The 60,948-nt window shown below is 32.7% G+C and overlaps 3 protein-coding genes across 3 annotated transcripts; all 3 read right to left on the reverse strand.

The window, feature by feature from the left end:
• Positions 1-5,200: 5,200 nt before the first annotated feature.
• Positions 5,201-9,122, reverse strand: LOC133192989 (toll-like receptor 7). The gene has a single exon (XM_061328991.1). It carries the CDS (start codon positions 8,930-8,932, stop codon positions 5,201-5,203), a length of 3,732 nt encoding a protein of 1,243 aa, XP_061184975.1. The 5' UTR covers positions 8,933-9,122.
• An 11,854-nt stretch (positions 9,123-20,976) lies between these two features.
• Positions 20,977-24,742, reverse strand: LOC133192990 (protein toll-like). Its single transcript, XM_061328993.1, has one exon. The coding sequence runs from the start codon at positions 24,740-24,742 to the stop codon at positions 21,041-21,043; it is 3,702 nt and encodes a 1,233-aa protein (XP_061184977.1). The 3' UTR covers positions 20,977-21,040.
• Positions 24,743-31,764: 7,022 nt separating this feature from the next.
• Positions 31,765-36,055, reverse strand: LOC133192264 (protein toll-like). The gene has a single exon (XM_061328259.1). The coding sequence runs from the start codon at positions 36,041-36,043 to the stop codon at positions 32,444-32,446; it is 3,600 nt and encodes a 1,199-aa protein (XP_061184243.1). The 5' UTR covers positions 36,044-36,055; the 3' UTR covers positions 31,765-32,443.
• Between the last annotated feature and the right edge of the window lie 24,893 nt (positions 36,056-60,948).

Genomic DNA, 60,948 nt, shown 5'->3' on the forward strand with positions numbered 1-60,948 from the left:
TTATCGTGAGGGTTAGTATCTCCTTTTAATCTCATTTTTTGAAGGAATCAAATAAGGAAGAAAAAACATTCCGGAAGGAAAACTAAGCAAAAGTTGGTCAATGTGGGAAGGGAGGGGGTTGAGGGTAGGATAGTTGCCGTTCCCTTCCTAGACAACGTAATATGTGCTCTGAAATGGACCATTATTATCGTTTAATTAACTGTTAAGCTTAATATTTATATCGCAAAAGAGCTTCCATATACTGTCCTAGTGTAAAAGTAAGCCGTCTTTTATAAAAGTCAGCGCTTCTCGGAAAAGTCCATTGTTAACTATTGTAAACATTTAGTTTACTTCTGTACTTTTTGTTGGGGTATAATATATCGTTGAGTTGAATTGTTGACCAGCGGCTTTCAATGATTTTGTTAGGCCATAAATTTCACTCTGAATTGACTACGAGTTTTACTCTTTGATGACAAGAAGCACACGACAGGTGTGACCAGTCAACAGGGGATGCTCACCTCCATGGCACCTGATCCCACCTATGTTTCCGAGGTTCGTGTTTTCTCTTATATTAATTGTATTGTTTAATTGGCCTTTTGAGCCTGATTACTGTTTGTTATTTTCACATTTCATTCACTACGTCCAGCCTGTCTTAAGGACTAATGACACAAACTTTTTTGTTAAAAAGTCATGGTAATTAAAACTAAATTCATATTTATTTAAGTAAAATGAATAGGTTTAGCCACATAGATTCAATTTTTTAGTTCAAAGTTTTACAATAATGTCCTATAAAGTGATAAAAAGTTAATACATCTAAAAGGGTAACTGCGAAAAGGTTGAAATTTAAACATCATCAAAGTATACAGTTTCCTAATAACTTAGAAATTTGATATTCGCATCATTTAGAATATTTAATACTTCTGATTCCAGTCAACCAAGGTGACCTAGATCTATACTACCTTGGCTGGATTCCTTTATATCATAAAATTCCATACAAACAGAGACACACTGAAGGATTCAGCATTGCTCTACCAAGCACCAATCTTTACTCGACCCTAACAAAAAAAAAATACTATAGTTAACTATAGTTTACTATAGTTAACTATAGTGATAACTTTGACACTATGAAAACTTTGATTTACTATAGTGATAACTTTGACACTTTGATTTACTAAAGTGATAACTTTGACACTTTGATTTACTAAAGTGATAACTACGAAAACTTTGATTTACTTTAGTGATCACTATGAAAACTTTGATTTACTATGGTGAAAACGTGGATTTACTATAGTGATCACTTTGACACTTTGATTTACTATAGTTAACTATAGTATTTTTTTTTTTTTTTTTTTTTTTGGTTAGGGTTCTTACAAAAATATTAACTGCTGTAAAGGGGAAAGTTCAGACGCACTGTACTACAACATATTCTAGAAGTGGTGTAAATCAAATGTGGATTCTCAAAGCCTCCAAAAAACTTTAGAAAATTTAAAATCATCCGTTTTCTCAAGTCAGTAACACCAAAACATACTACTTTTCTACAATTTAAACAATGAAATATATGGAGATAACGAACAGTATTCAAGCTCAAAAGTTCATTAAACAATACAAAATAGGAGCAGAGCAAACACGGACCTCCAAACATTAAAGGTGGGATGAGGTGCCATGGAGGAGTGAGCATCCCCTGGCGAATGGGTCACACGCGTCGTGTGCTCCTTGTCATGATCGGGTAATAACGGAAAAATCCGTCGACAATTCAGTATGTAAATAATGGCCTAACAATTAGTATGAAAAACGTCAGTCAGCATCTGACTCAATGATAAATTGTATTTGCTGACAAGGTCATTGTATCGACCATAGAAATTACGAAATGACTTTAAACGATACTGCTGATATTCTTGTTTCATCAACTGGTTTGTCAATAATTTACCTCGTTTTAGAAATTTTTCATACGTAGAGCATGCTCTTGCGTATCGAATCGACTGAGAGATATATTACCCGTATGCAAGTGATGAAGGTATATTGCTGCATAAGTAAGGGAAGTTGACGTTTATCATAAAGCTTGTTTGTTAGATTACAATTAACGTCTTTTTCAAGTAAAATATTCAAATATGAAAGAGATGTGTCAGACTCTGTGGTATCTTTTATCTCAAGCTCACCGGGATATATCGTATCGACATAAGAATGGAAATAGCCATTGTTAATTGACAATACGTTGTCGATATATCTAAATGTCAAGTTGAAGGCCACAGCAAGTGTTTTCTTCTTTTTCACGTACAAGATTTTGGACAAATTCTGCTTCATATGAATACAAAAAAAGGTCTGCTTATAACGGGACGCAATTGGTACAACCAATTCCTGACGATAAATTAAAAACTAAACTTTTTGATATCATAGACAACTGCTTCTTCAATAAAAATGAAAGTCAGAAATTTTGGTATCTTGTGATTGCAATTCGTCACTAACAAAATTACTTTGTTAAGAATGACTCTGATTCTACATACAAAAATTTGATATTAAAAGGATAGTAGAGTTCCTCGTTGACAGCATTTATGTAGTCTTCGGAGACCAGGCCTTCCAACAAGCTGTTGGAATTCAGATGGGCAATAATTGTGCTTCTTTATTAACCGATCTGTCCCTTACAGTAGAATTTCTTCAAAAACTTCTACGTGAGAAAAATAACACTTGCAGTGGCCTTCAACTCGACATTCAGATAAACGACGTATTATCAATTAACAATAGTTATTTCCGTTCATATCTCGACTCAATATATCCCATTGAACTTGAATAAAAGACACCCCAGAGTCCGCCACATCAGTTTCATATTTGGATATTTTACTGAAAAGGGCCAACAAACAACTAAATTGTATAACAAACGAGAAAACTTCGGCTTTTCCTTCGTCAACTTTCCTTATTTATGTAGTGATATCCTGCATATGGTGTTAACATCTTCCAACTTATTCCATACTCAGGAGCATACTCCGAGTAAGATTAATTTTTAAACAGAGGGAGGCTACTGACAAATAAGTTAATATTACAGGGATTTCAAGAACTTCGTTTAAAGTCAGAATTTCGTAAGTTCTATGGTCATAATAATGACATTGTTAGCAAAGGTAACCTATCATTGGGTCATATTTTGGCAGACGTGTTTCATAACAATTGTTAGGCCTTTGTTTTTATACTGAACATGATTACCGAATGCTCCGTCTACCTGATCAATACATAAGACTCAAAGCGGGTATGCCCGGTCAACAGGGGATGCTTACTCCTCCAAGGCACCCACCTCTGGAATTTCCAGGGTTTCCGTGTTTATGCCCTCTTCACAGATTTCTATTGTTTATAGATTTTTTTAGATCGATCACTGTTAAATTCACTTTTTTCATTAGAACCGAAGTAAAATATATATATATATATATATATCATTCCAGGCATCCATTTTTTGTGTGTCATATGTCCTTAAAGTTGCAATTTTTTCCAATTTCTGCATTTGACACAGATACATTTCCAGCATTATTTATCATGCTTTGTCATTCCTTATCAAATAGGGATTGTATTAAATTGTATTGCAAGTGCCCTTATTTTCTGGATGAGTGATAAGGTTTTAATAGTTTTGCAGAATCATTCCAAGCCCCTATACATCTAATATTAACCTGCATGGATTATACCACAAGGATACATTCTATAAATCATTCTGACTATTCCATAATAAGTGTATAGCGTCACCTAACGCTTACTAACTCTCTTCCTTGATAATTTGATAAAATGTGTAGGGATCAGTTAGATACAGATTCCTACTTCCAAATATGCTTCAAATCTTGCCAGGTGCATTTTCCCTTTCAAAATTATGAAGTTGCAAAAACTTTTTGATGGTGATTACTGGTGAAGATTTTGATATGTCACATTCCCAAGTACTCTATCGTGGAAAAATAAACCGAGTAACACTATTTTACTCTGGGTAACTCTTTTACTCTTTTGAAATTTCAATATAAAAGATTCAATATTATATATGAAAATTTCAGCCATCAATCTGCAATCTTTAAAACTTCTAAATATCCATCGAATCCATCGAACAGTTAAATAAATGATGAATATCATGGCAGTATCTTTGAAATTAACCAAAGAATATTTCCATATTTCTCCCAGCCTTCGGCACATCAAAAAGAAAATTGCGGTCTTTCGAGGAATTAAATCTAAATCCAGTGTCATTGTAGGCGTACGCAAGTTAAAATAACAGTATAGAATGTATTCCTGGGAGTTGAATTATCAATTATTTAAGGAATTTCCAGGGGATGGGGGGGGGGGAGAGAGGCGTGTTTTATGTCCTGTTCACAGAAGATCGATCACTGTCCAATTCGCTATCGTCACCTTTTTCATTAAGTAGGAATTTATAAATTTGTATATTTATTCGTTTTAACTAATTTTATTTTATTTTTTTAAAACATGTCAAATTAAAAGTAAAGATTTTGTGTTGTTATTTCTTTGGAGGAGGCATATAGTTGCCTTTGATTGTAATGGTACACATTTGAGTAAAGTGACTCACACTGAAGGGTGCTATATAACCTTTACTGCCCGCGCAGTGGTTTTGCTCGTGAGTGAAAGCCAAGGGAAATTGAACATAGTTCAACTCCAAAAGAACCTCATTGCTCAATTGCATTGAGAGCCATATTTTGTCCATGCAGGAAGCCCTTCACTAGCCTCCGGCTTTGGGACAATGATGCAGTCTTAGACTTAAGTTAAAATTCCAGACATTTGTAAAAAAGAATATTATAAACTGACAGTCAAAATTAAAATTAACAACATGAAAGAAAAATGATTTTTAAAACTTTTTAAATTTTATGTGCTTTCTATAATGAAATGTTATGACAATACATGAAATTCAGATTTAAGCTTTAAATTGCTTCAGGATCTTGAAGCCAGGTAACATTTTGCTTACGACGATTAATCTCATTTTCCTTTCGTAAGTTATTGACTCCAAATTGTACATATGGAATTAACATTTGTTGTTATGGCGACAAAAATTGAGTTTCGTATATTTACCTAAACTAAAAGAGAAAACAGAAAGAAAATATATTTAATAATTTAAGTAATTTTCACTCTCCTTTGACTTTCAGAATATACATTTAAAAAATCAAAATCTGAGCACCCAGAACAAATGAGTATTTCATTCATACGTGTAATAACGTAAAACTTTTTTGGTGAGCAATGAAAAGATATAAAGTATGAACTAAACATCATCGTCTAAGGAAATGTCTGTAAATTCAATTTGATAGTCTTCATCATTGACATAAGCATGAATATCGTTCTTAATAAACTTAACCGTCCTGTTTCCTGCATACCCATTTCCCATACCATTAACAATCCCATTATCGTCATATGCACAATGATTGATTTCAGCCACCACCCTCCTGGGCTCCCTTTCCTTCTGATGCTTATGGCGCACATTGTGTTTAATATCATCATCCTCTTGGTCATTCACATCAAGGATAGGAGCGTCAACTTCTGGTAAAGAGTTTAATAACTTTTTAATAAACCACTTCTCGTTCACTCTGAGAGTCACGTGAGTTTTGATGTAAAATCGAACTTCCTCGTCCATGGTTTCTAGGTCAGCATCCTCACCAATGATGACAATTAAATGATTACTTCGGACACGTAAAGACTTTTCACTGGCTATTCTGAATGTAAAAACTGACCACTCGTCTTCGAGGTGGTTACCAGAAAGAATGAACAATGTATGTAAGGAACTGTCAATAGCCTTTAAAATGTTTTCCTCTTTTGAAGCACCTGGTACAAAGTCCCGATCAGGCAGGCATAAGAAATATCCATTATTTTCTAATGTTGGTCTTAATTCATTCATAATATAGGGCATTTCACTATCGGAATAGGAAACAAAAGCATGTCTTCTGTACATGTCATTATTGAATCCCTCTTCCCCGTATGTTGCCTGAATAAAGTCTTTAATATCGGGAAGACTTTTAACTCTACCATGCTGGTCCTCATACTGTGGCATGGAGTATAGTAGTTTTTCATGAAATAGCGCCTGATTTGCGTCGATATATCGCCCTCTTTTAATATATCTCTGCATATCTTTTATCATTACTTGTTTCAAGACTACGTCATGACACACAACAATGGCGTAGTTGGTTCGTAGTTCTTTGATCTTTTCTTGCGCTTCATTCCAAGCTACTTTTAACAAGTCGTCTTCGATAAATTCGGGGGATAGAATTATCAGCATTCGCTTACTATGTTTTACAATGCTTGCAATGTTCTCCATATAGGTAAAACCAGCGACAAAATCTCTCATCATTTCACACACAACGTAATAATCTTTCTGAAATTCCAAGTACTTCACAACATTTTCCATCACCCATTCCGTCGTATCCGGGGCATGAAGAACCAAAACATCAATGATTTCTTTTCCATCCTTATCATCTTTATCAAATGGATGGATTCCAAAGTAAATATACAGTAAAACCTTTACTTCTAGCCTATAAACATACATCAAACACAGCAAAATGATGAGAAGTACCAGTATCAAGGAACTGGTGACGCTGGGTATGACTACATGCTTAATTGAGTCAAAGTCTTCTAAACAAACAAAATCCTCATCTGGAATTCGGATCAAAAAGTTACCCTTTTCTGCTTCATCATCTACATTACATGTGATGTCTGATACACGTTCCACAACATCTCTATTCTTTAGAACCCAGTGTTTTATCCATTTCGTATGACAATCACATTTCAATGGATTGTTTATGAAATTCATGGACATCAGCCGCATATTTCCGAGTGCCCTAGGAAGGGAAACAAGGTAATTGGAATCCACATACAACGTACTAAGAAGAGTCATTTTACTTAGGGCTCCATCACTAATTCTTGTTAACTGATTTTCGGATAAAAGAAGTTGTCTAATATTCGGTAGATACTGTAAATTTTCCTCATTGATCGTAGATATGTTATTATGCTGAAACCAGAGGTCGAGAATACCCTCCGGTAAAATTTTGGGCAAGTCCCGATATAGTCGATTTCGACAATCAACAATCGTTATGTGTGTTATCGATCTGGAATAACAGGTACAATTTAATGGGCAGTTTGTAATATTTCTCTCACAATACGTATCTGATTCTTTTATTTTCAGCATGTTTTTCCCTTTAAATTCTTGGGGGGTGAAGCATTTCCAATCGTTGAAGAAATACTCCTTTCCATCAAGCAAACCATCCTTCTCAAGGATTGCCACAAGTCTACTAAGGTGTGTAATACCACAATCGCATCGAAGATGAGTTCCTTCTAAAATGATTTCAAAGTACTTTAAAATCAAAAGTAACTTTAATTTCATTCTACCTGATCTTTCCTTAAGTTCTCTTTGCTCTCCGAAAAATTCGATATTTAAGTTGTCTATTTTACTTCCAGTAAGATCAATTTTTCGGTTTCTATCGAGGATATTATCGAGAAGCAAGTTTGGATTTTTAACGATAACATTATAACTAAGATCATTTTTGGGCACGGAGCCTTTGACTAATTGTTCGGCTATCGAACTATATTCTAGATTATTCACATATTTAGTAAAGTTTGTGAAATGAATTTGCGTATATCTAAAGCTGGCCAATTTGATGGCTCTAAGGTAGAATACTACGTCTGGTAGGTGGATCAATGGATTTTCGTCGAAATATAAAAATTCCAGTTTCGTCGAAAAGAAAGGCCACTCCACATTTTCCAATGAAACTATATTATTATTTTGTAAATGCAACTCTTGTAAATTCTCCATGAATCTGAAAACATCTTTATGGATTCTCTCTATTCTGTTACGTGAAAAGTCCATATAGATTAATTCCTTGTTATCAATAAATAGATCCATCTGTATCTCTGTCAAATTATTAGAGTGGAAATCAAGATGCTTGAGCAAAGAAAGCCCACGAAATAAAGAGGAAGGGAGTCTTTTTATGCTATTTAAACTCATATCAATGTGTTCAATCTGTTTCAATTTCCGAAACAAATTCTCTGGCAATTCCGTTAGTCCGTTTCCTGAGAATTTCACTGCTTGTAGCCTGCCTTCGAATTCGTAGTTCTGTAAGCTAGAAATATTATTCATGTTCAGATTAAGATATCTACGAAAATGATGCTTTTCTACAGTTATGTGTAAGGATTTAGCATAGTGATTGAGCAGATATTCCGAAGATGAAAGATTATAACTGAGTAAAGGAGATGAATCACTCCACGGAAATTGAATTGGATTTTGAAGTCCCGTCAGTGAAAGTTCCAGAGAAACTAGATTAGGAAATTTCGCACTGAAATCGAATAAAGACGTATTGATCTTAACGTTCTGAATGGTCAAATCTTTCATATTTGGAAAGTCATGATTGCACTGAAACATGTTTATAATGTCTTCCAAGTCTGTCACATTATCTTGTGAAGCTTTATTAAATATCCATAGTGTTGTCACTTGTTTCATCAGGTTGCACATTGATTTGTTCGTGCCTTTACTTTCAATCGTTGGAAGATTTGTGTCCATCAAAAGCACGTGAAAAGGAAGAACCATGCTTCCGAGAATGTAAAAAGATTCTTCTGTCATCTGACATTTTATCACCTGGATATATGATATAATATTTGGCCTATGCCTACCGGTGAACGGTGTTATTTGTATTATAAGAGGCGTGTAGCACTGAAAATTAAAAACACTTACAATAGAATCATCACTAAAGTTGTAGTGTTCCAAAATCCTTGTGCTATTCAAAAGACATTGATTCTTAATGGAACAGTTATTTTCTTTCAGTCCAAGGAACAATGATATGGAAACTGTTTTCAGGGGTTTATCATTTTGGCTGAGGAGATGGTTGTCAGTTATATTGGTCTTAGTGACTTTACACTCTGGTATGCAACCATTGCCCATTTCATTTCCATGTGCCATAAAAATATAAAACAAGGCCGCCAGAAATGTATTTAAAAATGAATACCAATACATGGCTGCGTAGAAATGCCGAAAGGCGAATTTTGTCCATTTATAAATCCTTTGTCCTCTTTGTATATAGATATTATATGATTTGGCGAAATTGTTTTGCTTTTCATGAAGTTGAAGATATCAAGGAATGGTTTCTGCCTATTCACAAATAATTCGATTTCTCTCTAACTCCCTATCATGCTTTGATTCGAATATGTAGCCTGAAGTAGTGTTCTGATTTATGGCATCTGGAAAAAATATAAAAAAGATCTTTATTCTTTCTCCTCTATTTTATGAATGATACAAATGATTTTTTATTTTCGTATTTGGAGCAAGTAATCTCAAGTACATTTAAATAACATGCTTGTTTTGTTTTAGAAAGTGGGGAAATTATGGTGACCTTGAAACGACCTTGACTTAATTGAAAGGTGGTGATATACATTAACCTATTTCACAAACAATATTCCTTCATGATTTGTAACACAGTGACTGAAAAACTTGCCAAAACAAGAAGTAAGATATATGTACATGACTAGACTGTCCTGATCGTCGAAATTACTCTGAAAAACTTTTATTTAGTTTACACATTATACACATTTACACACGCCCAGAATAAAAGCTGACACTAATACGTCGGATTTGGATATCAAACGAAAAAAGTTAATGAATATAATCCATGCGTCTTAAATCAATTACATAAGTATGACTACGAAGGACGTTACTTACTGTAAATGTCTTTAAGAAAAATACCTTAGCTTGTCGATTACTTTAATAAATTAATTACGCAATTAAATCATTTTAAGAGCAATTAGGCCTAAAGAGGTTCCATGACTGTGAGAGGTCTCATTCATTGACAAGATCACTTACCTTTAACAGGTTGACATAAGTGTGCGTCTTTCACATTCGTTGATACATCGAAGGTTGTAATAGGGGAATAATGTCTAGCACTTTTTTTAATGTCATTTTCACATCGTATAACAGTTTGTCCATTCGTATTAAGACAATAAATTCTTTCCGCTTTAATACTCATCTGTGGTATATAGTTCCTGAAAACTTACCTTGAAAATCCATTTACTGTAGAATAATAACATAATATATAGGTCATCACAGAGTTAAATAATGACAAATGGCGGATCTTGACAAGCGGAACAAATTTTGAAACCTGTAGAACGACTCGCCAGACGTGGGCCCATTACATCATTGGAAACGATGTTCTTGATCAATCAAACCTTTGATTGCACCTACAGCTGATATCATTTGAACTTTATAGATTTTAATATCAAAGATTATATAGCAGAGAGGCAACTATACTTTTCGTTATGATCTGTTTGCAAATACATCATATGGTTGGGTCTCAATATAAAAGACATGCATGGTTTCTACCAATTGCTTTGTTCAATCATATAAATGTAATATTTACATTGTATGAGCTGAAATTACCTAATCTTACTTTTCAATACATACATATATATATATATATATATATATATATATATATATATATATATATATATATATATATATATATATATATATATATATATATATATATATATATATATATATATATATATATGTCTTATTTATCTGCAGAGGCAAGGTAAAAAGTGATTGTGAAACCAGCGTTTTGCAATATCGTGTAAAAATCTGTGATTCAATTTTTTTTTTTAGAAATCATTTGAGAATGAATTAAAACCCGGAAAACAATTGCATAGACATATTCAGTACGATAATGCCTTATCCTTATTCTGTAGATTTTTAGTTTTAATTTTAAAATGTAATTAGTATTCTGTCTTTACTATATGTTAATTAGTGGAAAGGTAAGGTGATTCATAATTACACAGGCAAGAGGATTACAAAATGATAATATAATTACAGTAATAGTACTGTATCAATATAACTTACAAAGAATATCTCAATCCCGACCAAAATTGTACATCTCAATATGATATTCAATACAAAACAAAAATGAAAAAAATCATCCTGATTTTTTTTATGCCTATTTGAAAGAAATTGGGTATGAAAATCAAAAAGATGTAAAATACTTGAAATGCTAAGAGTGGTGTGAAAATTACAGACATCTATCTACTCACAGAACTGAGATGAGTTGACATTCCCAATCAGTCAAGGATCAATTCCTGTAATAATAAGCATCCATTGTTAACAAATGACACAAAAGACAGCTCTATGCGTATAAACTATTAATAACCGGCCTATTAACCCCTGCCGTTTAATTAAGCATATGTTTTGTGGACACGCTTGTTGGTTTTTTCTCAAGAAATGGTATATATTCTTTTCATAATTGACTGGATTGAATTTGTTGTAGCTTAAGGCACTCAGACACGTGGGTAATTGACAATCATCACTGTGAATTGCCATTCAGATAGCATAAATATTTATCACAAGTAATACAGAATTACCCGAAAGACATACTATTTGAGCCTATTAATATATTTTATGCTTGTACAAAAAAAGAATATATCTGTGCCAAGAAGTTAAAATATTACGTATATAATATATGTATGAAGATATTCGTATTATATTAACGATAGCGAGAGTAATGAACCTCTTTGTTACATGTATTTTGATCGAAACCATTCTTTATAAGTAGCATAATTTTTTCGGGGATAAAAACAGACTGATGTTCCTCTCTTCTAAAACCATATTTTTGAATCCTTAACTTCGCAAATTAACATAAGTCAAAATAATGATAGTCTATGACGTTATTTGCATTAATATTTCCATGTTTGAAGTTATTCAGATCTAACATTGTGAAATTACTCTCTCATTAACAAATGATCTTGACTTTGAGATAGTATGTGGAATAAAGTTCACAAAATTATTCATATATAGGAATGATTTCTATAGTCATTGACAACAACATACATGCATTTGAAATTTAAAAAAATCTCTGATTTGATAAAAGTAATAAATTAAAAAAACAAGAGCAAAAAATTATTTCTTTAAAAACAAAACTTAATATGAAGGGAAATCATACTCCTTGGAAAGTAAAATTTTAAAAAGTACATTTTAAATAAAATACATAATTAACAATAAACATAATGATCAAATTTTAAATGGATGTAGGCTGCCGACAAATGAATTGATGCTGAAAAGATTTATACAATTCTATTTAAAGTCAGCATCTTATAATTATGTCCTTCTTTTGGTCGTATTTTGGCTGATAAATTTCACAGTAATGTAAAGGTCATTATATGTATGCTAATTTTGACTTACTCCTCCTAGGCACCTTATTTCACTTCTCGTTGTTTAGTCCTGTTTACGTTTCGTATTGTTTATGAAATATATGGAGATAACGAACAGTCTTCAAGCTCAAACGTCCATTAAACAAAACAAATTTTGGAGCAGAGCAAACACGGACCCCTAAAACATCAGAGGTGGGATCAGGTGCCATTGATCACAAGACTGATCACAACATTTTTTAAATGAATTATATTAGTTACTGACGATCACCAATATTCGGATACTTTATTTTCGAGACATATTCATTTGTGTTGGTACATATAAGCAAAAAAAAAAAAAAAAAAAAAAAAAAAAAAAAAAAAAAAAAAAAAAAAAAAAAAAATCCAAATTGTGCTCTTTATTGTATACTATCTTAAAAGCTTAAAAACTCCGGCGAACTTGTTGAAAATTTAAGTCACAAAATTTTACAAAATCAGAAACATCAAAACTTACGACATTTCAACAACCATTTTCCACGATAAAGTCTAGGCTTTTTGACATCACAAACAGCTGATTTTTCAATGAATATGGAACTCGTAAATTTACCTACCTTGCCATTGGACATCTGCAAAGTTATCTCGTAATAACATTCTAATTGTACACACAAGTACTCCGTTGTTGATATTAAAAAGATGCTTGAGTTTCTGGACAATATCTATGTAGTTTTTCTAGAACAAGTCTTGCAACAATCTGTGGAAATTTTTATGGGCATTAATTGCGCCCCGTTAATATCAGACCTATTTTTGCATTCATTGAAGCAGAAATTATTCAGGAACTTCTACATAAAAAGAAGAAGTCTCTTGCTGTGACCATCAATTCGACATTAAGATATATCGACGATTTTTATCAATTAAAATATCCATTTTCGTTCCTAAATTGATTCGATATATCCCTTTGAACTCGAAATAAAAGTCACAACAGAGTCTGACACATCGGTTTCATATTTGGATACTTTACTAGAAAAAGACATTAATGGCAAACTGACAACAAAAAATTATGGTAAATGTGATGACATCAACTTTCATCATCTGTTTCCCTTATTTATGTAGCAATATACCATTATCACCAGCATATGGAGTTTATATCTCCCAGTTGATTCGATATGCAAGAGCATGCTCTTAGTAAACAATTTCTAAAATGAGGCAAGCTATTGACTAATACGTTGACGATACAAGGATTTCAAAAGGCGACAAAGGGTGTTTACTCCCCCATGACATATGGTCCAACCTCTGTTTGCTCAGCTCCCAATTCTTATTGCTATTTTGAGTTTGATTATTGTTCGTAATCTGTACATTTCATAATAAATATAAACATGAGAATAAATCATTGGCCTGCCGATGGTCTCGCATAATAACGCCAAAATAAAGATTTTTTTGAATTACAAGCTTTACAGTTTTATGTCCTTCTAGGTCAATGCATATTATTTTAACACATGGCTTACTTTCAAAGTGTAACAAAACAATTCCATATTCAGTTAAATTCTTGCAATGATATCCAATTTTGTCGATTTGTAAAGAGCTTGTAAAGGTAAGAGCTTTAGGTTCTATAAAAAAAAATATTATATAATATGTACCGGAAAAAAAGAACATACAAATGAAAATATATATATATATATATATATAGAGAGAGAGAGAGAGAGAGAGAGAGAGAGAGAGAGAGAGAGGAGTAACTATTTTTTTCCACAATATTATACTCCTATTGGAATGGTTAAATGCATTAACGTAAATTTGAACTCAAAATCTCAGCTTTCATTGAGTCTGGTAACAAAAGAAAGATAACTCCCAAATATGCAGCACTGTTAAGGCGTACAATGAAGATTTCATTAGAATATAGAAGTGTACAAATAGATACTTTTTTAAACTGAATTTATTTTTATAAAGCTATTATATTATCACATGACCTTAATATTAAATGAAATAACATATCATACCCCACTCTGTATTGAGCCTAGTTTGGTCATCTTATTTGACGGTCAAGTGATAAATGCATATAATGTGTACAGCATGGAGGTCGTAAACAAATTTCAATATCGCAAGGCATACCCTAATTAATTAAAAATTAAAGTGATAATTTGTATCTTAATATCTTGTAGTTTCTGGATAGTGCTGCAGCTTTACATATAATTCGCATTTTATTAGTTTAAATTTCAAGTAACTGGCCCCAAGTTGAAATAAGTGTGACTTTTACAAAGTAGTTTATGTATTTATTAAGTAACGCTCTCGATTTCTGGAAAGCAGCATCACTTTTCAAAGTAAGGAATATGTCCTTTATGCATATTCAAAAAAAATTGGTCAAGATCTATTAAGTGATTGCAAAAAGGCGATGTAATGAGGCATCTCGGTGTTTTATATGCCAACCCTGTATATAGCAAGAGGCCAATGTAAGAGATATAAATGATTCATTTTCTCTGTGATTTTTGACGCGCTTTTCATGATACTATCAAGCAATTTTTTTTAAAAAGAAACCCATTTTCGTTCTGTCAAAGTGATATCGGTGAAAATTACATACATTGTACTTGAAACTCATCTGGAGTAGAGTTAGTATGCTTTTTCAAACAAACCAATTTCAATTCAAAGAATAACCCGAATATGTTTGTACAAATAAATATGACAGCAATCTTTGAATAAAACCCTGATATCTTTTTGAAACTAAATAATTTAGATTGTACACAATGTTGGAATTATAATTTTCTCTATTATCCTTCTTCCTACTGAAAAAAAAATAGTTAGGGTATCAATTTTACCCTGAAATGTTTATGGATTCTTCCGTTTACCTGATCATGACAAGGGGCACCACGGCAGGTGGTGTGAACGGTCGACATGGGATGCATACTTCTCCTTGGTATCTGATCCCACATCTGTTTCAGAGGCCCGTGTTTGCTCTGCTCATTATTATTACTCGTTACCTTCACATTTCATTTGTATAGGAGGATTGATTTCTTCTAATCAGGATCATAAACGACAACTCTTTTTTTTTCTTTATTACAGTTTTGTGATAGGGAATCAAGGTTTGCCTCCCTTATCTTGAAATCTTAATATGTCTAATCAAATGATGTGAATACAATCATAAACAGGGTATGCATTTTATAAAATCTTCAGTAATTTTTTTTTAAATACAAGACATTGAATGGAAACCCCATTTCGTTTATGCTTTTTATCGTCATTGCAAAGAATTAAGCACATTTTATTCCAAAAAGAAAAAGACCCCAAGGAAACTTATTTTGGTAAATAAATGTATATTATATTATTATATATACCACATTTTCATCGGAACAGACTATCACAATGATAACGACACCGTTTTTATGCACTTTAAATTGAAACAGTTTGATGAAATATGAAGATTCAGCAACTGTTGAAACAGGTCATTTAATTTATCTGCACAACGAGAGGCGGGTCAAGTATTTTTTTTTTTCCAGTGAAAATCTATTTTTGTAATCCTATCCGTTGTTTAGAAGTTCATATGATTTCTAATTTCTGACAGGTTGAAAGATTTATCACCATCTTAAAACTCATCCATTAGACCTTAAGTAAACCTGAAACAATTAATTATTTTATTATTTATACAATATCTGTATCTTATAAACAAAAGTAGGTCATATTCAAATAACTATACAAGATGAGGACATTAAAGAGTTTCTTTTCTGATATCATTATAATTATGCAAATATATTCGAAAATAAGGAAACGAGTTCTAATTCCTATACCACGATAAAATGTTCTGATATAGGATAAATCAGTGTATTTATAAACGAACATCTAGATCAAGGTTATATATAAACGAAACGATAACGATATTGAAAAAAAATAGGATATACAACACCTCTGTGCAGAAGTTACATGTACCTAATCTGAATTCATAAGATAAACGTACAGGAATATAAAGATAATGTGTCAAACTAACTTCGAGAATGCTTCCGTATATATCTTCATTTAATTAGATAAACATTTTTATTAACACATTTCTTTAAAGATACAGTAAAAATTCATTTAAACTCATGAATATTTTATTTTTAAAACATATATATTCTGATCATGTAACCAAAGTGAATTTACATTCATGTTAATGGCAATAATTTAACTCCGCAGACATTTTGCTATATCTACCGCTAAAAAGTTTTGCATCTCTGTCTTATTGGGAGCTTTCTCTTTTATTTCTTAACAATCCAACTTAGAATTGCTTTCATTTCTTAATGTATGTGTAATCGAATGAATGAATGACATAATTGCTTTTCAATGCTCTACTTTCATCCAAAAAACACAAGTCTTCGACTTTTAGAAATAATCAAAGTCACCTTTCTACATTGTTGAAAATTTTAGTAATCGGACTCTGAATGTGTCCCAAAATGCTTTTTGGACTCTTATGCAGTTTTTCATGATAACCATGATACAATGCAAGCAATATTTGCCTGATTTAAGTTCATGGTAAGAAATATTTTTATCAAAGCGAGTTTGAAGAAATTATGTGGCTCTGCGTGACAAGATTCTTATGTAAGTTTTATAGTCATTACAGGGAATTGCTCTTTAATCGTTTGCATGGAATTACCATATAAATTTTTGCCATTAATTTATTTAAAACTGTTTTGTAATATTTCTTCATTCCGTAATATAAGAAACAGATGTATATCGGTGAAAAAGATGAAAATAACGAACAGTGATCAATCTAATACATCCTGTAAGAATACGGATCGTGAACAGGGCAAAAACAAGGACCCTTAAAAAAAACAACAACAAACAAACAACATAGGTGCCATGGAAACACTAGAGTTTGGCTAACAGTAGGTGATTATCAAATATTTCCAAACATAAGAAACGTTTGCTAAATTTAAATCTAGACAAGGTTTAAAAATAAAATATGGTGCAAAAAATTAATTTGAGAAAAAAATTGACACGGCGTTTTCAACAGGTGTGCTTTGTTATCTTTCAATAATAGTCTGACGTCAAGACAAGTTAATGTCCTTTCATTGTCTTTATTTACTATATTAAGTTCAAGTTTTATTTGAGGTCAAATTAAAATATGCTTTATGTCATTATCCTGTTCAAAATATATCTTTAATGCTTCTTGTTGGGAAATTATGATAAGAATATGTATTTTTGCTTTTAGAAGTGCATTGTCATTAGATAGAGTACTGCAGTAACGCATTTTCTTTAGCAGGCATAATTTTATTACTCAGTATTCTATAGAAGGTATAATTCTATATAAAGAGTACTGTAGCAAGCCGTATTTTCTATAGCATGTATAATTTGATTGGACAATGTTCTACACTTTCATGATAATTCTATACATGTAAATGAAATATCCAATTGTTTGGTATAAACGAGTGGTTTTTTTTTCAATTTTGAAATACTTTGTACCTGATAGTTACAAAAAAAAAATACACATTAACAACTACGTTTATTCCAAATGAATGCTAACATCAAATAGACCAATTTCTAAAAGATAAAGAAAAAATATTTGAACGAAAGGAATTTCGGACATAACGAAGCGACTTCAACACTTCCTGACAAATCACGGAAATGTGTAGGCTTCGTGCCTACGTCTCACAATTGATTTGGTATACGCAAGAGCATGTTCCGTGTAGGAACATTAAAAAAAAAACAAAAAAAAAACATGAAAGCCTACTGACAAATACGTTCATGTTACAGGGATTTTGAAATCTCATTTGCAGTCAGTATTTCGCAAATTGTATAGTCGTTATTATGATTTTAGTTTCAAAGACAAACTATCGTTGGGTCAAATTTGGACTAATATGTTTCATTACTTTCATATAAATTTTAGCTACAAATTACCCCGTTTACCTAATCAATACAAAGGGCTCAAGGCGATTTTGACTGGTTGAAAGGAGACTCTTATTCATCCTAGGCACCTGATATAACCTCAGATGGTTCCATAAGCAAGTGCTTTTATCCTTTTTAAAGTTGTGAAATATGAAGATAACTTACAATATTCAATCTCGAAAGACCAATGAAATGATACAAATTTGAAGCAGGGCAAACACGGATCTCAAAATTTAGAGGTGGGATCAGGTGCCATTGTTCAAAGCCTTTTTTTCAAAGAATGATCACTGTTCTTTATCTATTTGTTTTTTCTGAACTATAAGTAAATTTTCTGCAAATATCTCATGCCATAGTGACTAAATTTTTTCATTTTGCTATGATTTTAAAATATTTCATTTTGATCACAGATTTTTAAAAAAAAAATTTAAAAAAAATCAAGAGAAGACAAAATCCTTTTTATTAAACAGATAAAATGACAGACATGAATTTTAAATGAGACAACATGGACAAAAATATACGCAATATATTCAGTTAAAAGCTATGGAGGTAAATAAGCTTGGTCAATTGCGTAAAGCTCAGGAAAATCGAGGTAGAATTAACAAGTAAGTATTCAAATGCAAAAATAGAAATACTTTCACAAAACTGGGAAAACAAATAATAAACATATATAAATATATTCATAACTTTGTTGGGAAAATATGATAAATTTAACAGCAGAGTACCTTCCAAACTCTTTAGAGCATTAATGCTCTTCAAAAAAATGCAAGTAGTAATTCTAATTTAATGTGGATAACAGATGTTATTTTCAAATCACCCAAGCCTTTAAATGCAAAAAAAAAAATGTTGGTTTCTTTTCAATTAAGGCTTTTAAACACTAATTTTTTGTCATATATCAGACATGTAATGAGGTTGACTGAATCAATCTGAGAAACTGACGATAAAGTAACAAATTTGATAATTCACAGAGATAGTCAATTCAGAGAATCTGTGTTCCCCGCTTAAGGAAAATAATAATAAAATAATAGAAAAAAAACAATTAAAGAGGTCCTATATATAAAAAAAATAACTCAAAGGCGTTTAACAGGACGATTATACTAAAATATATGTACAAGATAGTAATGAAAGCTATAAAAAGAATAAGAAAAAAGACAGCATGCGCGGATCTAGAGCGGGGTTCGAGGGGTGGGTGGGTCTCCCCACCCACCCCCCCCACCCCCCCGGAATTTGCAGAGTTATTAAATGTATATTGAAGCAAATAAAAATGACTTTGCCCCCCCCCATTTGCAGAGTTATTAAATGTATATTGAAGCAAATATAAAAATGACTTTGCCCCCCCCCCCCAAGGAAAAGCGTGGACCCCTCTTAAGAAATAAGTTTCTCATGGTTATTTTTCACGGTTAGTAAAGGAGTTTAGGTTGGTTTTGTTTCTTTTTTGCACGTCAAGAAATTTTTAGGTTGGAAATTATTTGACTGGGGCGAACACCCACCCATCTACCCCCCATCAACCCGAGAAATTTCCTGGATCTGCTTTTGGCATTAATATTAAGGCCAAATGAATTTGCATAAAAGTTGGGGTTGGTTGGCGGATTTTATTTTTTGTATTTTCTATTACTGTAAATATCTACATAACGATCTTCTTATACACCATTTTCAGATTGTAATTGCCAATATAGATTTGATTGCTTATTCTTTAAAATGTGTACAGAAGATTCTTTTTATATAGAATATATATCACACTGTAATAATGATTTTATAAGAATGTTTGTACACACAACACATAACGGCTTGTGTGAAAATAGGCGCGGTTTCAAATACTTAATGCATATTGGTGCTTTACATGTTAATCACCACTTCTCATTGGCTTTTTTTCTAAATATATATTTTTCGTTTGACCAGCAAATACTCGTGCTTCGTCTGAAAATATCACAGATTTTCACTGTCCTCATAACATTTTTGGTTCTTGACACGTTCGATATTGCAAAATTTAACACAACACATGGCGTCTAATTAAGCCTTTACTAAACAATTCTAACAGATTTACCATGTAAAGTCCGCCGGCAACCTGTATAATATGTAATAACTCTCAACATACTCCTGTGCTAAAAATAGTGTCAGGCGACTTTTAATGCAAACGGGAGTCACTCTAAAACTTTGACCGTGATCGATGCCAACAGATTTCAAATTGACTTTTGATAAAAAAATTAAAAAAATTAAAAAAACGGGGCGGGACACATTAAGTGGGGAGGGCGGGGCCATATGGTGTTGTAGTATAAAAGTTCATTGCAAAAACTCAAAAGCTTCTTCAGATATCGCCGAGAAAGGAAAAAACAGACAGAATTATGAATTCATGACCTTGTTCTTACATCTTTTGACCTCAGAGCAATAGGGGTCTTCTTCAGGCCATAGGGAGTTGTGGTATAAAATTTCATTGCAAAAGCTCAAAGGCTTCTCGAGATATCCCCGGAAACGAAAGAGTTGCATACGGACTGAAACACAGACAGGCAGATGGACGGACATATAGACCTACATGTTCAGTGAAAGCGGGGGACAAAAATGGACCTAAAGTGTAGATTTGATTGAAAATTTAGATTGGATAGATTTTACTTTAAATAGCGGGAAGTATAAAATTTAAATTTTTTCATAAAATACACTGAAATATATCAACTACTACCTAACAGGGTAATTTCCAAATTACACAGTTTTTCATTTTCCTGAAATTATGTTTGTCCTTTTAAAAAGGAGGGAAAATGATAAGCTTGCAAATCAAGTATTGCAAACAGAGCAAAATTTGAGGCAATTGATGTAATCAATATTTTGGAAGGAAATAATATTAAAAAATATATCGCAATTATACATTTTAGAGTTAACTCCCTTGTCTACTTGTTTCTCTAACAGAGTTAATCAACTCGCACTTCCTTGAGGAATATAAAAGATAAATGAAGTATTACATGTAACTACATAATATCATCAGTGATTTGCTGTCATTTATAATTTATGAGATCGTGTTATAACACCCCCCCCCCCCCCCAACAAACCTAAAATGCCAAAGTAAAAAAAAGTTGTCAAATCAACTGAAATGGATTTGATTTTCTCCTGCACATATTTTCCACCCTTAATTTTCCTTTTCGTTTATGTCTGTAACAGCCGTTCTGTCTCCTTCAAAAGCTTTGTTGTTATAATAGTAAAGAGACTTATCCAGATGAATATCAGATAGATGAACATAACCATTTTTTTTTCCATTATTCCTGTTCACATCCCCATTCATTCTCACTTCGGGTTCTATGATATCAGGAGCAGTTTCTGTGAAATTATCTCCCATCTTCTCCTGCAGGTTTTCAAAATTGACAAAATTATTTTCATCATTTCTGATGTAAAGTTCGTGATCTTCAGCGTCAGGCAAAGCGTTGAGTAACCGTTTGATAAATCCTTTTTCGTTAACCCTTAGAGACACATGAGTATTTACATAGGTTTTAACCTCTTCACACATGGTATCCAAGTTAACGTCATCCAAAAGAACAACAATTAAATGGTTGCATTTCTCCCGCATTGACTTTTCACTGGCAGATCGGAACGTGAATATTGACCACTCATTGTCTAACTGTTCTCCAGACAAGAGAAAAATTGTATGAAGACAGTTGTCGATGGCTTTTAGTACGTTTTCTTCCTTTGGTGCCCCGGGAATAAAGTCCCTGTCAGGGAGGCAAAGTGTAAATCCATTGTCCTCCAATATAGGCCTCAATTCATTCATTACATAACCCATTTTACTCTCACCATAAGATACAAAAGCATGACGTTCATACATTTCGGCGTTGAGATTATCACTTCCATACATGTGCTGAATTAGATATTTTAAATCAGGTAAACTTTTGATTCTTGTTTCATCATCTTTCAATTGTGGCATACAATACAGGAGCTTTTCCTGAAAGAGGCTTAGCGAAGCATCAATATGCCGTCCTCCCTTCACATATTGCTTTAACTCTTTGCTTTGGATTTCTTTTAGATTTACAACATATGAAACAACAATAGCATAATTGGTCTTCTGTGCTTTAATTTTTTCTTTTGTCTCGTTCCACGCAATTTTTAAAATATCGTCATTCAGTATTTCTTTCGATAGCACTATTATTATTCTTTTACTATGTTTAACTAAAGTTGCAATGTTTTCCTGATATGAGAACCCTGCAACAAAATCTCTCATCATTTCACAAACCAAATAATGTGAATTACAGAACTCCAAATACTCGACAATATTTTCCATGACCCAGTCCGTTATATTAGGAGAATGTACGACTAACACGTCAATGACTTCTTTACAATCTTTGTCCTGATCGAAGGGATGAAATCCAAGGTAGACATATAGCAGAACTTTTACTTCCAGTCTATAGATGTATAAGACGGACACGGTTACTATCAGTACTACCAGCAAAACGGAGCACACAACTGTAGGAATAAAGACCTTATTGTAGGAATCAAAGTCCTCCAAACAGATAAAATCACTATCTGGTACAAAAATCAATTTCTGTCCTTCCCCGTCTTTTTCATCAACATTACACGTAACTTTCTGGGAGTCGACCACTATATCTGCTCGTTGTGTCATCCATTGTTTTAACCACATTGTGTTACAATCACATTTGAATGGATTATCTTCTAGATAAATAGATCCTGAAAAATATTCCTGAGTAGCAGCAGGCAAAGAAACAAGAAAGTTGGAATTCAAAAAGAGTTCTCGAATATTTTTCATTTGCTGGAATACAGCAACGTCTATCTTTGCAATATTATTACTAGAAAGGTTCAATGTTCTAACCCTGTTTAAATATTCTCTACTATTTAAATAAGTTATATTGTTTTTGTCAAACCAAAGATCTAAAGTACCAGATGGCAATTTTTCGGGTAAAGAACGGTAACCACGATCCCGACAGTCTATAATATTTATTTCAGTTACTGATCGTTTATAGCATGTACAATTAGTCGGACACAAGGACATATTTTTCTCACAATATGTGTCTTCCTCCTTTATTTCTAAAAGTGGACGGTTTTGAAATTCAGAAGGCCAGAAACATTTCCACGCATTGAAATATATATCCTCTCCAATCAATTTCTCGTTTAAGAAATGATTTACTACTTTAGATATTTGGTTTATTCCGCAATCACAACGAAGAGGGTTGTTCACCAGCAGAATCTGAAACGATTGGAAGAAGAACAAGAGATTTTTGTGTAGTTTTTCTGTATCTTTGTCTTTGAAACTTTTGATGTCGTACCACGGTAAGCGGAGATTTTCAATTTTGTTTCCAGTAAAGTCTAATATGACTTTGTGACCTATATCGGTTTGCTGTCTTGTTTCCGAATTTGAGTTCTTCAAGGAACTGTGTGGATCATTTCCATCTTCCGGTGTTGACTCCCATTTTAGATTCAGCATGGTTCGGCTGAAGTTTTGAAATCTTATATTTGAATTTCTTACACTTATTTTCTCCAGTAGTCGCAGATCAAATACTGCTGTTGGGAAATCGAAAAACTTATTGCCATCTAGAAAAAGTTGTTTAAATTCAGTCGACTGACTGGGAAAATATTGTGGATGTAAAGCAGAAATATTATTGTCCTCCAAGTGAAGTTCCCTAAGAAAATGTAAGTGTGAAAATGTATTAATTTCAATCGTATTTATATTGTTTTTTGAAAAGTCGACGTACACCATCTTTGTGTTATCAGAAAAGAGATCATTTGAGAGATATGTAATCAAATTATCTTTCACATCCAGATGGCGTAACTCTGTAAGACCTTGAAAAGTATCCTTTGGAATAATTTTTAATTTATTTTCACTTAGATCAAGATGTTGGAAACCAAGAAGATTTCTAAACGTAAATTCATTGATATCTTCTAGTCCATTCTCTGATAAATCAAGTAAATGCAGAAATCCTTTGAAGCTATGATTGCCGAGGTTTGAAATCTTGTTTTTACTCAGAGACATAGATTTCATATGATAGTTATTTGCCAACTGAATGTTGTACTGTCCAGCATAGTCGCTTTGTGCTTGATCCCTTCTCGACATGTTGATACTTAATGTCAGCCATATATCGCTCCATGGAAAATTAGGAGGCTCAGTCAAATCTGAGTCAATTATATTAAGAACTTGCAGTCTTGGAAACAAAGTCGACAATGATGGTAAATATTGTTGCATCGGAACTTTTGTGAGTTGAATTTCTTTGATGTCTGGAAAGGTTAAATTACAAAACAACAAATCTTGAATTGCTGATACAGAATCGGTCAGTGTGGCAGGCTGTGGCTCCCAGAAAATTCCTTGAAGAGTATTCCAGACTCCACAGTAGCTAAGATTAACAGGAGTTCCGTCGCAGTATCTGAAATCAAGTGGAGGGTAGTTTGCCATTAGATTTAACATAAATATTTTGAATCTGTTTCTGAAAGGCTGAAGCTGCTCCTGGGTTATTCGGCATAACGTGATTTGGAAATATGCCATAACATTCGGTAGGTAAGATCTATTATCCTCAGAGAAATACACTTCCACTTCTTTATTACAAGCAAGTACAAAAACAGCGTAGACGGGATTGTCATCGAAACTAAAATTATCCAGAAAGCTAGCCGTATCCACCATGCACCTAGTGTAGTTATAATTGTCATCCCGAACTATAATGATACCAGTTACCTTTGTTTCCATTGGAACAGTGTGTTGGTCCATGACAGGTGGCGATGGCCTTGTCCTAATATGAATCTTGCATTTTGGAATTTCACATTCTGAAAGATCTTGCAAATTTCCTAGAGAGAGAAAACTGAACATCCAAAGAAATTTAAAGAAATCTGACACCATCTTGGCAGATTTTTTTCAATGTTTTATTCTTATTAATCCTAAGAATATAAGTGAACTTGACACTGTTTCTGTTACATTTTCATAACACGGGTCTACGGAAAATTATCTTGTATACAAAGAGAGTAACCAGCATCTCCCAGCTGAGATGACTTCATAGAACACACCCACAGAATTCACGATGTCCTTCCATGTTATGTCATTCTGTGAAAAAAAATAATTGTCAGGGCAGTATACGACAACATTCAATAGAGTGCAAAACAAGAGGTTTGCTTTATGATCTTAGTAGAATTTTACTTAATTACACATGTATGTAAATTGTGTGTATACACATATTTCCCATTCGATATAAATCATTCCAGAAGAGTCATATTTTTCCCCAATTGGGTCAAAAAGATAGTGTTTTTATAAGCGTGAGTCTTAAGATATTGTCAAATAGTCTCTAAAACCAGCATTTTGTCGTCGTCATTGCATTTTCATAGTTCTGTTGATAAATAGACAACCCAATACACTTATTTTCGCCGAGGGAAAAAAAACTAATTAAAACAAACAGAACTCGGAAATTCCCAAATCTCTTTTTCAACACAATCTTTAAGTTCTATTGAATCATGAAATTTGGTGATTTTTGACTACCACTAGAAATGATTTAAATATTTACATTTATTTACAGGAACTGAACATATAATTTAAAACAAAAAAACTCTGATTAAATTTTGTGTGTTAACATTTAACATAATTTAAGTTCTTACCAATATCCCTACCTTTTCTTGCCCGTTTCGGTTTTTAAGTGACACTGTTCTATGTTTCATAAAAATATATAATGTTCAGTACTTCTAAATAAAGTTTGGTTGACAAAACCACAACATTAATTCTTTATTTCTACGGACGCAAGAAGACTAATGTATTATTGATAGATTAAATAACGTATGTCACTTGACAACCGATTTTCTCCTTAAACACTTCATAAATTTTCATTTAATTCTAGGAAAACTCAAGTATCACGATCAAACAGAGTACAGAGTAAGAATAGCTCTGGTTGTTCTAACACCATAGCTTACTTAATTCGAAAATGACTTTTAAGTTACATAGAAAATAATCAAGAAGGCATGTATAATGAAGTAGAATGGCTTATATCAGATTCTATAAAAATATCAGATCTAGAAAAAGCCTTACCTGCAAAAATGGCTAGGTAAAATATCCGTCCTATTGTTTAGTCCTGTGAGTTTCAATTTTGACAGGTTGTACAATGATTAATAACACCATTTTCAGAAGAATAAGGAAATTTGTATACTACTCTGGGACAAACACACACACTACAGTGAATTAACTCTCTCATATCGAACATTTGTAACCTCGTATGACTAGGACTGGGGACATCTCACGTGGTATAAACGCCCATGTTAGGTAAGGAAGGGAATACTCAGTAGTTAGTTGTATACAATGAAGAGACATATCTATGAACGCTTATGAGGAGATAGGTGTGTTCATGAATAGGCTCTTAAGAAATTAAATCATTTCTATAACTGATGATGACAACATGTACATTTTTTATCATAGGGTCCATTAAAACAAGCTTTAAGTAATAATTTTATGAGTGATATCTTTATAGAAAAAAATACCTTGCGAATTTCCCTGTTGTTAAGAAAAGATAATAATGTTCCCATTCAAATTGAAATATTGCCGTAAAATTAACAAAAGAAAGACATAGCGTATTAATCTGAACGATTTGATTTAGAAGGTATTAAAAGAGATACATACTATATAAAAGATAGGTAACACAAAACATACATCAAAATAATGCCACCATACATTAATAAGCATTGCAGCCTAGTAATAGACTTTCTGTATGAGTGGGGTTAAATATTATCAAGGCAATGTAGCATACAATGTTGTCGATGGAACAATACACTGTACAGACATTTTTTTTGGTTGTTACCCATTACATTAAACATTTTGTATGTAATCTATAAGATCAATACTCAAAAATGATAAATTCTTGACTTATGGTACCTTTACAACAAAAAGCTTGTATACTGACGTTAAGGCATACTTTCATGAAGCAAAAAATTAAGACATTACCCTGAGATATTACATATGGTCGCAAAAAGATCTTTAAAATGGAGGCAAAAGCTTCAAACATAAACAAAAGGTATCATTGTCATGTTTTAAAATCACAAAAATAAAAACTTTTGAGAAGGAAGGTAAACTTTTCACATAAATATTAAGGATAAATGGAATTTTTATTTTAATATAGAAAACATCACACGATTTTAAAAAGTGAAATAAGTATTGCATTGGTCAAGATAAAGCGCACTTTGTAAATTTCAAAATACTGAGATTATTGAAAAGATGATAATTATTCAAGAGGTTTAATTGTCCGAAATTTAAACAAATGAAAAGAAGTTCATCTAATCCTAACAAAAAATATTACTAATAAACTATGAAATAAGTGAAGAAAACGAACAGTGGTTGATCTCAAATCTACAAATGATACAAGTCTGTGAACACGGCATAAAACACGAATTAAACGCTGGAAATTACAAAGGTGAAATCAAGTCCTGGGAGGAGATAGCATCCCTTGTCGACCTGTCACACCCGCAATGAGCCCTCTTTATTGATCAGGTAGACGGAATAATTCAAAACTAAATTCAGCCTATAAAGACCTAACCATTGGTATGAAATATTTGCCATGCAGTTCAAATACACCCAATGATATGTTGTATGCTAACAGGAAATGTTGTCTTTGAACGAGTTTGTTGAAATCCATGTAAAATCTTATGATTTCCAGTGGCCTTCATGAGAAAGGTGAATTTAACAAACAATGATCGATGTCAGAAAATCTACAAAAATACAAATCTGTGAAAAGGTATAAAAACACAGCGCCACGGAAATTCCAGAGGAGGAATCAGGTGCCTATGAAAAATAAACATTCCCTGTTGACGGGTTTCATTAAACTATCTTCCACTATAGTGAATATTCTGGAAATCTTATCTACTTTAAAGCCTTAGTAACTTCGATATACCATATGCATTTTTAAATCATTAATATTTCGATCTTGTATATTTAATATTGTATCGTAATATTTTTAAAATGCTTTGGTTTTCTATAGTTAACAATAGTTTTCAATAATATTTTTGTTTGTTTGTTTAACGTCCCTTTGAGAATTTTTTACTCATATTGAGAGGCCAACACTTCCTTTGGAAGGCTGCAAATTTAGAAATGTACTTTGAGCAGTGAGGGATCTCTTCCGTGCCAGCACGTACTGCGTCACAGGACCTCAGTGTATACGGTCTTATCCAAAGGACCGGTCTCCACGTACCCGCGACAAAGGGATCGACTCCTTACCCCACGACTCTAGAACAGCGCCCTAACCACTGCGTCACGTGGGCGATTAATATTTTTGATAGGGATAAGAGATCCAGTTTCAGGATACTACCAATTTACTACCTTTTAATACCGACCATTGCCAACTCTTTTCTTTTTAAGTAATCCATTTCTTTTAGTTTCGATGCAATAACCAATTAGACCAACATTTTAGGGCATCGACATTTTTTCCACAATTAAATATCGCTGCTGAACACTCAAAGACCAATTGACATATATGAAATCTTGTTCACACATGACCTCTCTGCCATGATAAATATTCATTAATAAATATAATTAGAAGTAAATATCCTACTTGTACTTTTGTTTTAAGGTGCAGTGTTTATAATTCAAACCATGAATATGTATGGAATTAGAGACCTCAAGAATGATTAATGTAAAGGCGGATGTAATTAATACCAAGAAGATAGAAAGTACTCTCAAAAAATAGATTAATTCGTCAAATGTAATCGGCAGCAATGAAAACTAAGAAAAAAGGAGTTTATCTTAAACTGTATTTTTTTTAATTTACTGAGCATGATCATGCAACTGGCTTAGACTGATGTCAATTTTTCAACCTTCGTTAAAATATTATACAATTATGGACTCTTTCGTCGGTGAATATGGTTTGTTATTTACCAGAAAAATATCGATATTGACCGAGGCTTCGCCTCGGTCAATATCGATATTTTTCTGGTGAATAACAAACCATATTCACCGACGAAAGAGTCCATAATTGTTTTATTATATAGTCAGGATTTGAATAAATAAGACATTGAAGGCTGCACGACGATACCATTTTCATTAACGTACCTCTGTTGTGGAAAAAAAATGTCCAGATTACAACTTATAACTTCTGTGTTTTCCTTTTAGATTTGCTGTGCGTAAGATATCGAAATATTTGTAAAATAATCCTGCGATAGATTTGCGTAACATTTTGCTTGCTCAGATACACAGCTGGATTCGGCCGTTGCAACAATTTTTTTCAACATTGTTTGAGGTATTGATTGTGACGTCACAATGCCGCTGCACGTGCACTGACCCTCCGGTGAATACGGCTTCAAATCCAGTGAATATGTAGTATTATGAACTGTTTGCGTTTGCATATATTATATAGGGACTATTTATAGACTATATAATAATTATCAATATTCAACTGAAATTTAAATATGCCGACAGTAATTCTTTGGTAAGGAGTATGTTGAAGAATATTTTGTACAAGAATGTTTCAGTTCTACTTCATATCCATGCAATATACCTGTGTACATATATTTTATTTTCAGCTAAAGATATTCCTGGTAATGGTACAACATTTTACAATCAGATACAATGGTACAAAGTACACAATATTGGAGGTACTGAACAAATTCATCTTTACATTTTTGTAAGTTTCTACATACTCTGTGTGAAATGAACATTAATAAATTTTAAAACTGTCAAAATAAGAGACATGTATACCTCACACAATGCGATGAATTATTTATATTAGAGCAATTGATATGTTAGAAGGTCATAACTGTGAAATACTAATAATTAATTTTTAAAAACACGTTTTCTATCCATCTCCTTTTAAGGTCAAACAATAGAGAGAGAGAGATTAGATTGATAGATTGATAGATAGATAGATAGATTTAAATGATTTATATCAGTTTATATCACTTTACAATTAACTTCTGAATAAAATTTGTCAAATTATTCAAAATCTAGTGACCAGATAACTGGTCTTTTACGTATCTGAATACTTAATAAGAAAAAAAATATTGGCTTCATAAAATACCTATGTATATATTAAATAAGTAAACTCTAGTCACATTCATTTCGTTTTGTTGATTTTGAGGTGAAGGGGGTCTGAATCCCGGGAGTGTTTCCCAGGGGTCGGAGTTTTCTACCTATTCAAGAGTCCTTTTGTTAAATGGATTTATGAGGTTGATCACTGTTCCTTATCTTCATCTTTTACACATAAAAGTTTTAATCAGAACAGCGCAAGAAATCTAGCACATCATTAACATATTTAAAAAAAACGGTACCACGATTAACAAGAAATTAGGCATACATTATCAATATATATATATATATATATATATATATATATATATATATATATATATATATATATATATATATATATATATATATATATATATATATATATATATATATATATAAATCACGGTACCATGATTTACAAGAAATCTGGTTGTGAGTAGAACTGATTTGAGCATTATCATTATAAACAAAAATCGTGGCATTATGATTTACAAGAAATTTAGTATTTCATTATCAAAAAAAAAAAAAAAAAAATCACGATTTCACTGTGTGAAATCGATTTTGAATTTTTGATTTTGTGTTTGTGTGTACATATCACAGAGTAGTGATTTTGGGATCCTATAATTGGTAAGTTTAAAGTAATTCTCTACCTATTTCATTGTAATGGCCAGTCATCTTAACTGTTGTGTTAAAGCGTACAAATATATTTTCAAACTTTTAACAATTGTATTATCAAATCTACATTAAAAAAATTAAAATATTAAATACCCTGCGAATTTTTCTTGTTTCTAAATGAATTGTTTGAAGATATTCTTTTAAAATAACATTTACTCTATAATCATGTACACGTATATGTTGTTAATTTAATCAATAATATGATATTTTATAGCTCTGTGAAATATTATTTTTCACATTTCAATGCATTTTTATCAATCTGGAATAATTTATGACTCGAAAGTTCTCTTCAAGAAATGAAGAGATTTTTTGCAAAATATTGCAGGGGAAATTGTAAAACTACAATCATTTTATCTCTATTTTTTTTATTCCTTTTGTTTCTTTTCTTTATATCTTGTAACATCAACTTTAGTTCTAAAATTAACTTTTCCTCTTTTTAATTGGATCTATTACTACATGAGCGTGTACTTTTCAGGGAATAAATTGTTTAAGCTTAAGAGCGTACAGTAAAAATTAAAACAAAATTAATTCTCTATGAGTAATAAACTATATTTCCTTTATTTCCTTTTCTTTTCTTTTAAATTCTAATGTCCTAGTACTTATATAATTCGAAATTAAAAAAATAAATAAATAAATAAATAAACACGTACACACTGTTTTCCGCTAACTGAATTAAAAAGTTTTAAGTTTCTTAATCTTTTTAATTGTCACTTGACAGAAGGCTTAAATTATTGAAAACAATTTGGATTAACGTTAGGAGTAAAATTTGGTTATAATTCAAAAATCAAATCATTAACTTTAAGTAAAAGAAAATTTAATTTTTGATTAATGGTGGAGAAGCGTTTCTAAGGCCATCCTTTCAATTGTCATTGCAGTTACCAACAAAATTTACACATTACTTGAATACAAGTCTGATTTTATAGTAGAATCCTTGTTAGATGAAAAAAAAATATTGGTGCTGTTTGTTCAATTTATATGTTAACACATTATTTTCAACGATGTTTGTTTGGTTGTGCTCTTTTTTAATACTGGTTATTCAATTTGTATACCTAAAAAGGTGAAAGATGTTCGGTTACATAATATCAAAATGAAAAGATGGCATTAGAACACTGATTGATTTCATACAGTCCATGAACAATATAAATCATGAATAAGACACAAGAACCATTTTACACCATTTGTTGTGTAAAACCATTCCAAAACAAATTTGAAGCAATTGATTTAATGAAACCTTGTTTATTGAAGATAATTACACAATAAAGTAAACGGTTAAAACATTGCGTGAAAGCAACAATATAAACCTTTGAATAACTTATGAACAAGGGAGGTAAACGTGTTTGGTAAAGTTAGTAAAGCTTTTGAAACAAGAGGTAGATATAGTAATCAGTAAAAATATATATACATACAAACCAACACCTGTAAAAAAAAAAATAACAGTGATTCACATTAAACCATTGGTAATGAATAATTAGAGCATTCTTTTCTACCTTTGCATTGAAATACTTATTTTAAAAAAGAAGGCTCCACTCAGTGTATCTTTCACATAGTTGGTGATATTTCAAACGTACATGAAACTGTTAAAAAAGAAACAGAAATGGAAAGATTTTTTTTTTCAATTAGAGAAAAAATGAAGAGGAAACGAAAATATTTTGATAAAATCTCACAATTATACCATATGATAAATAAATCTAAAGGATTACAGCTTATTACGTCTAAAATAATAAATGCTCCCAGTAATTTGACATAGCACCTCTTTTTCTATTCTATTTTAGACTTTTCCCCCCTCCAACTCTTTGCTGAATGATTCTTTTTCATACAGTCTATTACAAGACAGACATGATTGTTCTCCGAAAGATTCAAATTTTCTGGCTATTTTCACAATCCTTATATGGCATTTTCCTAAGACCCGTGTCCTTCAAAAGCTTTGTTGTCATAACGATGGAACCCATTCAAGTGAATATCAGATACATGAAGTTTGCCATTTTGTTTCCCACCGTTCACATACCCATTCTTTTTCTCTTCAATGACTCCAGGAGCAGTGTCATCGTGCCAGTATTCACTTTCATTATGCAGGTTTTCAAAATTGACAAAATTATTTTCATCATTTCGGATGTAAAGTTCGTGATCCTCAATATCAGGTAGAGCATTTAGTAACTGTTTAACAAACCCCTTTTCCTTCACACATAAAGAAACGTGAGTTTTCACATATGCCCTGACCTCCTCGCACATGGTATCCAAGTTAACGTCATCCCCGAGAACAACAATCAGATGATTGCATTTCTCCCTCATTGACTTTTCACTGGCAGACCGGAACGTGAATATTGACCACTCATTGTCCAACTGTTCTCCAGACAAAAGAAATATTGTATGGAGGCAGTTGTCGATGGCTTTTAGGACGTTTTCTTCCTTCGGTGCCCCTGGGATAAAATCTCTATCAGGGAGACACAGTGTAAATCCATTGTCCTCCAATATAGGCCTCAGTTCGTTCATAACATAACCCATCTTACTCTCACCGTAAGATACGAATGCATGACGTTCATACATTTCGGCATTGTTAACATCACTTCCGTACATATGCTGAATAAGATACTTTAAATCAGGTAAGCTTTTGAGTCTAGTTTCATCATTTTTCAGTTGTGGCATACAATACAAAAGTTTTTCCTGAAAGAGGCTTAGTGAGGCTTCAATGTTTCGTCCTCCCTTTACATATTGCTTCAATTCCTTGATTTGGATTTCTTTTATATTTGCATTATGTGAAACAACGATAGCATAATTGGCTTTCTGTGCTTTTATCTTTTCCTGAGATTCATTCCATGCAATTTTAAGTATATCTTCATTCAGGAAGTCTTTTGAAAGCACTATTATGATTCTTTTACTATGTTTTACTAACGTTGCAACGTTTTCTTGATATGAAAAACCAGCAACAAAATCTCTCATCATTTCACAAACCAAATAATGTGAATTACAGAACTCCAAATACTCGACAATATTTTCCATGACCCAGTCCGTTATATTAGGAGAATGTACGACTAACACGTCAATGACTTCTTTACAATCTTTGTCCTGATCGAAGGGATGAAATCCAAGGTAAACATATAGCAGAACTTTTACTTCCAGTCTATAGATGTATAAGACGGACACGGTTACTATCAGTACTACCAGCAAAACGGAGCACACAACTGTAGGAATAAAGACCTTATTGTGGGAATCATAGTCCTCCAAACAGATGAAATCACTATCTGGTACAAAAATCAATTTCTGTCCTTCCCTATTTTCTTCATCAACATTACATGTAACTTTCTGGGAGTCGACCACGATATCTGCACGTTGCGTCATCCATTGTTTTAACCACTTTGTGTGACAATCACATTTGAATGGATTATCTTCTAGATAAATAGATCCAGAGAAATATATCTGAATCTCAGCAGGTAGAGAAACAAGAAAGTTAGAATTTAAAGAGAGTTCTTGAATATTTTTCATTTGCTTAAATACTCCTGGTTCAATGCGTGCAATATTATTACGGGAGAGGTTCAATGTTCTAATTCGGTCCATGTATTCTTTATTATCTAATGTGGTGATATTGTTTTTATCAAACCAAAGATCTAAAATTCCAGAGGGTAAACGTATTGGTAATTTGCGATATCCATGATCCCGGCAATCTATAATATTTATTCTGCTCATAGATCTTTCAAAGCAGGTACAATTTGTCGGGCAGAAAGACATGTTTTTCTCACAATATGTGTCTTCCTCTTTTATTTCTAAAAGTGGACGGTTTTGAAATTCAGTTGGTGAGAAACATTTCCACGTATTGAAATATATATCCTCTTTAATTAATTTCTTCTCTAAGAAATGATTTACTACTTTAGATATTTGGTTTATTCCGCAATCACAACGAAGAGGGTTGTTCTCCAGCTGAATCTGAAACGTTTGCAAGAACAACAGGAGAATATTGTGTAGTTGTTTTGTTTCTTTTTCACTTACATCGTTTAAATTGTAATAAGGTAGATTGAGGTTGTCAATTTTGTTACCAGTGAGGTCTAAAACTACTTTATGAAAAATATCAGTTTGCTGCTTATTGTCAGAATTCGTATTATCTGGGGTGCCGGGTGTTTCCTCTCCATCCTCCTGTGTAAACATCCATTTTATGTCTAACATTGTTCGAGTGAAATTTGGAAATCTTATACTTGAGTTTGTGATACTAATTTTATCCAAAGACTGCAAATGAAATACGGCTGTTGGGATTTCAGAAAAACTGTTGCCATCTAGAAAAAGTTTCTTAAATTTAAGTGACTGACTTGGAAAACATTGTTGGTGTAAAACTGTGATTTCATTGTATTCTAAGTGAAGTTCTCTAAGAAATTGTAAATGAGAAAATGTGTTTGATTCAATTGTTCTTATCTTATTTTTCGAAAAATCTATGTACACCAAAGCTTTGTTATCGGATAACAGATACCTTGAGAGGTGAGATAAAAGATTATCTTTTGCATCCAGATGGCGCAACTCTGTAAGATTTTTAAAAGCATTCCTCGGAATTAATAGCAAATTATTTCGGCTCAAATCAAGATGCTGAAGACCTCGAATGTTTCTAAATGTAAACTCGCTAACTGCTTTGAGTCCATTCTCTGATAAATCAAGTGATATCAGAAAGCCTTCGAAGTTATGAGTCATGAGGTCTGATATATTGTTTTTACTCAGTTGCATTGATTTCCTAAAAAAGTTTTTTGGCATATCTATGTTAAACTGTTCAGCAAACTGAAAATGATGAGCATTCGTCCTTGACAAATTGTAACTAAGTGGCAACCATTCATCGTTCCATGGGAAATCCGGAGGCTCTGTCAAGTCTGAATTAATAATATTAAGCATTTGTAATCTTGGAAACAAATCTGGTAATTTCGGTAAATACTGTTTCATAGGAACCTTCGTTAGTTGTATTTCTCTCACAGAGGGAAATGTTAAATTACAATTAAAAATATTAATAAGTGGTGTTACAGATGCCGCTGGATTTGAAAACTGTGGTTCCCATATGAAACCATCAATCGTGTTCCATATCTCACAATAACTTTTATTTAAGGGGTTTCCTTTGCAATATTCAGAGTCCTGCGGAGGATAGTTAAATAACATATTGATAAAATGCATTACAAATCTGTCTCTGAAAGGACGTAGTTGTTCCTGAGTAATAAGGCATGAACTAATTTGTATATATCCGATTACATTCGGTAAGTAAGGTCTGTCATCCTCACTAAAAAACACTTCAACTTCTCTGTTACACATTAGAATAAGAACAGCATAAAGTGGATTTTCGTCAAACTGGAATTTGTCCAGAACACTGGCCGTATCGATGTAGCACTTACTATAATTGTACTGATCGTTTTCATTTGACCGATAAATACCGAGACCAGTTGTTTTTGCTTTCATTGGGACATCATTTTGGTCGTAAACATATTCGGATTTTGTTCTCAGGCTAAACCTGCATTTTGGAATTCCACATTTTGAAATCATTTGTAAACGTCCTAGATGAAAAAAACAAAGGATGCAAATGATATTCCAAAAGAATCTCATCATCTTGAAGAATTGAACAGATTGATTTGCTCTCCTCACGCGACTATGATGCATAAAGTTTTTGTTTTGTCCTTGTATGTATTACAAACTCATGATAATAAACTTGCAGAAAATCCTGTTCCATTTTGTTATCCATATAAAAGGACATCTGCCAGCCTCAGTGAATTGTGTTCCCTCGTCCCTCGTCTTTGTATTGTAAAAGACATGAAAACAATGCATGGTTATCATAATATCAGAATCAAAATATGTATAAAATTAAGTTCGCCGCTTTTATCTTGCGATATTAATAGAATTAAATGTAAAGTAGCACAGATATGTAAATTTATGTACATATATTGTTTTGCACACATGGAACATCTTTTTGGCTGATGTCTCATTTGTGACCTTAATTACGACTACCTAAATAAGATGTCATAACAAAAATTGAATATTTAAGTAACATCAAATAATTACTAGAATTCAATGAATTACCGGCATTTCACTGTGGTTGTCTTTTTGTGGATAACACCAATTGGAAATTAAACAATACTCAAATGACTATGCAATATGGGACGAATTTCTCAAAAGAACTTATTCTAGGAGACCAGATCAGAACATATCTTTAGACTGATCTTCTTGCTAACTGTCATGTTTTGAATGCTGACGGTTTAGATTACAAGATTTTTTTTTATAAATAGAATATGTTCTGCACTTTTCAGGCTCTTTAAATTATGACGCTTTTTTATAGTTTTTAAAAAGATAAGAAAATTTTTTTCTCTGGGTTTAAATAAGTAAAGTTTAACTTACAAAACATCCCATGTTTATCCAACCATATGGATTTTTTAAATGAATCAACAATTGTTTTCTTAAAATATATAATGTTTATTTGCCGCTAAGTAGCTTTTGATTGACATGACCACAGCATTAATATTTTTCTGTAGGGGCCACAAAAGGAATGACTTTTAATAGAATAACCTATCATATTCACTACCTGAAGATCTCCATTGATCTGAATTTGATTAAAAAGAAAAGAAATCGTGGAAGTAGATTTTCTCCGAAAACAGAAAAAATAGATAGGAAGCATATAAAACTTATTGCCATGTTAACATGGTTCTATTCAAAGTGCATGAACATTTAAAACTTGAAATCTCTTCAAAGACTCATGTTTGAAGTGATCCAGGCAAAAAGTCAAAAACATTCACGAGAATTTTAAAGATAAGTAAAACTGTGACTTATAAAATATTACCTACCGGTGTTCTCCGTTACACAGTTGTGTAGCGGTGCTAGGGTGAAGCCACAATGATTGATAACTATACCATCAGAGTAATAAGGAAACATACACTGTGAATGGCAAATACACACAACCGTCAGTTTACTAATTCGTAGCGACATATGTAACTTTTCATAACCGAGACGTGGGATTTTAAGTAGTGAAATATCAATCTAGGTAATTGAATATTCTTATTTATTTTACAAAAAATGATATCCCTTAATTTTGATGTGCTGACCCGTAGAAATGATGCATTTGTGAATATACATAATTATTTTGTTTTGTAGAGTTTTTCTGGGAACCCAAAACCGCACTGCGTAAAAAATGATAATGAGAACTCGTTTTGCATCATTGAGTTTATTTTACAGATTTTTCATTCATGATATACACATTTATATTTTCTGTTTTATTTTTCAAACTAACCTTGTAAATTAGTGCTAACTGGCATTAAATAGATCTTTAAATTAAAAAATATATGATATACAGCAGATTTACACCACTAAGAAATGAAAAACGAGCTCTCAGAGAAAAAAAAATAAACACAAAGATCCCTTTCGTTTAAATTCTAATATTTTCTGAAAATAATTCGTTAAACAATGCCCATTACAAAAGATATCATTACCAATATATATATATATATATATATATATATATATATATATATATATATATATATATATATATATATATATATATATATATATATATATATATATATATATATATGTGTGTATATATATTTCATTGCCCTTTTTTGGCACATCATGACTTTTTGTTAAGATCTTTAACCAAAATACAAGCATAGATTGAAATCTTGAATCTGAAGAATTTAGCTACCTTATCTTGAATTTCGAATAATTTCTGAAACAATGAATAGCTGAAGAAAATGAACAGTAATCGATCAAAAACAAACCAACTAAGAAAACAAATCTATGAACAGGGAACAAAACACTGACTTCCGGAAATTCTAGAGTTGGGATCAGGTGCATAGGAGGAGTAAGCATCCCCTGTCTACTGGTCACATCTTCGATGAGCCCTATGTATTGATCAAGTAGATGAAATATTAGATGGACAGTCTTTAGGATCAAATCATCTTAATTTATTATTAATATCTTACCAATAAATTATTGCATCTTAATTAGTAACAATAGCCCACACTAGTGGTAGGGCGTTTGCATCGGGTACCCGAGGTTGGATTCTCGTTCACCGCGCCAAAGATGTAACATACGTAGTGATTGGTACTTCACAAACTGCCCGGCATTAAAAGTGAAAGTCAAGTATCTTTCGGATGAGAACTTCAAAACCGAGGTTGTGTGTCACGGTAGGCGTTGTCACAATAAAGAACCATCACTGCTCAGTGACCCTGAGTGCCGAGTATAGGTCTAAATTTGAAGCTCTTCTCCGGTATGAGGTTACGTCTCTAACTCGAATTGGGCGTTAAAAAAACATACAATCAATCAATCAATCTGAAAAATGGACATGAACACTATATGTTGAATAATTCAGTAATGAAAAATATTATTGAAATTATTTCGGATCATTGGGGTTTAATGAATTGTGCCTTCACTTTTTTTTTTTTGCTCTGTGTCGGAGCAGTAAGTTTCAGTTAAAAATGTTCAAATTTCCAAGCACTCAGATTTCAACAAAAACAAATCCTTTTAATTTTTCTACAAACATTCGTACATCTGACAAAGAAGAAAAATAGTAATAACTTAGAGAGAGATAGAGTTTCTAGTTTTGAAATATTTTATGCAGATTTGGAATACAATTGTGGACAATTCACATGACAGCATAATATCTTGAGTCAAACTTGTTTTCCTTCTTGTGTGATTTGTCAACCACATAAGCTATACCTGACAGATAATAAATAGCATGTATGTACTTTATTCGGAGGTACAAAGAGTTTAATTTTCTTCATGAATATGCATTTAGAATTCAACGAGTCAAGAATGATTAATGCTCGGTGAATTAAATCTATAAAACAACATAAGAAAACGTCTTCAAATTGATGGCATAATTTGTCAATTCTAGTACACCATAACAAAACATGCTTTTGATGGATTCTGATTCTGTGTGATTACATCTACCGTTAGAGAGGTTTGGAGCATTTGCGACATTAATTACAATACTATGACAAGCTGATCAAGTTCACTATCAGAATATATCAATGTAGAGTTTCAAATATCGTAAATCTATTAAAGTGCTGTTAGCTTTTTTTATGTTTAAAACAATGTGATGTAGGTTCCTTCATTCATACGGCCATCAAAATCCACGATGTGTGTACCGCACACGAGCCAATGAATTATTTATGGACTGTGGCAAATAGACGGGTCACAAGGTCATTTTCGTATCGTTTCATTGTTTAGTTTCGTATGTTTCTTCTCATTCATTCAAAACTTCCATTTTTTGACGAATAATTGTGCTTTCCAAACTTATCATACTTCTATATCGTAGATTTGTGTGACTTACACTGTCTTCTGGTGTTTAAAAGGTCTCAAGACCATAACTGAGAAGGCACTTTAATCCAAGTCTCAAATTAGTTTAACTTTTAAAATAAATTTGAAAACAAAACAATTTTGTTTTATTAAATGTTTCCTAAAAATATTATACATGCTTGCAACATTTTAACATATTTCTTGAATAAAAATGAAGAAAATGTAGAACTTAAATTTTAATTTGAAGTATATTCCTGTGGAAAATTTCAATTCTTTATTCTCTCGAAACCAGATTACTGGGAAAAGAGATAATTATATATAACAAATATACACAAAACGAATACACTGTAACAGTAAAGGGTACAAACAATAGACAGGTATATTAAAAAAATGAAAAGAAAAAGGTAAATATATAATCAGTTATGGAGGCTTCAAGAAGGACAGACAGTTTTGATTTTTTTTTTCCTTAATATATTTTGACAAAGATTTTTGTATTGTTTGTGTTCATTAGTTCATTAAACTTAAAAATATTAGGATTTTTACAATATCTATTTAGGAGAAATATTTTTTCTGTCGTTCGAGAATTACGTACTTTCCATAACATAATAAAATTCATCACCATTACCATTACTTTTACAATGACAAACGGTACATATTCTTTCATTTCCGTCAGTATTATTCCATCTACCTGTTTCAACTGGATAACAATGATTACATGTTTGAAGTTTTGTAAATGTAATTCTAAAATCGTTTGGTAAATTCAGCAAATAATTTTCGAGACCAAAATTTAAAATTTTTATAATCTATTCATTTAGGAGAACTACCGACAATGCGTCTCCATTATTGTACAGATTGGTTTCTTAGAGTTTCTTCAATAATTCACTTAAGCAGTTATGAGATGTTTGACTGGTTCATATATAAGACAGTCTACAAGAATTAAGGATATCTTTAATACATTTTATTCATGGGTGTATAATTGTTTTATAGACCCACGAAATAAATCATTTCGGAAATTCTATAGTCATGATAATAACCTTGATTGCAAAAGTAATACTGTCTATCGTTGGGTCATATTTCGACAGACATGTTTCATACAAAATGTAATACCATTTTTTCATACTAATTTTAACTACAGATTACACAAATTAAGGGTTTACGTTGGGTGTGACAAATCGACTGGGGATGCTTACTCTTCCTAGGCATATGAACCAATCTCTGGTGTTTCCATGTGTCCGAGTTTTAACCATGTTCACGATTCGTATTGTTCAGGACTTTTGCGATCAATCATTCTTTATAACTTCACCTTTTTATACAAACTGGAACATCTATTTGAAGTTAAAAAAAATGGCCATGCCTTGTTAGAGCAAACATTTTGTTTCAATTTTCAAATATCATCAACAGAGACCAAATGTATTAAATCTCTGTAGCATCCTTCACGAAACCCTAAAATACTCAATTTCAAATTACTCTGTAAAAAGGATGTGTTAAAAAGGAAAAACAACTCCATTCGTCTAAATTAAGACAAAAGTAGACATTAACAAGCTAGAAAAAAAAGGTTAATTACAATTCAGTCATCAAACAAAGCCATTAATGGATTTTAATTTCTTTTAGAAGCTAGAATGAATGTCGTTTTGAACTATCTCCCGGGCCATCGAAAAACTATATCTCTCCCGCGAAGGAATCCATGTGTAAACAAGCCACCAATTAAATGTTATGACGACACTGGTGTCTTTGATATAGCCGTGTTGGTGGATTACCAAAGATTTATATCAACAGTCAATCAGTGATATTACCACGTTTTACGAATCAAGAACATAATAATGGTGACATCTGTATATTTAATATATTTTATTGAATCTATTTTATCTAAGGAGCAACAATTGAACTTTAAGTACATGTAATTATAAAAATCCCATGCTTTCCTAAACTCCTGCAAAAAGGTATTCAAATTTATTTCAGGATTATCGCTTTACAATAAATAATCTAGAATTCGTGTTCAATCAATCTGGTTTGGCGTTTTATTCGTTCCTTTTTAGAAATTCTAATTCGTGCCAGATAAGGATCTGTAAAAAGTTTTTTGGCTTTTGTCAATATTTTAATTAATTTTACTCAAACGTAAAATTATATATGTATACATGTATATAAAAGATGAAGATAGCGAACAGTGATCATTCATTAATTAAATAAACTAGCTATAAATACAAATCATGAAGAGGGCAAAATGCACGGTCAAGGTCAAGAGTTCAAAAATGCTGCATTGGTGCCCAAAGAAAAGTCTTGTCGCAAGGAATACACATGTGATATTTAATTGGTCTAGCACCGACCCTTCAAAAATTAGGGCCAAGGTAAAAGTTTGTCAAAAGAAGGTCAAACTCCAAGGTCAAGGTCAAAAATATTGGTACCCGACGAAAGATCTGGTCACGTGAAATATACATGTGACATATAAAAGCACTAGCACCAACCGCTCAAACGTACAGTAAAAGTTTGGTAAAATTTTGCAAAAGTAAGTCAAACTCTAAGGTCAAGGTCAAGAGATCAAATTTGTTGCTATCCAAAGGAAAAGTCTTGTCACAAAGGATACATAAGTGAAAGATGAAAGTCCTAGTACCAATTTAACCGTTCAAAAGTTATGGCCAAGGTTAAAGCTCAAGTGTTGGTACAGAAAAAAAAGGTTTTACCACATGAAATATACATGTGAAATATGAAAGCCCTAGTATCAACCGTTCAGAAAATGTGGCTTAGTTTAAAGATCAATTTCAAAGATCAATTGGTCAATTTTACAAAAGTTTTTCATACTCCAAGGTAAAGGTGAAAAGGTCAAATATGTTTGTACCCAAAGAAAATTCTTGTCACAAGGAATACAGACGTGGAATATAAAAGCCCTAGCACCAAATATTCAAAAGTTATAATTATGGACAAGGTTAACGTGTTTTTGCGGACAAACAGACAAACTGATTATCATGCAGACTGACAGACAGCTGGACGGAAGGAAGGACTGACGGACGGACCAAAAAATATATGCCCCCGAATCTTCGATTACGGGGGCATAAAAACAATGATTAACAATTGGTACGAAACATGACTGACAAAATACGACAAAATGTTAGGTTGTATTTGCAAACAAGCCTTAGGTCATTTTAATGACTATAGACTTTGCAAAATGCTGACTTTCAGCCGAGGTTGTTGAAATCCCTGTAACATCTTACAACAGTATTTGTCAGTAGCCTGTATCGGTTTAAAAATTTTATCGTACCCAGAGCATGCTATTGCGTATCGAAACTACACCATATGCATGCAGGTGATAGTGGACTGTTACTACATAAATAGGGAAAGTTGACAATGGAAATGCTGAAGTCATTCCGTTTAGATTTTACGTTTGACCGCGATGATTCGGTTTGTTTTTGACATATTGTTTAACTGCTTTTTCGACATATACTTCTAGGAAATCAATACAGTTTTGATTTCATAACTGTAACAAGGAACACATAAAAATCAAATTAAAAAAATCAAATTCCTTCTCAGTTGACGTGTGTGATTAGTTTGATATATGGAATGACAAAATATAAGTACACATCATATTTCTTTATAAAAACGAATACAATGTATAGTTAGATGATACAATCAGTTACAAGACGTCAAAGTTTCGGGACAAGTCTAATATCAAACTTTTGTTACATCTGGTGCTAGTGTGTATACACGTAAATACACTGGACAAAAATGTCATGCATTTTTATCAAAACTACCGAAGTAATTAGAGAGGTACTGTATTTGATACATCAGCCTATCTTATAGGCTTATATAAATCAATTCATGTAGATAAACTGCTAAAATACAAGCACGTGCATCTTAGCTGGAATTGCTTATCTATTCATGCATGTATCTATTGTTATGGAATTCAAGGAATTCAAATTAGAAATCTTATATATATATATATATATATATATATATATATATATATATATATATATATATATATATATATATATATATATATATATATATATATATATATATATATATATATATAATTTCCTCTTGACAGTATTGGAGAATTATACTGATTCATTGCCTTTTTAATTCAAATGCAGATTTTTCATTTTTAAGGCAAAAACAGTGGAAACACAGGTGATAAATAGATGCAAAATAGTAGGAAATTGTTTTAATTATGCACAATGCCCCACGTGTTTACTTTGATTTATTTTTTGTTAGTGAAGAGCAGGTGAGAATAGTGAGAAGTGGAACTGTTCTTATTTGCATTTCAGAGATTCTTCCCTGACTTTAATCAGTACAACTGATTATGAACCGACGGCTAAATCTGTTTATATATGACTTACCTTAGATATGCCAAAGGTTTGTCTTTTCCTTCATTCGTTTAAATTTGAATTATTTTACGCTGATGTCTGGAATGTGATCCTTGCATTTATAAATTCCCCCTTCTCTCTGCGACACCTGTGATGCTAAAGGTCACTTTTCGAGTTAACAATTGAATTGCCTGTGTCAAAACTACAAAAAAGCAAACAGATGAAACTGATTACTAGAAATTTTCATGTTCCTAATTTTGCAAAGAAAGTACAAATAGATAAAGTCTAGTAAATTCCATTGTATTTTAGACTACTTTAATTTCAGTGCAGTGCATGATGGATTGATTAGATATTCATCACCGTATGATGCCAAATAGGCAGAGGAGCGACAGATCAGAAAAACAACCATCTATAACTAGTTTTCATTTCAGGAGTTGTACGCTGTGCATTTAAGCCTACCTGAGCCGAAGGCTCACTGTATATCTAACTGTAGTTTGGACGTAGTTTGTTACTTTTTAGTATTTTTCTTCAAACTTTAAAAGCAGCGCCTAAAACGGGTTTGTGCATTAAAAGGAAATACAAAGAGCTAGGTTCACTTTATCCATAAAATGGCTCTGCCCATATACCAATTAACTATCCAAGGCCCAATGTCCCATTTCAAACATCAATATAAAGTAGAGACTTAGTGCTTTCATTTCCTATTTTAAAAAAAGTTGCCTCTGGGAGTCCATGCCAGGTACTAAAACACGGGTTTTGTGAGATTGAAATTTTCTTGAATTTTGCAGAAAACGGATGAATTTGAGTACATTCAGAACATGATCCCATCCCTCGACCCCACCCCAAACCCCCAAAACAAAATGTTTTATAATCTTCAGAAATAGTTCTTTCATCATATAATTGCACATTTTAGATCAGAGGTTGGGCTCTATGCAAAAGAATTTTTAAAAAGCATTTGGTCGTTTTTGACAGAATTTTCAGGCTTTGAGGATAATGACGCAATTCATAACGTCATATCACATATTAGACTAGTGAGAAAATTACGTCATTTCTAATAGATAAACAGTCACCAAAGGGTCCAAGCGAAATTAAATGTTTTTTTTAACAAAAAACTGAGCAGTTTGGTTTGTTTTTTCCAGAAATTTACAGGGCCAAAAAAGGCCCTAAGTAAACCCTTTTTTTTTCATAGGAAGGGTCATACGTCCTTTCAAGGGGAGATAAGTATTAAATGATAAATATATATAACGTAGGGGTTTTTAAAAATCTTTCAACAACAACTTGGCCAAAGAAAAAGTAAAAAAAGCTAGAAAAAAAAAACCCCAAACCAAAACAAAACAAAACAAAAACAAACGAAAAAAAAAAAAACAAAAAAAACAAAAAAACAAAAAAAAAAAAAAACACTTACATAAATACACTCTAGTATTTTTTCAAACCATGTCCCCTAGAGCAGAGGAGGGTCAAAATACATGTAGATGGTCAAAATTGTGCTAAAAGGACAAGGTATGGTAACGGCCGAATCTGGCCCCCCATTTGATGTAAAAATTAGAACACAGTTAAAATTGTGATAGTTTGTAGTTAAGAACTTAAAATGATGCTTGTTTTAAAACCAGCACTAATTTTGATTTAAAGCTTACACGGAGGCCACAAAAAGGTGCAGAATTAGGACATTTTACCGAATTTCGTCAAATTTGAGACAATTTTCACTTCGAGAAACATAGAGCACAAGCTTGCCTATCTGAGATTTTTATACAGAAGATGCATCTGATACTAATGTATGAAATATATAGATTTGGTGAATATGCAAGCTTGTTTTCTGTTTTCTGAACCAAAATGTGCTGTAAAATCGATGAAAATTTGCATAAAAATGAGAAAATTTGGAAATTGACATATTTTCTGGCCTTCCTGTGACCTCTGTGTATCCCATAACTTAAAACCAATACTCATTTTGTGGCAGGGGTGACAACAGGTTTTTAATTGATAAACTATTGCATCATTCTAAAAGACGCTCCAAATATAAAGGTCAATTTTACATATAAATGTACACGATTGAATCAGATTAATGCCCAAGGATGTCTATGATGCAGATTCGTGTTCTTTCGTATCATGATATGTTTTGCTTTGTTTTGGCTGTTTTGTTTTTGCTGTTTTTTTCACTCTATCTACGTTTTTTCTGCATTGTGCAAATTATATCACTCTATTTCATTGATTATATGTATGCCTTATGATGGCTATTGAAAACAGCGTTTATCTTCAGCAATAAAATGTTTTTATTCACGTGATTAAGACAGTAACGTGGTTATAATTGTTATTTATCTTTGTTCTGTTAATCCAGATCTAGGGGGCGACACAACGGAAACGGAGAGGATAGTATTGTCAACTACTACAAAACAACAATTAATGATTCATCCCTGTCCTTTGTGCAAGATTGAAAGCGAATTCACCATGAACGAGTTAATCTGATCTAATTCTCGTTTAATTGGACTCTAATGAGCAAAAAACAAATCAACTGATTTAAATTTATACAACGCAGTTTCTCTCACATTATCATTAAACCGCAAGGTAACTTTTAATTCATTTGAATAAATTACTTTAAAATTCAGTTCACCAAAATGTACGTTGCAATGATTATTTTACTGATTGAGGTTCATAAACCCTCTGCTCACTCACATAAAATGTTTCTTTAACTCTTATGATTTTCAAAAAAAATGTATTTTTTAAGTAAAACACAAACAATTATAGCATAGCTTGCGGGACAAAATTTGACAAAAAGACATTTCAACTTGACAAATTATAAAGAAATAATAGGCATTTATATCATTAAGAGTTATCTATCTTATCAGAGTATCGATGAACCTTAAAAGAAAATTCTTCATCACGGAAATGAAGATTATACAAAGTTGCATTAATTCATTTCTAGATTTTGAGTAAAAGACCATGGACCTTGAAATTCTGGATTTTTTGTTTTCCTTCAAGAACAAAAGTAATGGTATGTCAAATCTGGCTAGAATTAATTCAGTAGTTATTTAAAAACTATGTAAGTGGTTCAAAGGCTATAAAAGACAAACAACGGACACGTACACATCGTTTCTGAGACTCTAAAATGACGTAAGCGCTTACTATTTGAATGAAATAGTTTTCTGGAATATTCATTTTTATTGCGTTTATTTTTAGGTCTCATTTTATTTCATTTAAATTAATGACGAAACCAAGTCTATGGTTTATTAATCAAAGCATAAGTGCTTTATACATGTCCTCAACTGGGTGCTTTTTTTCCAAAAAAAAAAGTTTTTAGATTTTTTCTGCTCGACATTTCACTCAAAATAAATCAAGAAAATGTTCTTTGTTATTTATTTTTTTTTTAAACTCATCACTGACCATACAACTTCAAGTTTAGACAGAAAAACATAACTGTATTCGTAAGCCTCCTTTCTGGAGCCTTGAGTCATCACAAAGGATTAGACTATAACTGTACATGTATTCGTAAGCATCCTTTCTGGAGCCTTGAGTCATCACAAAGACTATAACTGCCGTGTGGGACCAAACTCTTCATTTGACATTTTTTTTTATCAAAAAGATAAAGTGCTAATGTAGCTACAACTTACCTTAATTCGATAACAGAATAAACTCCTGTCTTAGAAGAGTCTCAAGATTTAAAAAATTACAATAAATCGTCTTAGAGGCAACAATTGCCATCAAAACCATGAAATTTTGAATTAAAACACAAGAAAGATATATTTTTAGATTGAGACTGAAAGTATAATTTAATTAAATGAAAAAATATACAAAAACACTTAACCAGTGATAAAGTTATCTAAAGATATTTGCATATACTGAATTTGATATTTACTCTATATACATTTATCTATAGATATAATGCAGTTTGTTTCACTATTTTTTTTAAAATCTTTTATTTTATGATTGTTTGTACATTAAGGTAGCTGCCAATGAAAATTTTAATACCCTAAATCTTCACACATTTAATTCTGTGTACATGGTAACTCCCAATAACTTTTAGATTTTTTTTAATTGCACATATCTTTACTGCTTAAAAGTCGACATGACCCAATAGCATATTAGTTCATTGTCACCGAATCCCGTGGCTTCTCGCCCAAATCTCTGACGTTTTCAGCTGTAGTAGAAGCAGTGCGTGGTCTTCTAACGCGGAAATGGAGTGATAAAATAATGAAGTAAAATGAAGACATTTACTACCAGATAATCAGGGCACAGCCCCACTTACAAGAGCTTGTTGTAACTGTTAAAGCATAAAGAGTTTCATTCGCTGCCAGGTATCATTACTTATGATTACTTATATTTGTAACTTATACATATACATGTAAATATATACATGTAAACAATACTAAGAATAATAATAAGGAATGCTTGTTTCACTGGGTTTATACGTAAACGTTTCATTCTGTTTAAAACACGCTGACATGAATAAATGCAGTTCCAAAGATTGGAAACTAAATTTAAAATTAATGACACCCAAATAATCAGAGAACACCATCTCATTCCTGGCTGTTTGATGGCTAAATAAGACATGGAATTACAATGTAATTAGGGCGTGCCTTTACACTCACATTTAGTCAGATCGCACATCTTGGGGTTTTATGTGTTTAGCGGTAAAGACCGAAAAGTGTGGAATTCAGCTGTTGCCCACGGCGAAACAACTTTAACAAGAAGCGTGAACAAGGTTGGAGTAAGAATCCCTTCTTGTAGCAGCTTATGAAGTCATTCACCGGTATGTTTTTGTGAACTTCCTTATTCCATACACCGCTTTTCTTTTTCCCTACCCTAAATTGTATAACATCGAAAGGGAATTCTGCTGTTAAAGTCTAAAATATCCATAACAACAACAAAAAAATTCCAGCATTGTAAGATATCATTAAATAAATAATAAATTTGATTTGAACTCTATAACGAAAATATGGTGAACATAAATTCAATTTATTGAACAACCTTATCATACAAGGATGCAAGCCGTGTTACTAAATAAGAAGTATATACTTTCAAGTTTATAGTGCATTGTTAATTAAACTCTCAACTTTGGTTCAAGGAAAAAGATATTTATGATAATTAAAAACATAGCATATAAAAGTGGACAATCAATTTGGTTAATTTATCATATCTGGGATCAACTTAATTTGCATTCAGTTTTTTATGGCCAAAAAACAATCATACATCATACTGAGGTGGCAGTTAAAATATATTAAGATCATTCAAAATAAATTCGTTTGAATGATTATCTGCTTTCTGGAATTGATGTATTCACGGTGTTTTCAGTTGTTTTCTTGAATACCTTGTGTGACCTAACAGTATAAATACTACGTCTTTAAATTGATCATAACCTATTCTCTTTGAATACACGCATTACAACGCCCATTATCCTTCTGGTATGCATGAAGGAAATCATTTACAGTTTTACCTGGTACAATATTAGCATGCCATTAGATTAGATATAGGTTTCTTCATTTGTAGCTGCACGTGATGTTGTTGTTTAGTTCATGTTTTTTCCCCTTATCTAATAGGGAATTTCGAGAGTGTGTGATTTTTTCTATAACATATTTGCAACTGTCATATATTCAAAAGTCATCTAATGCTAGCATTTATCCCAATCTAAACAAGGAAGTCGTTGGCTTAATTAATACGTATGATTAAAAATATAAACAGACCGGGGACATTTCCCACTGCCCCTGCGTCGATTTTCGTTCGGTTTGTTTGTTTGTTTCTTACTTATTTTGTGAACTCTTCATCTCATAAACATTTTATGCATCTAAAAATTGCCATCATTTAAAAATATCGATTTTCTCATGTATTGTAAGTAATTTGTATATAATAAATAATATATATATAAGTATATAAGTAATTTGTATTACCACATGAAATATTGCTTGTCTTATATGATTCAAATGGCATATCATGTTTTGAACAACATGCTTTTCTTACGTGAAACATGAATTTCAGGATACATTTTTGTTCAATATCACGTATTATTCTTGATTTTTATGGTAAATTAAGTCCGTTTTGAACATACGATGAAGTTATAATACAATTTTAAGACTATGAAGAAACTTCGTATTATTCACAGACCACCCCACCCCACCCCCAACCTCGACAGCAAGCCATCTGTACAGGACCGCGGCATATTTTTATCATAACACAAGAGAGATATAATTTTTTAGGAATGCATGTACAAAGTCACTCGATCGTCGTGAGACCTATCAATAATTCGCGGTATCTCGGTGTAGACCTTGTATTCTCAAGGAATTAAGTGACTTTTGAATTACATCCACGATCTATTATTAAACTGTATCTACACAATATTGTTGTTGCAGTCTTTTGAATGACATAAATGACCGATTTTGAATTTCTTACAGTATATAATACATGTATGTACTTTTTCCTCTTCTTAAGAAAGGCTATCTACTTAATGATTTTATACTTTGCTTAATCGGGATACATAAGAAATAAATGTAGGGGGTTAAACGCAAAGAGGACGGTCATTGGACAAACTTTTCTTGATTAGAAAAGCGCATACTCGAGCTATTAACTGGGGTGAGCAAAGCAAGAGGACGAAGAATGATGATTCTGCAAGACTGCTCTGGGCGAATGAATTATTTTGTCTACATTAATTTGTTCAAAAATAGCTTGCATGAGTAATTAACGTCGAAACTGACAAAATTATGGGAGAAAAATCTCTAAATTGTTAAGGGTCGTTTTGTTTCGATTTGTAATTATTGCTTGTCATTTCACTATTTCAAAGAGATGAAATGTCGCTCTGTCGCTAGAGGCGCTGTTAAATGGAGTCTGCGCATGAAATATTACAGGGAATTAGGAACTGCAAAAAACGGTCCATGGTCCTTGGGGAATTCTCAAAACCACGACAGAGAGAATCGGGTTGTTTGACTCCAGAAGTTTTTATTTGTATTTTGAAATACAGATTAAAGGTATAAAATTACATTTAAGCTGTCTCTTCCACATTGCATAAAAATTGAACTTTAGAAGATCTAATGGAGTATTTTACGGCGGTATTTATAATGATTATTGTCGAATTGAAATTAATGACCTCGTGTAGGCGCCAAATCTCCGTCTGATAAAAAATATATAAAAATGTACTCACCAATTGTATAATACGGGTAATCCCGGGAAATACAAAACAAACGATCAGCACCAAAAACGGTGTTTTCAGACGATTAAATGTTTGTCTAAGTGTCAGTTTGACTCATCACAAATAGCTGTCATCGGCGCAAACCTATTATAGTACAGACTAGGTTTTATCAAAGTGCATGCATAGAATATTTACATTCAGACACTATGGTCCGTCATGAACCTTTTTACTGGTAATAAAGACTATCACGGAATGACTGAGAGCTTTAATTCCCTATTACTAAAAACCAAGAATAATGTGTGTAAGATATGAAACTTATATATGCAGTCAATTCATTTTATTCCTTGTAAATCAATTTTAATATGATAATTTGTATAATCAAGTTATGGATTTGTTTGGTCAAAACTTCTTGAAATTATAGAAAGTAGGTACTGTGTCATATAATAAAAATACTTATAAATGTACCTCAGTGTCACTTGTGTAACATTGTTCATGTATCTAGTAACTTCCTCTTGTGAAATGGAGGTCACAATGAAGGTCACAAAAAGGAACGTCTCCGAATTCTCTCGTGAGTGACAGGTGGACGAAAACAGACAACTAATGAACAAGACAGTAATAATCAAAGTAATGTAAACTCGTAATTCATCTTGTCAATGTAAACATGGAAATACTGACCACGCGACACAATTCTGCTCTCAAGAAAAAAAAGGCACATTAATGTTAGACATTCTGCCGCCATTGGAACGTGTGTTCATGAAATTTCAATATCTACATGTATCCACTTGTTAAGCCATTGTAACAAAAAGGAGGATAACCAACTAAAAAATGAGGCATTTAGAACTTGTTCTCGTCGTTTATTTTAAGATCAGCTACGTACTGTAAACATAAGATCAGCTACGTACTGTAAACATAAGATCAGCTACAGGTTACTATAAACATAAGATCAGCTACAGGTTACTATAAACATAAGATCAGCTACGGGTTACTGTAAACATAAGATCAGCTACAGGTTACTGTAAACATAAGATCAGCTACAGGTTACTATAAACATAAGATCAGCTACGGGTTACTATAAACATAAGATCAGCTACGGGTTACTGTAAACATGAGATCAGCTACAGGTTACTGTAAACATAAGATCAGCTACAGGTTACTGTAAACATAAGATCAGCTACAGGTTACTATAAACATAAGATCAGCTACAGGTTACTGTAAACATAAGATCAGCTACAGGTTACTATAAACATAAGATCAGCTACAGGTTACTGTAAACATAAGATCAGCTACGGGTTACTATAAACATAAGATCAGCTACAGGTTACTATAAACATAAGATCAGCTACAGGTTACTATAAACATAAAATCAGCTACAGGTTACTGTAAACATAAGATCAGCTACGGGTTACTGTAAACATAAGATCAGCTACAGGTTACTGTAAACATAAGATCAGCTACGGGTTACTGTAAACATAAGATCAGCTACAGGTTACTGTAAACATAAGATCAGCTACGGGTTACTGTAAACATAAGATCAGCTACAGGTTACTGTAAACATAAGATCAGCTACAGGTTACTGTAAACATAAGATCAGCTACGGGTTACTGTAAACATAAGATCAGCTACGGGTTACTATAAACATAAGATCAGCTACGGGTTACTGTAAACATAAGATCAGCTACAGGTTACTATAAACATAAGATCAGCTACGGGTTACTGTAAACATAAGATCAGCTACAGGTTACTATAAACATAAGATCAGCTACGGGTTACTATAAACATAAGATCAGCTACAGGTTACTATAAACATAAGATCAGCTACGGGTTACTGTAAACATAAGATCAGCTACAGGTTACTGTAAACATAAGATCAGCTACGGGTTACTATAAACATAAGATCAGCTACAGGTTACTATAAACATAAGATCAGCTACGGGTTACTGTAAACATGAGATCAGCTACAGGTTACTATAAACATAAGATCAGCTACAGGTTACTATAAACATAAGATCAGCTACAGGTTACTATAAACATAAGATCAGCTACAGGTTACTATAAACATAAGATCAGCTACGGGTTACTATAAACATAAGATCAGCTACGGGTTACTATAAACATAAGATCAGCTACAGGTTACTATAAACATAAGATCAGCTACGGGTTACTATATACATAAGATCAGCTACAGGTTACTGTAAACATAAGATCAGCTACAGGTTACTATAAACATAAGATCAGCTACAGGTTACTATAAACATAAGATCAGCTACAGGTAACTATAAACATAAGATCAGCTACAGGTTACTATAAACATAAGATCAGCTACGGGTTACTGTAAACATAAGATCAGCTGCAGTTTACTATAAACATAAGATCATCTACAGGTTACTGTAAACATAAGATCAGCTGCAGTTTACTATAAACATAAGATCATCTACGGGTTACTGTAAACATAAGATCAGCTACAGGTTACTATAAACATAAGATCAGCTACGGGTTACTATAAACATAAGATCAGCTACAGGTTACTATAAACATAAGATCAGCTACGGGTTACTATAAACATAAGATCAGCTACGGGTTACTGTAAACATGAGATCAGCTACAGGTTACTATAAACATAAGATCAGCTACGGGTTACTGTAAACATGAGATCAGCTACGGGTTACTGTAAACATAAGATCAGCTACAGGTTACTATAAACATAAGATCAGCTACAGGTTACTATAAACATAAGATCAGCTACGGGTTACTATAAACATAAGATCAGCTACAGGTTACTATAAACATAAGATCAGCTACAGGTTACTATAAACATAAGATCAGCTACGGGTTACTGTAAACATGAGATCAGCTACAGGTTACTGTAAACATAAGATCAGCTACAGGTTACTATAAACATAAGATCAGCTACAGGTTACTATAAACATAAGATCAGCTACGGGTTACTGTAAACATGAGATCAGCTACGGGTTACTGTAAACATAAGATCAGCTACAGGTTACTATAAACATAAGATCAGCTACGGGTTACTATAAACATAAGATCAGCTACAGGTAACTATAAACATAAGATCAGCTACGGGTTACTATAAACATAAGATCAGCTACAGGTTACTATAAACATAAGATCAGCTACGGGTTACTGTAAACATAAGATCAGCTACAGGTTACTATAAACATAAGATCAGCTACGGGTTACTATAAACATAAGATCAGCTACAGGTTACTATAAACATAAGATCAGCTACAGGTTACTATAAACATAAGATCAGCTACGGGTTACTATAAACATAAGATCAGCTACGGGTTACTATAAACATAAGATCAGCTACAGGTTACTATAAACATAAGATCAGCTACGGGTTACTATAAACATAAGATCAGCTACAGGTTACTGTAAACATAAGATCAGCTACAGGTTACTATAAACATAAGATCAGCTACAGGTTACTATAAACATAAGATCAGCTACAGGTAACTATAAACATAAGATCAGCTACAGGTTACTATAAACATAAGATCAGCTACGGGTTACTGTAAACATAAGATCAGCTGCAGTTTACTATAAACATAAGATCATCTACAGGTTACTGTAAACATAAGATCAGCTGCAGTTTACTATAAACATAAGATCATCTACGGGTTACTGTAAACATAAGATCAGCTACAGGTTACTATAAACATAAGATCAGCTACGGGTTACTATAAACATAAGATCAGCTACAGGTTACTATAAACATAAGATCAGCTACGGGTTACTATAAACATAAGATCAGCTACGGGTTACTGTAAACATGAGATCAGCTACAGGTTACTATAAACATAAGATCAGCTACGGGTTACTGTAAACATGAGATCAGCTACGGGTTACTGTAAACATAAGATCAGCTACAGGTTACTATAAACATAAGATCAGCTACAGGTTACTATAAACATAAGATCAGCTACGGGTTACTATAAACATAAGATCAGCTACAGGTTACTATAAACATAAGATCAGCTACAGGTTACTATAAACATAAGATCAGCTACGGGTTACTGTAAACATGAGATCAGCTACAGGTTACTGTAAACATAAGATCAGCTACAGGTTACTATAAACATAAGATCAGCTACAGGTTACTATAAACATAAGATCAGCTACGGGTTACTGTAAACATGAGATCAGCTACGGGTTACTGTAAACATAAGATCAGCTACAGGTTACTATAAACATAAGATCAGCTACGGGTTACTATAAACATAAGATCAGCTACAGGTAACTATAAACATAAGATCAGCTACGGGTTACTATAAACATAAGATCAGCTACAGGTTACTATAAACATAAGATCAGCTACGGGTTACTGTAAACATAAGATCAGCTACAGGTTACTATAAACATAAGATCAGCTACGGGTTACTATAAACATAAGATCAGCTACGGGTTACTATAAACATAAGATCAGCTACGGGTTACTGTAAACATAAGATCATCTACGGGTTACTATAAACATAAGATCAGCTACAGGTTACTATAAACATAAGATCAGCTACGGGTTACTATAAACATAAGATCAGCTGCAGTTTACTGTAAACATAAGATCAGCTACAGGTTACTGTAAACATAAGATCAGCTACGGGTTACTGTAAACATAAGATCATCTACGGGTTACTATAAACATAAGATCAGCTACGGGTTACTATAAACATAAGATCAGCTACGGGTTACTATAAACATAAGATCAGCTACAGGTTACTATAAACATAAGATCAGCTACGGGTTACTGTAAACATGAGATCAGCTACAGGTTACTATAAACATAAGATCAGCTACGGGTTACTGTAAACATAAGATCAGCTACGGGTTACTGTAAACATAAGATCAGCTACGGGTTACTATAAACATAAGATCAGCTACAGGTTACTATAAACATAAGATCAGCTACAGGTTACTATAAACATAAGATCAGCTACGGGTTACTGTAAACATAAGATCAGCTACGGGTTACTGTAAACATAAGATCAGCTACGGGTTACTGTAAACATAAGATCAGCTACAGGTTACTATAAACATAAGATCAGCTACGGATTACTGTAAACATAAGATCAGCTACAGGTTACTATAAACATAAGATCAGCTACAGGTTACTATAAACATAAGATCAGCTACAGGTTACTATAAACATAAGATCAGCTACGGGTTACTGTAAACATAAGATCAGCTACAGGTTACTATAAACATAAGATCAGCTACAGGTTACTATAAACATAAGATCAGCTACGGGTTACTATAAACATAAGATCAGCTACAGGTTACTATAAACATAAGATCAGCTACGGGTTACTATAAACATAAGATCAGCTACGGGTTACTGTAAACATAAGATCAGCTACGGGTTACTGTAAACATAAGATCAGCTACGGGTTACTGTAAACATAAGATCAGCTACAGGTTACTATAAACATAAGATCAGCTACAGGTTACTATAAACATAAGATCAGCTACGGGTTACTGTAAACATGAGATCAGCTACGGGTTACTGTAAACATAAGATCAGCTACAGGTTACTATAAACATAAGATCAGCTACAGGTTACTATAAACATAAGATCAGCTACGGGTTACTGTAAACATGAGATCAGCTACGGGTTACTGTAAACATAAGATCAGCTACAGGTTACTATAAACATAAGATCAGCTACGGGTTACTATAAACATAAGATCAGCTACAGGTAACTATAAACATAAGATCAGCTACGGGTTACTGTAAACATAAGATCAGCTACAGGTTACTATAAACATAAGATCAGCTACGGGTTACTATAAACATAAGATCAGCTACGGGTTACTATAAACATAAGATCAGCTACGGGTTACTGTAAACATAAGATCATCTACGGGTTACTATAAACATAAGATCAGCTACAGGTTACTATAAACATAAGATCAGCTACGGGTTACTATAAACATAAGATCAGCTGCAGTTTACTATAAACATAAGATCAGCTACAGGTTACTGTAAACATAAGATCAGCTACGGGTTACTGTAAACATAAGATCATCTACGGGTTACTATAAACATAAGATCAGCTACGGGTTACTATAAACATAAGATCAGCTACGGGTTACTATAAACATAAGATCAGCTACAGGTTACTATAAACATAAGATCAGCTACGGGTTACTGTAAACATGAGATCAGCTACAGGTTACTATAAACATAAGATCAGCTACGGGTTACTGTAAACATAAGATCAGCTACGGGTTACTGTAAACATAAGATCAGCTACGGGTTACTATAAACATAAGATCAGCTACAGGTTACTATAAACATAAGATCAGCTACAGGTTACTATAAACATAAGATCAGCTACGGGTTACTGTAAACATAAGATCAGCTACGGGTTACTGTAAACATAAGATCAGCTACGGGTTACTATAAACATAAGATCAGCTACAGGTTACTATAAACATAAGATCAGCTACGGATTACTGTAAACATAAGATCAGCTACAGGTTACTATAAACATAAGATCAGCTACAGGTTACTATAAACATAAGATCAGCTACAGGTTACTATAAACATAAGATCAGCTACGGGTTACTGTAAACATAAGATCAGCTACAGGTTACTATAAACATAAGATCAGCTACAGGTTACTATAAACATAAGATCAGCTACAGGTTACTGTAAACATAAGATCAGCTACAGGTTACTATAAACATAAGATCAGCTACAGGTTACTATAAACATAAGATCAGCTACAGGTTACTGTAAACATAAGATCAGCTACGGGTTACTGTAAACATAAGATCATCTACGGGTTACTATAAACATAAGATCAGCTACGGGTTACTGTAAACATGAGATCAGCTACAGGTTACTGTAAACATAAGATCAGCTACGGGTTACTGTAAACATAAGATCAGCTACAGGTTACTATAAACATAAGATCAGCTACGGGTTACTGTAAACATAAGATCAGCTACAGGTTACTATAAACATAAGATCAGCTACAGGTTACTATAAACATAAGATCAGCTACGGGTTACTGTAAACATAAGATCAGCTACGGGTTACTGTAAACATAAGATCAGCTACAGGTTACTGTAAACATAAGATCAGCTACAGGTTACTATAAACATAAGATCAGCTACGGGTTACTATAAACATAAGATCAGCTGCAGTTTACTGTTATCATCTTAATGTAATTGAAATGAAACACATGCCCTAAATATTCGAGTGTTCGAATGTTATATAAAGTATTTCATGGTCAGAATTTCATCATTTTACTTCCGGTATTTTTTTTTTGAAGGGGAGGGGGATGAAAATAAGAACATTAGATCTGGATATCCGTCATACACTTGTCATGCTTCCAAATCATACAATTAATTCTTAATTGAATTCAAGAATAAGACTGATAGCAAATGAATCATCGTCGTACATGTATTAAGGTGTATATGTACTAAAATGTACTTGGATGAAATAAAAAAAAATTGTGATTGCAGGTGAACTGTTTAAAATTCAATAGAATGTGGCCATTTTTTTCACTGTAAGTAAGACGTACACTCGCTTGTTGTCGTTTGCATACTTTATTCATGTCCTCTCGATGCATTAAGTAATGAGTTGTAAAATAATGAAGTTTTTCTTTCTTTTTCCTAGTGAATTTGTATACGTTTATTATGTGAGTTTTGAATGGAGGCTACTAATTTAAACGCGGACCGGTATTAACGAAATATGGATTAAAATTTATAGGCAAATAAGATAAAATATAAATCTTAATAATGCTAATTTCCCGTTTTGCTGTGTGTCTTCTATGAATTAGTATGCAAGGATGGGAGCTCGGAGTCACGACTTAAAGAAATGAACGTCAGTCGCGATACGACAGTAAAAACGCTCCACACAAAATACATGTATAATAAAAAAAAATGTCATTTACATCTCAACTTCTGAATTCACCTTGGTGGTAAATATACATGTGCTGACATATTTTCAAGGTTGATGCTAAATGCCCGATTTATCACCATATACATTTGTGTGCATGAGTAATTTTAACATGTTTAAAGGGAAAAGAAAACAGATCACCGGCGAATTTAGAGGGGGCAGGGCCCCTCCCCCTTCCTTTTTTGTGACCAAAATTTTACATAAGATAAATAATTTTTTTTTTTTTTGGTATTGGGTATTGCATTAATTATACGCAAAATATAGCTAAAATAAGTAATAAAAAAAAAACAAACAAACAAAACAAAACAAAACTGTACCATGAAAGTCCTAAAACCTAAGAGCTTGTGGGAGAGTTTCGCCCCCTGGCCCCCACCCTGACCCTCAGTTGTCCCCTCCCCTCTTTTCGACAATCCTGGATCTGCCACTGCAGATCTACATTTAGTACTTGTATGTAACGACTCGGACCTTCGTATGTTTTGGGGAGTAATAAATTTTCATGCTATAGTTGCTTAGATGAATTTTGATTCTTTGTCAACTTTTCCTGAATAAAGAGAAACATTCAAAGGCTGAACAGTATTTTAAGTGGTTCCACAAGTTAAGAAGACCGTTACCAGATATCTGGTAATAGAGTGCGGAGGGTGTCTTTTTTTTTGGGGGGGGGGATACTCCATCGATCCCCAAAGCCAGAGTATTTTTTATGCATGGAGACCTTTTTTAGGGGGGGGGGGTCTGGAATATAATGGGGAGGGATTGCATTCGCATCCAACCTACCCATCCCCTTTCGTCGACTTGCTACATTGTTCTTATACATAAATTAATTACTAGTACCTTGCTGGGTTGTGATGAATCAAGGATCTAGGAAAGGGAGGAGGTCTACATGCGAGGGGGGGGAGGGGGGTATTACATGTAAGATGGTGTTCATCACACATTAAGCCGCCGAGCAAAATGAATATAAGGGCCTGTAGAAGCTATTTAGAGAGAACACACACACACACACACCCTCACACACACACACACACCCTCACACACACACAGACACACCCTCACACACACACACACACAGAGAGAGAGAGAGAGAGAGAGAGAGTCATTTTCTTCTAGTAATCATGAACGATACGATGCGCACGGTTTTGATACTATCATATCTGACTCTTTAATTGTTGTAAAGAAACTGGCGTTTTCAAGATGATATATTTACTAGAAATTAAAAATGAAATTAATTAAATTTAAGGTTAATAAATTATTCTAAAAATTCTCTTTTAAGTAACATGAGTAATGTAAAAATATTTTAAGTATGATAAGGCTTTATTCATTAAATTGATCATTAAGGCAAAAATCCAGAGTCCTACCTTACATTGATTATTGTTCGCACAATATATAAAAAGATGCACTGCGTAACTTTAAATACATTGACTTGTACTCTACATTAAATGAAATTTAGGGGATACAATAATATGCATCCATCCTTTGTGACATTGTTGAATTCTTGTGTATAAATAAATAAATGATTGAATAAATGTAGCAGGAAAGGAGAAAAATTATTCAATTTTGCTGGACCGGGAATAGAACCGTGGACCCCTGCATCACTTAGTCTAGTAAGGTGTTCTACTGGGAAAACTGAGCTACCCAGGCCGACATTCACGGTCCAAACCATTTCAGAAATAAATAAATAAAATAATAGAATAAATAGATAAATAAATTTTAATATAAAAATGGCGCGAATACCTCCAAAATTTTAGAATTAGTTCAGTGCAATCCACTTTCGTTGGAGTCCTTTTTTTTAACATACAGTGACCAGGGATCTAAACTACATGAATGTCACTTATATA

This window comes from Saccostrea echinata, unplaced genomic scaffold (genome assembly GCF_033153115.1).
Source record: "Saccostrea echinata isolate AGI-Se365-2 ecotype Australia unplaced genomic scaffold, CSIRO_AGI_Sech_v1 ptg000025l, whole genome shotgun sequence".
Lineage (NCBI taxonomy): Eukaryota > Metazoa > Mollusca > Bivalvia > Ostreida > Ostreidae > Saccostrea > Saccostrea echinata.

Coding starts and splice junctions, on each gene's coding strand:
- LOC133192989 (XM_061328991.1), bottom strand. CDS start 8,932: ATGTATTGGTATTCATTTTTAAATACATTTCTGGCGGCCTTGTTTTAT.
- LOC133192990 (XM_061328993.1), bottom strand. CDS start 24,742: ATGGTGTCAGATTTCTTTAAATTTCTTTGGATGTTCAGTTTTCTCTCT.
- LOC133192264 (XM_061328259.1), bottom strand. CDS start 36,043: ATGATTTCAAAATGTGGAATTCCAAAATGCAGGTTTAGCCTGAGAACA.